The following is a 72,089-nucleotide window of genomic DNA, read 5'->3' as shown; positions in this document are numbered from 1 at the left end:
ATGTTGCTCATTATGGTATGACACTAGCACTTTAGGGTATCATTAGTGAAGGGGCATTTAGCTTTTACAAGAGCTTATTTACTTGATTCATTATGCATTAACATGTTAAACCCTTTACTATATGAACCATGTTTATCTATGATTTGGATTTTGGACCCTTGTGTATTTGAAACCATGATGTTTGTGGGTGTCATCTATGGAAACCCTCACGAGACAAAAACTCGTCCTCTAGGGGTAACCTAGAGGTTTAAAGGCTTGTTGCATACGCTAAATGCAACCGGGATGCCTCCGAAAGTGAGTTAGGCTTTTATTTTGTTTTATTTGCTCGAGGACTAGCAAAGTTTAAGTTTGGGGATCTTGATGTGACACGAAAATGTCACATTTGAGGCGCCTAACTTAGACTAATTAGTCCTTTTCGAGTGTTATGAATAATATTTTATGTGTTTTTCTTGTTTAGGTACCATATTTGGAGCTAAACATGGAATTCGGAATAAAGGGGGCGAATTATCACTATCATTTCATGTGCCCAAAATGAGAGAAAAAGACTTCAAGCAAACCATATGAGAAGAGGAGTCAAAGACGAGCCAAACGGTGAAAACGGAAGTCAATTCCGAGTTCGGACGGGGAAGTTGTGAAAGAAAGAAGTCGAGGTTCGGTCTTAAAGCAAGGATTCTATGAAAGCACCCTCCTTTGGTTATAATTCCAGAAGGCACCCTCTTGACTTCCAAGTGAAGATTAAAACCCAAGTCTAAAACCCAAGCCTAAAGAAGATGAAAGAAGGAAGAGATTTTGGAGGCACCCAATGGACTCAAGTTTGAGTCAAAGTCAAGGTTGACTAAGTGTAGGGTTTGAGTCAAATACACTATTCATCTTCTTCCTTCTTCATTGGATCATTCAACAACCAAGGAGAGAGAGAGAGAAAAGGAGGCAAGGGGCTAGGGTTCTTCATCACCAAAAGAAGAGCTTGAAGAAAGAGGGAAAAAGAGAGCAAGAGGAAGGAGGAGCCGGCCCAAGCATAGGCCGGCCAGCACACTAGGCCGGCCTAGCTTTGGCCGGCCGAGCAGCAGCTCGGGCTGCTGCTCGAGCAGCTACCGGTGCTCGGGAGAGCTGCACGGGACCGCGCAACAGCTGCTGCTGCACCGGATGGAGGACGCGACCAGTGCCTGCTTGAGAAGCTTCTCCAGCGAAATAGCAAGCTGCTGTGCACGGGCAGCCATGAAAACCGAACAGCAGCCCGGACGGGACTTGCTGGAACGCGCGGGACGGTCATAAGACGTGCACGGGACGTGTCCACAGCTCGGGCTGGAGTTGCAAGGCTCGGACAGCACTCATTTGGCCGGATCTTGATTTTTGGCCGGATTTCTTCACTCCTTGATCGGATTTTTATGAGTTTTCCGGCAACCTTCTTGATCCGAAATCATGGGGCTTTTACTTCTCATGTCCTTGGCTTGCTTCTCATGTGGTTTGATTTGGTTTTGGACTTGAATCTTCTAGAGAGAGAAAGCTAGGGTTAGCTTTAATGGAGGTTGTGTTCTAAATGGAGAAGATGATGGTGGTCGCTATGGGGAACCCAGAATTTGCTAAGGGGAGATCGGCTGAACCTTAAAGACTCATATTTTCCGACGATCTTAGCCTCGAACCACATCGAAAAAGGGGGATTCTCTCATCATTTTCTTTCCATTTCTTATTCAATCACCATCTTTAGCTAACTTTAGTGTATCGATTATATGAGATGAAATGTGATGAATTCGTGATTATGTTTAGTATGATTTGATGTTTTGATTATGAATTGATGTTCACTTAATTCGATTATCGTTTTGATCGTATTTTCATGTGTCTTGTCAAGCACTTCGCATAGTTAATAGACGAAACGAATTATTCGATATCGATCGTAGTCTAAGTCATAATTTCATGTGTCTTGTCATGCACTTCACATAGTTAGGCGACTAGACAACACTTTCGATGACTCGGGATTAACCGATTATGACGTTTGTTTGACTAAGTATGATCTCCGGATATACGTAGTACTTAGAGACATCTACTTTAGGAGTCGAACATCGATTATACTTTGAAACATTAGATCGGACTACATATAGTCGTAGGTTTATCATTATGGATTCCCGGGTTCGACACCTCTCCCATTTATTTGTTGCCTCCCGACTCTTGTTCCTCCGATACTTCTCTCGAATCTCTCTCGCCCGTTTACTTTTATCGTTTAATTAGTTTATTTGTTTTCTTTATTGCTTATTCAACCATAACCCCTCATTTATCCTTGTTTCTCTTCTTTTTAGTCTAAGTTAGCTTTTAATATCTAGGCCGAGGGATAAGATCCTTCGATATCCAAACTACCTTCCTATCCTTGGATCGATCCCGGCTTTGCCGGATTACTACTTGATACCTCCGCTTGGGTGTGCAACCTTTTCGGGTGCATCAACCGCCTCACCGACTCTCTCTCTACAACCGACATTATGCACGAATAAACACTAATCACCAACATAAGCCTAGCTTAGCATTCCTACTCTGTCTCGGAATCCAGCTTTGCCTTAGAGCACTGCTTCGCATACCAGCTTTGTCTTAGTAATCAGCTCCGCTAATGGGTTCAAGCTTCGGTAGGTTGTACCAGGTTCGATATCAATCCATATTCGAGTCACTTCTAACAATTCTCCACCTTGACTTGAATAGGCTCCTTTTGACTTAGATCTGCCATCATCATAGCTCAGCGCCTCTGAGCCATCGTCGCCCCAGCCCTGTTAAGGCTAACATCTGGAAAACCCAATCAAGTCTAAGCAATTCCTTTTGAAGTGCCCCTTTTTCTTACAATTAAAGCATCTGTACTTCTTAGGTTTCGATTTAGACCGAGAACAATCCTTCCCATCGACCACATGCTACGACCTTCCCCTTACCACCAAACCATCACCTGAACTGCTTTCTTCAATTGACCTCCATCTCAACTCCTTTGAGTTCAATGCTGCTTTAACATCCTCAAAGGTTGTAGTTGTTTTTCGAGACATAAAAGAATCAACAAAGCTTTTATATGATGGTGGCAGGGATGCAAGCAATAGTACTACCTTATCTTCTTCTTCGAATTTGACATCTATGTTTGCCAAATCTAAGAATACTCGGTTGAGTTCATCCATATGGTCTTTCAACGATTAACCTTCTAACATCTGTAAACTAAATAATTTCTTCTTCAAATACAAACGATTAGTAAAAGATTTCGTCATATACCTTGTCTCCAGCTTACTCCATAGCCTATCGGCTGTAGTTTCCGTCGCTACTTCCTGCAAGACCTCATTGCTCAGACATAGTAGAATCTGACCATGAGCTCTCTCCATGAGATCTTCCTTCTCTCTTTCTGAAAGTGATTCAGTGAGTGCAACCTTCCCATTCAACGTCTTCAGCAGACCCTGTTGAACTAATACTGATTGCATCTTAATCTTCCAACCATTAAAATCGTTAATTCCATCGAACTTCTCTATCTCGTATTTCGCCATCACAGAAGCCTCAAAACCTCAGCTCTAATACCAGTTTGTTAACCTAATGTGAACAATACGAGTAATCCAAGACAAGCAATAGGAATAGTAAAGAACAATCAAGAACAGAACACAGAGATTTACGTGGTTCGGTTGGTGAGACCTACTCTACGGCGACAACGGCGCGATGATTTCCACTATGATAAGCAAACAAGTTTACACAAAAGATTCATGAGATTGTGTCTTACTGATATCTCCTTAGGGTTTAGTTTATATAGCCACTAAACCCTAATCCCACCGCCTCACTAACTCTCTCTCTAAAACTGACATTATACACGAATAAACACTAGTCACCGACATAAGCCTAGCTTCGCATTCTAGCTCTGTCTCGGAGTCCAGCTTTGACTCAGAGCACTGCTTCGCATACCAGCTCTGTCTCAGTAATCAGCTCCGCTAATGGGTCCAAGCTTCGGCAGGTTGTACCGGGTTCGATATTAATCCATATTCGAGTCACTTCTAACAGATTCATCCTTGCAACATAGTTGTTGATGAATACTCCAGGGTCTTCCACGTCGTGATAATGTTCCGGTAGAGAGGTGGCTGTCGAATTACCGTCCTTCCCTAGAGTTTGTCCTTCTCTTTTTCTCTTGTTAGTTCCGCTACTTGATGTATGAGCAACTCGCAGAGGGTGGGGTCGTCCACGCACCCCTCGCCTATCCCAGCGTTCTTGGGGGTATAAAGTTCGTCTGGGTTTTGCACTCCTTGTTCCCTCAAGATGCTCTCCAGACGCATCTGGTCGCTTGGTTGTAGAGTTAGGGTCTCAGGTGTGTAGGTGTCGCTAGGCAAGAAGAGCCTTCTCGTGAACGTCTTGAGCACTTATTTTCTTTCATTGGGTGCTGCAGCCCTCCTGGCTATTTCAGCTTTGCGGAGGCTTTCCTCCAAGCGTTTTGCATCCTCGTCCCTTCGGAGGTAATCAGTCTTGAGTTGTTCAAGTTCCACCGCGAGCTCATCTGCGCTCCGAGATCTGCGGGGTGTCCCACGTGGAGTGTGCTCGTCTGAGGACATGTTTGCCAAAAGAGCTCAGGGAGTAGTTAGTTTTGAAAAAGTATTAAGTAGGATTCGAGTTACCGAATGTGAGGATTTGCTGGAGAGATCCCCTCCTTCTAGTGACAAATGCTGATGTCAAAAATTGGCTCCCGGTTAAATCACCATGAAAAAGGGAGTTGATGCATGACAACCTCTGTTATGATGGTATATTCTGTTATGAGAGGAGAGATTCCTCTGTTCAGCTCTCTTCTCTACTCTGCTCCGCTCCTCTGCTCTGCTTCTCTGCTTCTTGTTTCAGCTCCTGACTCCTTACTCCTTACTTCTTACTTCAGTCTCTGATTCCTTGCTCCACCTCTTGATTCCTTGCTTCAGCTCCTGATTCCTTACTCCTGTTCGTCTGTTCATAAAGGGGGGGAAACCTGCAAAGGGTTCGAAAACCGCTCCGACGCTCAAGACAGTCAGGGTGCTCTTTGCAGTAAAAGAATGAATATTGATTGATCCTTTTGGAGGGCGAGTTATGAGAACTCTGTTTTTTGGGGGTGATCCTTCTCGTATGAAGAGATCTTATTTTTAGGAGAGATGGAGTGTTTGTTCTCTAGAGATCATGTCCTTTGAAGGACGATGTGGGGGGCCTTTTATAGGCGAAGGTAGGCCGACAGTCCTTAGTGGCGGTGGTGAGGCGGTGGCCGTCAAACCGTAATAGAAGTTACCTCTTTTGCGTATCTTGGGTTTCTCTTCGAGTCTATCCCGGATCTTTGATAAGGGAAAGTTCCTAAGTTCAAGGATACTTCGTTGATATCTTGCCGGAGTAATAAACTCTAAAGGAGAAGTTTCCTCCTTTAGATAAGTGGAGTCCAATCGGGCTTAAACACTTCAAGATGTGTAACCGACTGAGATCTTTCTGGAAAGTCTGAGATTAAGTCATTAGGTCACGTAGCGCTGATGTCTTCCCAGTTCTGGGCGTAAGACATGGGCCGAACCTGTTGAGACCCCCCTTATTCCTTTAGAGATCCCAGGGCTGATCTGCCCATGCCGAGGGCGTTTTGTGCAGAGCTGGTTTCTTCTGGCCGACCTCTTAATTAGGGGAATGTGTGGTGGACCATCAGGGGTTTTAGCTGTCCTGCTGCCTTAAGCCGAGTTGTTCCAAGAGACTTCTGGTCTGGCCTTTGACTCTTTAGACGTTAGTCAACGTCTGGACATTTTATGCATCATCAAAAAAAGCAAAGGGATAAGCCCACAATGCAATCAGGAGGAAAATCCCCTCATTCAGAGCGTCGCCCCACGAACGGTCGAAGAAGCTTTCAATCAAGAGCCAGATCAAGAATGACGCCCGACCAAAGCACCATTTCTGGGGCCGGACCCAAATTGGTATCCCGGGTAACTATCTCCATTATCAGAAAAGTTACCCTTAACTATCTCCATCATCGGAAAAACATCACCAAAGAGAAAACCAAGCATGAATTCGTACAAGGGCCTCATCTCGGAGCTACAATGAAACCAGAAGGTAAAGAACAAGAGGTTAAAATATATATCTGCAAAAGAAGGATCTTCTCTTCTCTAACTTCAGATGATGAGGAGTTAAAAGACACAAAGTAGGCTATTTATACTGGAAAGGAATAGCCAAAAGACTTCTTGAAAAGAGATGAAGGGTCATTAAAGACAAATACCAAACACACCTCGGGAACGCTCAAGGGAATAGTGACCGAGGGATACACAGCGCGAGACTGATCAAATTCGACGGGATATCGACAGATTTCGAAGAGGCGCGTCAACTTTACCACTAGCAAGGCACCACGTGCCCACGTATGCTGAAATGACTGTCGTGTACAACAACCCTAAAGATCAACGCCAAAAACGCGTGATCAGAAGATCAATTATGTGACGTCAAAGAATCACGCATGAAAAGGAAATTAATTACCCAAGCAGAAGTTGAAACGTGTCTCGGGAGAACAAACCACGCGTCCATCAGTCCAAGGCAAACACAACTCGAATCAGTTCTGGGGAATATAGCCTTAGAGAAAAGAGGTTTTACCATCAGCTGTCTCTGCCAGCTCGGTACAAACTAGCTCAGGAATATGCGGCTCTAGAAAACCAAAAGAAAGACCGAGCTTCGCGAAACAGCTCTGGTCCAGGTAAAATCCTTGACTTCCAGGTCTTTATTGTTTAAAACACACGAGTTACTTCTACTCCTCAGTCTCATTACTTTCGACTAAGGAGTGGCGGGACTTATGATGATGCATAAAATGCCCAGACGTTGACTAACGTCTAAAGAGTCAAGATCAGACCTAAAGTCAACAAGGTTAAGCCGGCTTAAGGCAGCAGGACCGCTGAGCTCCTGATGGTCCACCGAATGTTCCCCTAACTGGGAGGTCGGCAAGAAGAAATCAGCCCTGCAAGATGCCCTTGGCATGGACAGATCAGCCTTAGGGTCTTCAAAGGAGTGAGGGGGGGTCCACACAGGTTCGGCCAGTGTCTTACGCCAAGAACTGGGGAGGCAGCATCGCCAAGCGATTTTGCGACTTAATCGCAAAACTTCTAGAAAGATCTCAGTCGGCCATACATCTCGAAGTGTTTAAGCTAGGTTGGACTCCACATATCTAAAGGAGGAAACTTCTCCTTTAGAGTCTATCACACCGGCAAGATATCTACGGAAAATCTTTGAACTTAGGAACTTCTACTTATCAAAGATCTAGGATAGACTCCAAAAGAAACCCTAGATACTCAAGGGAGGAAACTTTCCCTTCGGTTTGACGGCAATCGCTTCACCACCGCCACTAATCACAGTCGGTGTAACATCGTCTATAAAAGGCCCCCCACATCGTCCTTCACAGGACACAATCTCTTTACCCCAAAAAAGTTACCAGAAACTCAGAGTTCTCATAACTCGCCCCAAAAAGATCAATCAATATTAATTCTTTTACTGCAAAGAGCACCCTGACTCGCTTGAGCGTCAGGGCGGTTTTCGAACTCTTTGCAGGTTTTCCACCCTTTGGGAACAGACGAACATGAGCAAAGACCTGGAGCAAGGAACAAGGAACAAGGAGCAGAAACAATGAGCGAGGAGCAGGAGTTAGGAGCTGGAACGAAGAGAAGCAGAGCTGAAATCAGGAACACGAAGCTGATCAATCCCCAACTTAACGGAGGATTCAAACATAACGAAGGCTATCATGCATCAACTCCCTATTTCATGCTGATCTAAGGGAAAACCATTTTTAATATCAGTAATACCGGCATCGTCAAGTATTTTCTTTAAGTACATCTAGTCGCCAGACATAGATAGTCCAACAGTTTTCCCCGGTGAGAAAGCACTGATTGGTGTAGAGAAGAGCTTAGGAGCTCGAATTTTGATAGCCTCCATCCTTTCCTCTGTTGTTGGCTCCTTTCTGGTCGCTTCTGCCTTGCAAAGGCGTTCTTGTGTAGTCGCTTCATCTCTTCATCTTTTTTCAATTGGTCAACCTTTAGTTGCTTGATTTCGGCTAGGAGTTCGTCCACAGTGGGTAGTCTAGCCTGAGATCCTCGAGGGGTGTGGTCGTCCGAAGACATGGTTGCTTGGAGGGCTAAACAACAGTTAGTTTGAGATTGAGAGAGAATTCAGGTTACCGAATTGATGATATTACTGGAGAGACCTCCTCCTTCTAGCGCCAAATGCTGATGTTAAAAAATGGTTTTTCGTTACATCAATAAGAAACCAAGACTTAATGCATGATAACGTCCGTTATGATTAAATATTCTGTTAGGTTGATCGAGATCCTTTCGCCTGCTCCTGCTCCTTGCTCTTGACTCCTTATGAACCTGGGGGGAAAACCTGTAAAGGGTTCGAAAACCGCTCCAACGATCAAGACAGTCAGGTTGCTCCTTGCAGTAAAAGATTGAATATTGATTGAACCTTTTGGGGTTGAGTTATGGGAACTCTGTGTAAGCGATTTTGTTCGAACATGTCTTGTGGAAGACGATGGGGGGCCCTTTTATAGGCTGAATTAGACCGTCTATGATTAGACGGTGTAGATGAGGCGGTTGTGATCCACCGTTTAGGGAAGTTTCTCAATGTTCGTGGTTAGATTTTCTCTTGTAGTTTATCTCGTATCTAGGATAAATAAGAGTTCCTAAGTTTCAGTCTACTTCGTAGATATCCTGCCGAGGTGGTAGATCTTCTAGGAGATGTTTCCTCCTTTGAGACTCTTGAAGTCCAAGCTCGCTTAAACACTTAAGATCTTTAACCGACTGGGATCTTTTAGGGAGATTCCGAGATTAGGTCAATAAGCCTGCGACGCGCTTTTGCCTCCCCAGCTTATGGCGTGAGGCATCGACCTAGCTTACGTGGACCCCCTTCATTCCTTTATAGACTTCAGGGCTGATCTGATCATGAACAAGGTTGATACCTCTTATGCATCATTATGAGTCCCACCACTCCTTAGTCGAAAGTAGAGAAACTAAGGAGTAGAAGTGAGTCTCGAGTTTAGACATTAAATATTGTAAATAACCTTGGAGACAACGGGTATGCTTGGCCCAGAGCTGTTTCGTGAAGCTCAGTCGTTATTTTAAACTTCCTGAACTCCGTGTTTCGGGCCAAATTTTGACTGAATCGTTGGCAAAGCCTCTTTTATAATTCCACTGATGAAGTTCTGCTTGTCGGGGTTGTTCTAGCCAGAGAAGATTAAGTGGTGGTTCCTTGAGAATGTGTACAAGCATCATCTCTCGCGTGACACGTTTCAATTTCACGCCTTAGGAGATTTATTTCTGCTTCCATGCGTGATTCTGTGACGTCATGGATTTGATCCTCTGGTCACGCACTTTCGGCGTTGATCTTTTGGGTAACTGCCCAAGGTACCTCTATTGCCATGTGTGGGGTACATGGCTTCTTGTGACTAGAGGGACAAATGGGCTTTGTCGAAAACATAATCTTTTAGATCTTCATATAGAGTAATTCAGGGTATCCTACTTTTCTAACTTACCTAGGAAAGTAGACAATTTCTTTCTAATAACAATAATAGATAAATACAAGAAATGTTCTAAATATCATAAACATAATCTTCTAGATCTTCATATATTTTGGGATATGTTTTAATATCTTGAAATATCTTCAATCATTGTTCATCGTCGGATCTTCGGTTTCTCGATCCGTCCCTTATCTCATTACTTTTACATTATATATATGTATGTGTGTATCTAAGTTTTCTAAAACACATCACAATTCAAAGCTAGATTTTTCTCATTTTCTCCTTTTTAATAAAAGATAATCTCCTATATTATTTCTCTTTCACCAAAATCTGAAAATGGATATAAAGTATTTATTTCTGCTTCTTTTGGTACTGTCTAACACAGTTTCTTCTGGTAATTCTATCTTTCTCATATGAATATATATTTGATGCTATGTTTCTAAAAATGCAAATGATTATGTTTTAAACACAATTAGTTATACAATAGTGTCAATCAGATTGGACTAGTCTTTGAATAGTTTCTAAATTCGAAAACGTTGTTATTGCAAATGTAGTCATGTCAACACTCGGTTTTAGTCACAAAGTTTTGTCTTTCCTCCATATTTTTTGTTTCATAATGTTTTTTACCAGGTGCAAAAGGAAAAGAAGTTGATAAGCGGAGGCAAAGAATTTGCGAGTATAAGCTTGTATACTTAAGATCACTTTGCTATGGTAATATATGCCCACTTGCTTGCTTGAAAGAGTATGGACACAAATTTGACGCCGCCGTGTGCCATATATTTCCCGTAAACACATGTCTTTGTGTTTCTTTTTGTAAAACATAAGTTTTATATGTATAAAAGTGTAACAATCAAACTACGCAATGGTGGAATGATGTGGTTATATCTAGCTGCTTAAAATTGCCTTTTTTGTTGAAAATAATTGTCCTTTCTTTGTTCTCATACACAAACGTGTTTGCTCTTTTTTTCCTACTTTCAGACACACAACTTTTCACACCCTTTTAATCAACAGATCAAAAATCGTGGCTAACGTTTTTAGTTGATATAATTGATGGTCGTTTCAGATACACGAGTTTGATTTACATATCTAATGGACCAAAAGGTCCCTAGGCACTTCGATTATCACATTGGGTAATGCTGATGTCAAAAAATGGCTTTCCGTTATATGAGCATGAAATAGGGAGTTGATGCATGACAACCTCCGTTATGATCGAATATTCTGTTAAGTCAGATTCCGCAGAGTGTTCCCGTTTCCAGCTCTGGTTCTCTGCTTCTTTACTCTTGTTCTTCGTTCCTTGCTCATGTTCCTTGCTCCTTGCTCCTGTTCTAGCTCATGTTCGCCTGTTCCCAAAGTGGGGAAAAACCTGCAAAGGGTTCGAAAACCCTCCGACGCTCAAGTCAATCAGGGTGCTATTTGCAGTATAAGAATGAATATTGATCGATCGTTTTGGGGGTGAGTTGTGAGAACTCAGAGTTTCTTGTATCCTTTTAGGGTTTAGAGATCGTGTATTTTGAAAGACGATTTAGGGGCCTTTTATATGCTTAAGAGGCGGCGATGATTGCCGTGGAGGGAAGTTTTTCCTTTGTGTTTATCTTGTATCCAAGTTAGATGAAAGTTCCTAAGTTCAAGGATCTTTCATAGATATCCTGCCGATGTGATAGATCTTTTGGGAGAATTTTCCTCCCTTAGACGCGTGAAGTCCAAACTTGCTTAAACACTTAGAGATCTGTAACCGACTGAGATCTCTATAGATATTTTGGGACTAAGTTGGTAGGTTGCTAGTGCACTTTTGCATTCCCAGTTCTGGGCGTAAGACATCGACCGAACCTACGTGGACCCCCCTCATTCCTTTAGAACCCCCAACGCTGATCTATTCATGCCAAGGGCGTTACAGGGCTGGTTTCCTCTAGCCGACCTCCCAGTTAGGGGAATAATGTGACGGATAGTAAAGGGTTCAGCTGACCTGTTGTCTTAAGCTAGGTTGACCTAATGGACTTAAGGTCTGATCTTGACTCATCAAACGTTAGTCAACGTAGGTTCGGTCGATATCTTACGCCGAGAATTGGAAAGGCAAAAGCGCACTAGCAACCTACCGACTTAATCCCAAAATATCTACAGAGATCTCAGTCGGTTACAGATCTCTAAGTGTTTAAGCAAGTTTGGACTTCACGCGTCTAAGAGAGGAAACTTTTCCCAAAAGATCTATCACATCGGCAGGATATCTATGAAAGATCCTTGAACTTTGGAACCTTCATCTATCTTGGATACAAGATAAACACAAAGGGAAAACTTCCCTCCACGGCAATCACCGCCGCCTCTTAAGCCTATAAAAGGCCTCCAAATCGTCCTTCAAAGGACACGATCTCTAAACCCTAAAAGGACAGAAGAAACTCTGAGTTCTCAAGACTTGCCCCCAAAAGGATCGATCAATATTCATTCTTTTACTACAAGGAGCATCTTGACTGGCTTGAGCGTCGGAGCGGTTTTTAAACCCGTTGCAGGTTTTCCCTCTTTGGGGAACAAAAGAACATGAGCTGGAATAGGAGCAAGGAGTAGGAGCCAGGAGCAAGAGGTAGGAGCAAGGAGCAGAAGTAAAGAAGCATAGAATCAGAGCTGCGAACACTCTGCTGAATCTCACTTAACTTACCAGAATATTCGACTATAACGGAGGTTGTCATGCATCAGCTCCCTGTTTCATGCTGATATAATGTAAAGCCATTTTTGACATCAGCATTTTGCGCTAGAAGGAGGGGATCTTTCCAGGAAAATCATCAGTTCGGTAACCTGAACTCTTTACTTTTTCAGCACTAACTGTTTCTTGAAGACCTTCAGGTAAACATGTCCCTAGAGGAACACACCCCTCGTGGATCCCAGAACCTGATACCCAACTGAAGGAGATGTCCTTCGACCAAAGATGCAATTCGAGCAATTTGTAAGATACGAAAATTGATGAATAAGATCATCAAGTCCGATTCATTTAAGGGTCGTACTGTTTAGCTAGAAACCAACTACGATCGTCGAATTACGAAGTAATTCGCGGCTAACTTCGATCGGATCCTACAACGGGTTACACATATGAATGGATATTTAATCGGATGATATGACCAGTGGGAATGAGATATATACTCATAGAAGAGTCTCATAAATATTTCTCATAGGCCCAAAAGAAGTTTGGGCAAAGATAACACAAAAGGCCCGAAATAGGGGTTTTGGGCCTAGAGCCAAAAAGGGACTTCTTGGGCTCGGATTGGGCTGAAAATTTTAGTGTCGGTTACCCTAATACGGAGGATTAGATCTGCCAATTTTTGCCTGGTTTTGACGTCCCCTCATCAAGGAATTGAAAAAATAGCAACTAGTTTCTATTTTCGATTATTTCCTTAATCTTATTCAAAAGAGTCTTTTAGGAAACCAAATTTGAGTGGGACTCTTATTAGGGTTTTATATAATGACCCTTAGGGCAGTGAATAAGGTGTGGAATTTCTCTAAGAGCTTTTTTACTCTACAACATCAAGTAGAGAGGAAAAAGTGAGCTAATTCCCAAGAGCTATCACCTAGTCAAATAAAGAAGAAGTAGTTCTTCTTATTATCAAAATACCATTGGAGTTCTAGGTAGCTTACAAGGTGGGAGATTAAGTAGACCATTCGGTGTCCCAAGTAGAGGAGCTACAATTGGAGCTCTTGGTCTTCTCAAACCGATTGGAAAGGTTTGAGGGAAAACTAACGATTAAGGTAATCTTTAACTCTTAGTTTATTATTAGTTTATGCATGTGATATTGGGAAACTAATGTTAGACATGTGATGTCCAAGATTCCGCTAACGACATTAGTAGACACCACCAATTCCCTACAGTGGCGTCAAAGCCTCATTCAAATAACAAATTTTTGCTAAGTTTCGGACTAATCCATGATTGATTAGCTTGATAGTTTCGTCTAAAAGGTGTTTTAGACATTCAATATGATTGTTTTGAATGGAATTCCTAGTTTTCAAATTGACAATCAAAATTGGTGATTGAAAGTGATGATGCATAAAATGTCCAGACATTAACTAACGTCTGAAGAGTCAAAGATCAGACCAGAAGTCTCTCGGAACAACTCGGCTTAAGGCAGCAGGACATCTAAAACCCCTGATGGTCCACCACACATTCCCATAACCGGGAGGTCGGCCAGAAGAAACCAGCTCTCACAAAATGCCCTTGCCATGAACAGATCAGCCCTGTGATCTCTTAGGGAATAAGGGGGGTCTCCACAGGTTCGGCCCATATCTTACGCCCAAAACTGGGAAGATATCAACGCTGCGCAACCTAATGCCTTAATCTCAGACTTACCAGAAAAATCTCAGTCGGTTACACATCTTGAAGTGTTTAAGCCCGGTCGGACTCCACGTATCTAAAGGAGGAAACTTCTCCTTTAGAGTCTATCACTTCGGCAAGATATCAACGAAGTATCCTTATACTTAGGAACTTTCACTTATCAGAAATCCGGGATAGACTCAAGAGAAACCCTAGATACGCAAAAGAGGTAACTTCTATTACGGTTTGACGGGCACCGCCTCACTACCGCCACTAAGGACAGTCGTCCTACCTTCGCCTATAAAAGGCCCCCCACATCGTCCTTCAAAGGACACGACCTCTAGAGGGAAAAATAGACTCTTTCTCTAAAACACGATCACTGGAGAAGAAACACATCATCTTTCCTAAACATAAGTTCCCTTCATACCAGAAGGATCACTCCCAAAAACAGAGTTCTCCTACCAGAACGATCACTGTCTTGAGCGTCAGAGCGGTTTTCAAACCCTTTGCAGGTTTTCCCCCCTCGGGAACAGGCGAATAGGAGCTGGAGTAAGAAATCAGGAGCAAGGAGTTAGGAGCTGGAGCAGGAAGCAATGAGCACATAAGCAGAGCAGAGAAGCAGAGCAAAGGAGCGAAGCAGAGATGAACAGAGGAATCTCACCTCTCGTATTGTTCACATTAACCCTGATTGGGCACAACAAACTGGTATCAGAACTCAGGTTTTGAGGTTTCTGTGATGGCGAAATACGAGATAGAAAAGTTGGATGGAAGTAACGATTTTAATCTTTTGAAGATTAAGATGCGAGCAGTATTAGTTCAACAGGGTCTGTTGAAGACGTTGAATGGGAAGGCTGCACTCACTGAATCACTTTCAGAAGCAGAGAAGGAAGATCTTATGGAGAGAGCTCATGGCCAGATTCTGCTCTGTTTGAGCAATGAGGTCTTGCGGGAAGTACCGACGAAAACTACGGCCGATGGGCTATGGAGTAAGCTGGAGACAAGGTATATGACGAAATCTCTAACTAATCGTTTGTATCTAAAGAAGAAATTATTTAGCTTACAGATGTTAGAAGGGGAATCGTTGAAAGACCATATGGATGAACTCAACCGAGTATTCTTAGATTTGGCAAATATAGATGTCAAATTCGAAGAAGAAGATAAGGCAGTACTATTGCTTGCATCCCTGCCACCATCATATGAGAGCTTTGTTGATTCTTTTATGTCTGGAAAAGCAACTACAAACTTTGAGGATGTTAAAGCAGCATTAAACTCGAAGGAGTTGAGACGGAGGTCAATGGAAGAAAGCAGCCCAGGTGATGGTTTGGTGGTAAGGGGAAGCACGCAGCATGCGGTCGATGGGAAGGGCCGTTCTCGGTCTAAATCGAAACCAAAGAAGTACAGATGCTTTAATTGTTAGAAGGAGGGGCACTTCAAAAGGAATTGTCCTGAGCTTAGGAAGAAGCCAGTAGAGGCAGCAGTCATCGAAGAAGATGATGGTAGTGTCTTGGCAATCATTGAAGAATGTGATGAAGCTATGGTTCTGGCGATCAATGTCTGCTTCGCAGAAGATAGGTGGATTTTGGATACTGGTTGTACATTCCATGTATGTCCTCCTAAGGAATGGTTTTCCACTTACACAATCATTAATGGTGGTAAGGTGTTAATTGGAAACGACACTCCTTGTAAGGTGGTTGCAATTGGTACTATTCAGATCAAGATTCACTACAAAACAGACCAACTTTAGCTATGGACATAATCTTACAATACACATTCACTAAGTTAAACGGTACAACTAATTCACACGCTAGTTCCAAATGCCCAAAAAACTAATATTAGTAATAGATACGGTGTTGTTTTTCAGCGTAGGCAAGAACTAAGCAAAAAAGTATTCAACCAAAATTTATTTTCACATGTCGAATCTCAGTATATCTTATCTATACCAATTGTGAAAAAATTATGTTAAATGAGCTAAAACCTCTAAAGAATTAACGACTTTAAAAAAGGTAACTAGTGTAATTAACTTTCCACTTATTACGTTTTGGGGGCAATCCCCTTATTAGGGGGTTCCGTTTACACCTCAAGGACTGACAAGTCAACACCTAACCGGATGAACAAAACTCAAGAAAAGATAAATCAACAAAATTGAGGTGAGTGTACCTTTTGTCTCAACGTATTATTGTAATAAACCAAATAGAAATGGACATTTCCAGCTCTCAACCTGATGCAAGCAACAAAAACAATTTAGACACCCATAGCAACAAAATAAGATAAACATGCTCTCGAGAAAAAGAAATGGTCACAAGTAATAAAAACAGAAAAATGGATCAAGTATGGTGGTTTTCATTTTCTAAGTCAACAAAAATGGATGTTGAAAAATGGAAAATCCAACCCTAACATGGTGTTTGGCCCTATATCTTTTAGTTAATAAATAAACACTACTTTTCGACGGAAACTGCGATTAAATTGGTTTGCGGAGTTGATGTGTGGCAGATGGGTGTCACATTTAAGTGGCATTGCTAATAATGAGCATCTAGATTTTCATTAACCTAAAATAAACTACGACCTTTCACATTTTATTTGGAAATTTGAATTAATATTGGAAAGGAAGAAAAAACTGTAGAAGGTCTTATAGTCAAGGCTTTGAGCACCAAAGCAGATAAAATGTTCAGGTAATGATGAAGCAGGAAGGTGTTCGTAGTTGTAAGAGTCATAAGAGATAAAATAATCATAACCTGATAAACACAAAATTGATATCACCTCAAACTGAGATACAATGTGATCTTCATCAAAATCAGAAGCAGCAGTAACAAGGCCTAACCGGTATTATCTCTTATAATATCAGGAAGATGAACATAAGACCAAATCTCAGGTCAATTTCATGGGTCATCCATATGATTATCATTACTCTCGTCTGCAATTCCTATTGTATCTGCCTATGGCCGAAACGAGGCCTAACCGATGTTATCTCCTAAAATATTATAGCTACCTACCTATGGCTTTTTCAAACGGAAAATGCATATCAAACCTTATCTAAATTACCTTATAAATATCTATTAGAAAAACTAAAAAAATGATAAATATCAATTCTTATCTAAATAAAAAGTACAAAGATACATGTTAGGAGGTCCACATTAAGAAAGGGTAATGGCACTTCATAAAGAGTCTGAAATCCCATGCAAATATACCCATGTGAGTTGTCATTTGCTGATGTTGAAGATAAAACTGTCATGATAAAATGCATATAGGTATACCTTTAGTTTCTGGTAATAAGATGTAAACAAATATTGTCGCGATGAAAACCCATCCACCAAAGAAGAAAAAAATCCCAAACTTAAAATGGCAAGGCATTGATAAAAAAACTTGAGCAACAACGAATGTGAAGATAAAACTAGCAACAACGGTTATACTTTGACCAACTGATCTAATCTCAATGGAACATTCTCATTTGGTACTAACCAACCTGAATTAGTAGTGCCTCACGTCAAGTGTCATGGAAATCTTATTGTGTGTTTTATGCATTCTATGTAGCCTTTAGCGGCAAGATCATTCCAGCCACCCTCGTCTGGGTTCTCCTAGGATAATAAGAAAAGGACAAGAATTGATTACAAAGGATAAAGATGCTCAAGAGGAAAATACAACTTCATGAAACTCTGAAACATGCAGAAAATACTTCTCCTAAAACCATAGAATCCAAGACATTGAGACCATAAATACCAACTCTTGATGCATGTCTTGACAATCGAGTGAGTGATAATGAGATCTTTTACAACTACTTCATATATACTTAAGAGAGTGAAAATCGATCTTCACAATGAGTGCTTGGCAAATAAGAATAGAGATTAACCTCAAAGTTCACCCCACTTCATAAGTTTCATACTAGATTTTTCAATAAAGGATCAGAGTTGATATAATTTCTTTTGAAACAGCGGAGTCCTCGGAAGGAACCAGCTGGATCAGCAAAGTCACTGTCCCCCTTCATATGCCATTTAGAGTAAGATTTCCAGCAAATGAACTATAAATAATTTAGAACTGCTAGAATAGATCATCAAAATATATGATTCAAATGAACGCAATATGATTCGAATATTCGAAAATAACTTTTTGGAGTAAAACATCAAACAACTTGAGTTCATCAATTACACAGAATCTGGTCCAAACATTTCAGTTAACATTTAATATGCTATCGATGAAACTAAAGAGTATGAATGAAAAAGAAGAAGAAAAGAAAGTAAACCTGTTTCAGGATCATAAAAAGACAAAGCTCTAATCTGAAACTCCCAATTAGCTATTATGATTCTAACCACCAAATCCAGATTTCAAGACCAAACAATTAACCAATAATAGGATGAATCAGTTATATAGAGAGAGGGGGGGGGGGGGGGATTCAAATTGTTAAGCATTGAGAGAAGGTGTTACCTGGATGACAAATCAAGCCAATGATTTGTTCCAGTCAAGCTAAATCAAAATTAATCTGTATCAAAAAATAAAAAATTCTTTCACACGTAGATCCTCTCTGATAACCGTCTACAAATACTAACCACGAAGATTGTTAAGAAAGAAAAAGCGGGAGAAGCCGAATCAGAGATAGAGGGATATTTAGGACAAAGAAAGGGTTACCATATCAGTCGACAATTCTTCACCTTCGGTAAGGAACCCTCTTTCTCCCCAAGCCTGCTGTAACTCGTTTTGTGCCCCAGTCGTTTTCCTTCTTCTCAACTAATTTGGACTCTAAAGTTTGACCCCTTATACTGCAGGTACCATAAATTTTGCCTCATTTGCCTTAAATTTTTGGCGCAAATTTTTCAAGAACACAAAATTTTGGCTCCTTTACCTTGAATTTTTGGCGCAACTTTTTCATCCCAAATTTGATCAACATTTGCTACCAATTTGACCTCCTACCTACGGATTGCTCATAACAAATGCCTACTTATTGCTATGCCTAACATACCGTAGCAAAAAGACTTTTCTTAATTTTTGAGAAATTTGTGCGTGCAACGCAGTTGACACAGATACATGTGTAGCAAGTGCACGCGGAGTTTGTAACTATGGTCTGTATTTGCTACGACTAAAGAAATAGCCATAGCAAATGTTGACCCATAGCTACGGTATGTGTTGCCTGTAACAAAAAGGGTGTAGCTAAAGCCCGTCTATTTTGTAGTGATGCACGATGGTGTTGTGAAGACTATAACATACATCAGACATGTTCCAGATTTGAAGGGGAATTTAATCTCTTTGGGAACTCTAGATGATAATGGTTGCAAATATGTTGGTGAAGGTGGTGTTCTTCGGGTTTCTAAGGGGAGTCTTACAGTAATGAAGGGGTTGAAAAAGAATGGTCTATATGTGCTACAAGGTAACACAGTCACCGGATCTGTAGCGGTGTCATCATCAGACAAGGAAGTTGAGACTACCAAGCTATGGCATATGCGATTAGGGCATATGAGTGAAAGGGGGATGGCTATGCTGAGCAAGCAGGATTTACTCCGTGGGAAGAAGGTTGGAAACCCGGAATTCAGTAAACATTACGTCTTCGGGAAGCAATGTCGAGTAAAGTTCAGTACAGCGGTTCACAATACCAAAGGAACTCTGGATTACATCCATTCAGTTCTTTGGGGTCCCTCTCGGGTCAGCTCACATAGTGGGGGTAGATACATGTTAACCTTGATAGATGATTGGTCCAGGAAAGTATGGGTCTACATACTGAAATGCAAAGATGAGGCATTCGTCAAGTTCAAGTAATGGAAGACCTTGATCGAGAAGCAGACTAGAAAATCGATCAAACGCTTGAGTACTGACAATGGCATGGAATTTTGCAGAAACGAGTTTAATAGGTTCTGTGTAACGAAGGGATAGTGAGACACCATAAGGTCAGAAAGACCCCACAGCAGAATAGGGTGGCGGAACGTATGAACAGAACTCTATTGGAACGAGCTCGTTGTATGCTTTCAAATGCAAGGCTTCCGGAGGTGTTCTGGGCTGAAGCAGTGAACAAAGCAGCGTATCTGGTGAAGATTTCACCCTATACATCTATTGAGTGTAAAACTCCTAATGAGGTGTGATCTAGTTATCCTGGTAATTATGAGAACTTGAGGATCCTTGGTTGTTCGGCTTATGCACATGTTAAGAAGGTAAACTTGATCCGAGGGCTAAGAAATGTGTATTTCTTGGGTATGAGCCTGGAGTTAAGGGTTATCGGTTGTGGAATCCGGATGGAAAATCGAAGAAGTTTTTTATAAGTAGAGATGTTACTTTTGATGAGTTAGCCTTGGTAACTCAGAAGGTAACGCTTGTAGATACTCGGAGGGTGTTGGTAAACAGGTGGAGCAGGAAGATCATAGAGAGCAGGTGGAGTTTAAGATAGACATTCCGGAAGAGGTTCGGCCTCCGGTAGATGAGCAAGCTGAGGAAGCTGAACCAGAGCTGGTTCAGTACAGTGTTGCAAGGAACAAGGGAAGGAGAGACGTCCGGGCACCGGAAAGGTATGGGATGGCAGATATGGTTGTATTTGCATTTAGTGTGGGAGAAAGCATAGATGGAGGTGAACCACACACCTACGAAGAAGCTATGAGGAGCGATGATTCACGGCAGTGGTCTCTTGCCATATCAAGAAGAAGGAAGGAATCCCAGGGGTGGAAAATGCACGTTACAAAGCACGGTTAGTAGCTAAGGGGTTTACACAACGATAAGGGATATACTTCAATGAGGTATTTTCTCCTGTTGTTAAACATAGCTCTATTAGAGTGATACTTGCTATGCTTGCTTTGTATGATATGGAATTGGAGCAGCTTGATGTTAAGACTGCGTTCTTACATGGAGAGTTGGAGGAACAAATCTATATGCGTCAGCTAGAGGGGTTTGAGATTCTCGGGAAAGAAGACCAGGTCTGTTTGCTGAAGAAGTCTTTGTATTGACTGAAACAGTCTCCTAGGCAGTGGTATAAGCGTTTTGACATGTTTATGGTTAAAAACGGCTATGACAGAAGTAGGTATGATAATTTTGTGTACCGCAGGAAACTATCGGATGGTTCTTATGTGTATCTACTCCTGTATGTGGATGACATGTTGATAGCTTTCAAGGATATGTCTGAAATCCACATGTTAAAGGATCATATCAGTTAAAGGGTGAGTTTGAGATGAAAGACTTAGGTGCCTTAAGGAAGATATTGGGTATGGAGATACAAAGAGACAGATCTGCTAGGAAACTGTTCTTGTCTCAGAAAACGTACATCGAGAAGGTGTTGGAACGTTTTGGTATGACTGAGGCAAAACCTGTCAGTACTCCATTGACAGCACACTTCAAGCTTTCGGGAGAACTGTCACCAACAACTGATGACGAGAAGGAGTACATGTCTCGGGTGCCTTATGCAAATGCAGTAGGTAGCATTATGTATGCTATGGTGTGCACAAGGCCTGATATTTCACATGATGTTAGTGTAGTAAGCAGATACATGGGCAGACCTGGGAAAGGTCATTGGCAGGTTGTGAAATGGATACTGCGGTATCTGGGAGGAACTGCAGAGCTTGGTCTGGTTTACGACAGAAGGGCTGACACTTCTGGTTCGGTAGTTGGATTTGTAGATTCAGATTTTTCGGGGGATCTTAATAGGAAGATATCGCTGACGGGCTATACGTTCACATTCTCCGAGAGTGCCATTAGCTGGAGAGCAGTGCTGCAATCGGTGGTAGCGCTGTCTACAACGGAAGTGAGTACATGGCAGCAACAGAGGCAGTGAAGGAGGCAATATGGATGAGTGGTTTAGTTCAGGATTTGGGCCTGAAGCAGGAGGTGACAGAGGTCTACTGCGACAACCAGAGTGCTATTCATTTGACCAAAAATCAAATGTATCACGAGAGAACTAAACACATTGACGTCAGGTATCACTTTATCAAGGACGTGATTGAACAAGGGAAGATCACGATGAAGAAGGTTTCTACGGCAGAGAATCCCGCGGATATGCTGACCAAGGCAGTTACAACTTTCAAGCTTAAGCATTGCTTAGACTTGTTTGCTTATCATAGTGGAAATCATCGCGACGTTGTCGCCATGGAGTAGGTCTCACCAACCGAACCACGTAAATCTCTGTGTTCCGTTCTTGATCGTTCTTTACTATTCTATTGCTTGTCTTGGATTACTCGTATTGTTCACATTAACCCTGATTGGGCACAACAATATGTTTAACACTAATTACCAGGATTATATGCATGAACTAATAATGAACTAGAAACTAAAAGAAGAATACCTGGATTCGCTTTCCCACGAACTAGATTCTATTAACTTTATCCCGTAGAAGATGAGAGCTTCATATGTAGCTCCTCTACTTGAGATACCCGAGTTAATAACTTGATCTCCCTTCTTTGTTGTCTGCTAGAACTCCATTGAAGGTTGAGAAGAAGAACTATTCTTCTTTTGACTCCATAGATAGATTGGGAGCTTTTTCTCTAAAACCCTCTCTCTCCATATGTTGTATATTATGAGAGAGATGAAGTTTTCTCCTGAAAAAAATCCACTCCTTTTTCTGAACTAAGAACTGGTCCTTATATAGGCATTACTTTAGTAGAGTCCGACTCAAATAAGGAATCCTAAAAAGTCCCTCAGAAAAGATTAGCACAAAAAGAGTTTATGGTGTGTTTGGATGGTGGAATCATGAATCCGCGGATTCATGAGTCCTTGGGATTCATGATTCCACGAATTCATGAATCCTAGCAATATTTTTTGGCTTGTTTGGCAACTAAAAATCCAATGATTTATTATTATTTGAGTATTTTTAAACGTTTTTAAAAAAAATATGATTTTTGAAAAAAATAATGATATTGAAAAAAAATAATGATTTTGTAGAAGGAAATACCTTTTTGTTGATTTTAAGTTTGAAATTGAGGTTCATTAATCCAAAATCCTAGCAAATCCTAGGGGGTAGGGTGGGATTTTGGTCCAATACAAATTTTGGAATTAGGAATCCTTAGGATTCAAGAGTCCTAGAATTCTTGGTAGCCAAACAGACCAAGGATTCATGATTCCAACCAAATTCCACTTTTGATAGGAATCCTACTTAGGAATCCTGCAACCAAACACACCATTAATTCCTTTAGGATTCCCTAATTAGGGAAAAACCTTAATTAGGGTTTCCCCTTAGAGTGGCCAGCCATAACTGCCCCTTATGGGCTTGTTTTGCCCGACCCACTTATCTTATATGGCCGGCCAGGGGAATCCCTTAAAGGGATTCCCTTCCCGGCCTATAAAGTGTGCTTTTCTGCCTTTCCGGACTTCTCTTTCGAGCCTGATTCTTTTCTATCTTTTAAGCACTATCAGACTGGATCATATCCATCTATAGGCAAGCTCCCACGAGTCAACTCTCTCCGATCAAGCTACCACTCTTTTTTGTAACCCGTTGTAGGATCCGGTCTATGTTACCGCGGATTACCGAAGTGGTGCGACGATTGTAAGCGGCTTCTAGCTAAGCATTACGATCCCTAATTGGATCGGACTAGATGATCTTCCGGATAAAGCTATCATCGTCCTAACTGATACGTCATATCTTTTCGGACTTTCTTGATCTGGAGAACAACTGCAAAGGTAATGATTAACTATTAATCCATTAGAGTACAACCGTACATTTTCAGTTGCTTCTCCTCAAGTGGCCAGGAGATACTAATCCTAACCTTGTTAGGAGGACATAATCTAGTCTTGTACTCCCACTTAACTTCATGTCGATCATGTCATTCCCGATAATCTGCTTTTATAACCTCCTTTTACGACGTGGCATTTGGTGGTACCAAAGTTTGATACTCCTTACATAAGATGAGTGGAGCACTCGTGCTTAAGGAATCTCTCCAATTTTGCCTATCAGAGTTCATGACGTATTTCATTACTCATGAAGAACTCTCATGTTGGGTGATGCGGTGTATATTCCTAATCATACACCCATGTAATTGACTCAAATTCTCAATTCGCATAGCCATGAAACTACGCTATCAGTCAATCTCACATGCTAGTATTTTTTAGTCATTGTTGTCCATGCAATGACCTGGACTAGGGACTTAATAATGAATCTATTCCAAATTCAATTAGTAGGATTTCATATACCAGATCACGTATCTGATAATCCTACTTGGAATGCTTCACTATTTTTGGACTGTCGGTTAAATACTAAATCACGATTTAACGACGAAATAACTAAATTATTTCAGATAATAAGAGTTTGTAAATCTTGAGCCTTCCTGTGTAACTCCTTACACCCTCAAGTTTACCAGTCTAAGCTTTTCAAGAAAGCTTAATGCCTATAACCCTGGTATCACTTACATATATAGTCTTAGATGACAATCTAATTAGTAGATTTAATCTATGTGGATTTTGCTGGTTATCATCCCGATGATAATATTTAGTATTTTAATACTAAATTAAAGCTTTTTTAAGCTTTAACTATTTTCTTTTGTTTGTAAAATTTTCAACAGTCTTTGCCTGGAACACTTCCAGCTTACTGTTCTTCCAAGTCAAGATTGTCATTTTATTCTGGAGGTTTTTAACATATGACTTCTCAACCGTTTTTAATTTCCTATCGAGTAAAATTCTTCTCAAGAACTTTATGCCATCCAGATCATCTAATCTGAATTTGATTGGTGAAGACCATAGATACTCCAAGTATTATGAGACGTCAGGGTGAATGCTAATCATGTCTAACATGACCGATCTTATGCTATTACCATAAGATCTTTTCTCATGCATGCTCGCTCATCAGAATATCTCGAATTCTGAATCTTGCCAAGCTATGTTTCCTAAGACTTGGGTAGAATTACTCTTCTTGAGTCTTTCACATTTGACTTTTCAAGACTTTTCTTGAATGAGTCTTATCATCTTCTCGATCTATTCCTATAGATCTTTGATGCCCAAAAGTCTTTCACCTTTATCTGTGGTCCTTTTAATCGAGTCAGTTCTAAACTGTTTTCAAAATCCGTATGTTGATCTCAACTTATAGTATGTCATCTACATACCGGACCAAAGAAAACTGGGTCACTCCCACTAACCTTCTTGAACTATTTCAATTCAAGATTTCTCTTCATTCTCAAAGAAACCAATCCTTGATTACTTTGCAGAATGTAAGATTCCTACTCCTACTTGCCCGCTTCCATTCTTCGATGGATTTCTAAAGCTTGCAATTGTCACTTAGCTTTCAGGAGGGTTAATTCTCCTTCGACATATGTCATGTGCACATTCTTTTGCTTAGTGATTGATCATTATGGTTTTAAGCATCGTGACTTGAGAGATGGTCTTTTTATGGTCTAAACCAAGAACTCTTTGACCTTCTTTTCTAGTCTAGCTCTGGGAAACACTCATGTTTCCATCCTTGTCCATTTTTCAAACTCTTTGAAAAACCTATTTGTACTTAACAGGAACTATTCCTTTAAGAAAAATAGATCAAGTTCCAAACTTGATTTCAGACATGGATTCCATTCTGATCTTATGACTCCAAGCAATATTTCGAGTGATTCTAGGTAGCTCATCTCTTCTTCAGTAGGATTTAGTCCTCTGAGATAGATCTATGAGCCTTCAAGACCTACGAGTGGTTTAAACAACTTTGAGACACTCTCAACTCTTTGACGACTCTCCTGTGAATCAAATTCGACTTATGCGGTAGGATCTCCGAGATCTACTATCTCTACCTTTCTTTCCATATCTATCGGCTAGAATAGATAGGAACCGCAATTTCTAACATTTGTATACCCCGTTGGTTTGTAATACCATTGTCAGTTTGTTGCTCTTATCGAATTTCTTGGACATCTTAAATTTCTCCCACTTGTCTTGTTGGAATAACTCTTATTCCAAGCGAGACACCATCATGAGCAACAACTACCTTGTTCTCTGATTATTCCTACTCAATAGGTAGGAGATTGACCTGTACCCATCATTAACCGACTTATGTCTAACATGTTCGATTACTCCTACTAGACTCATCAGCCATATGATGTGTTTGTAGGAGCAAGATGAAAAACTATTTCTCAACTTCTTTGATGGTCATCAAATTTCTGTCTCAAATATTCATCATCTCGATCCAATCGAATGACTTATATTTTTGTCAAGTGGATTCTGGTTAACTCTAATTAGTGTATTAATAGTTTTACATAGATCCGTATGTATGAAGACTTATTAATTCGTTAGTCATAGCTTCCTTTCGAAAAGGTGACTTTGTCAAATAGCCCTTCCGCACAAAATTCACATGTGTCGTATGATTCAAAATCATTAGACTTAGAAGTCCATACCATTGGATCTTCCTCATGTGTCTTATGTCAATTTGACGCAATGACAAAACCAGAGTTGACCAGTTTGAATCCTTTGATTATAGCCTATAGTATCATTGTTAACGTTTCAGTTCTCCTAGAACTGTCTTTTATTAATTTAGCACTGATTTAAAACATTAGATGTTTCTAGAAGAACATAATAACACTTATTAAATTCTAAGCTAGATCAATGTCTAAAAGAAGACTTTGATCCAATTCAACATCCTTAGCAATCACTTGTTTCTGCTCCCTCTTGGACCTTTTCTCCTTTTAGTGAAGTATGTAATTTCCATGAAGGAAATCTACTAAACTTGCTAGATTAATTTTGTTAACAAAGATGCAAGAACTGGAATTCTCAATTCCGTTTCTTTGTCTTCCGGGTACTTAGGGTAGTTTCTTCTAATGGCCCAGCCATTGCTTACAAAAGCTTTGACCCTTTTGTCCATTTGAATCATAAGAACTCTTCTTATATTCTTTGGATACTTAATCTGAAGAACTTGTTTCTTAGATTCAAACCTTCCTGAAAGTTCTTTTCAGTGTGTGTTCACAAGCTGAGGTAACATCGAACATTAGGAATGGGATATTCTCAGACGTTTTCTTTGTTTCGAATTCGACAGCGTTTCTCAAATTCTAATTCAATCAAGGAAATAACTTTCGTTTTATTCCTTCTCAAGGAATGAACGAAGGTTGGAAAACTATTTTCTAATATTCATATATACTCTACATTAAAAAAAAAGGAAAATCCTAAAACTTATTATCATAGCAAAAACACAGTTTTTGCCACATTATTCAATGAACCGTCCCCGATTGAATAATGCGATTCCAAGATCCTATTTCTTTGAGGTTAAGCGTACTAGGGCACTGCCCTTAACCCCATCGTCTTGGGTGAGTAACTCTTTACTGATCATACTCCTATGACTCTTGGTTGATGAATATTACATTTATGTGTTCGATTCATCCTTTGCCTCGAAATCCAAAACCCTTTTGCTGACTCGTTGAGAATAACCAGTTAGACATGTAGACCTCTTCATAGATCTACCCGTACCGTCCCGAGGTAAAAGATGGCATTTTACGGAGGCAGACCCACCATCGATGACAAAGGGCTCAGCAGGTGTCTTATTCTGGGTAGGCTCTTCTCAAAATTATTTTTGGGGACTTTTACGTAATTTATCAAGTTTGCGTTACTGTGAACTCTATCATAACCATTCATGACTTATTACGTAAAGTTTATGTGAGTTTGCGTAAGGAATTACTTAGTTCCTAGCATATCCCCTAAAAGATCTAATCTTTTAGGTTACTTCTTGTTCGCCTATGGTAGGTTTTGATTTATGTCCTTGAGCCTCCATTGATTACTCCCACTTGAACCATGATCTTATCGTTCGGTTCATCAATGGATTTTACTACCCTATACTCTAAGTATTATTCGGTAACATACTCACTTGTGCTTAGAAACAAGAGTCGTCAACTTAACTATAGGCAATACTACACTACGCATTCACATATACATACAAAATATATGACAATCATAAATAAAGTATGTGACCTATATTCGTTTTTAGGTTTTGCTATTTGTGGGAAATTGTAACATATCCATGTCTAACATGCTAATAAGTTAATTCTCGTAAAATATGAACTAATGGCACGTTATGTTTCTTCCTTAATGATTTCTAAAATCGATTCAAGGAAAAACTTCGTTTGGGCCCTCAGATGGCCAGGGTCGATTTCAGAAAAATTGGTTGAAATCGAAAGAAGAAAAGTCAACACCTCCCACTCGGATTAAGGTCCGAGTCATACTCGAAAGACCTAAGTCAAACTTGGTCAATAGTCCCTTTGACTAGCTCGGGTTGCTCCATGACAAGTCTAGGACCGTACCGGCACGTTCGAAACGTGTCGGACCCATTGGTCCGGACACGTCTTAGCCCTAGGCAAGATGCGTCCTTTGGCCTAGGACGCGCCCTCGACGCGTCTCAGTGCTCCAGACGCATCCTGGATGCGTCTGACCGAGTTGTAGCCTTCTTGGACAGGAAGTCCGAGAAGCTAGGACGCACCAGACGCGTCCTAGACCGACACTTTCATATCCTGGTGCGTCCTAGACCGACACTTTCATATCCTAGATCATCTCGGACTCCAAGTCCGAGATGACTTAGGTATGCCCAGACCCGTCTGGTTGGGCATAGTTGGTCGAGGTCTCGGTCCTAGACCGACACTTTTATATCCTAGATCATCTCGGACTCCAAGTCCGAGATGCCGAGATGACTTAGGTATGCCCAGACCCATCTGGTCGGGCATAGTTGGTCGCGTCTTAGACGCGACCAGATATGCTCGGACGCGGATCCATCGGGATCCTTGTCCGAGAGGACACGACAATGTTGCGTCCTAGACGCATCTGGAACGCTTCTAGTGTGCGTCCAGGTCGCGTCCTAGACGCGACTGACCTGCTTGGCCCGGGACAAGAGTTTAGAAACTTCTAAACTCTTGTCTTCTTCTTCCTTTTTCCTGCTATTGCTACTGTTTAGCTGCTGTTTTTTTTTTATAAACTCATCAAAAAACAGTGGCTTTTCAATCCCAAATCAAAAACCCCAAGATTTCGAAAACTCTTTTCAACAAACTCAAAATCCAAGATTTCTATGCTTTGAAACCCTTTGAAAACCATGTTTTGATTACATATAAATCTAATTAAAATTAATCAAAACGTGTTCCAATCTCTATTCAAACTAACCAAGAACATGTCTGAATCTTACTCAAACTATTCAAGAACTTGTCCGAATCTATATTCAAACTAATCTATCTAATAAATCCAGTATGAATCTAATTCGTTCTAGTCCAAACTAGTTACATGCAAATGGCTCGTGATGCCACTGTAGGGTTTTGTACGTATCTAATACATACTAATCATTTAACTAATGTTGTAAGTGGAGTCTCAAACATCATATGTTTAACACTAATTAACCAGGATCATATGCATGAACTAATAATGAACCAGAAACTAAAAGAAGAATACCTGGATTCGCTTTCCCACGAACTAGATTCCATTAACTTTATCCCGAAGAATATGATAGCTTCATATGTAGCTCCTCTACTTGAGACACCCGACTTAATAACTTGATCTCCCTTCTTTGTTGTCTGCTAGAACTCCATTGAAGGTTGAGAAGAAAAAGTATTCTTCTTTTGACTCCATAGATAGATTGGGAGCTTTTTCTCTAAAACCCTCTCTCTCCATAAGCTGTATATTGTGAGAGAGATGAAGTTTTCTCCAGAGAAAAATCCACACCTTTTCTGAACTTAGAACTGGTCCTTATATAAGCATTACCTTTGTAGAGTCCTACTCAAATAAGGAATCCTAAAAAGTCCCTCAGAAAAGATAAGCACAAAAGGAGTTTAATTCCTCTAGGATTCCCTAATTAGGGAAAACCCTAATTAGGGTTTCCCCTTAGTGTGGTCGGCCATAAAAACCCCTTATGGGCTTGTTTTGGCCGGCCCACTTATCTTATATGGCCGGCCAGGGGAATCCCGTAAAGGGATTCCCTTCCCGACCCATAAAGTGTGTTTTTTCGCCTTTTCGGACTTCTCTTTCAAGACTGATTCTTTTCTATCTTTTAAGAACGATCAGACTAGATCATATCCATCTATAGGCAAGCTCCCACGAGTCAACTCTTTCTGATCAAGCTACCACTCTTTGGTGTAACCCGTTGTAGGATCCGGTCTATGTTAGCCGCGGATTACCGAAGTAATTCGACGATCGTAAGCAGCTTCTAGCTAAGCATTACGATCCTTAATTGGACCGGACTAGATAATCTTTCGAATAAAGTCATCGTCATCCTAACTGAAAAATTGTACGCATTGCCACCTTGATCGAAGGACACTCCTTCAGAAGGACATCTCCTTCAGACCGAAGGACTATATCCTTCAGGGACGTGCGTCCAGACGCATCCGGATGCGTCTAGAAGCTTTCAGACGCACCTAGAGTGCGCAACTGGAACGTCCAGACGCGTCTAGGACGTCCAAGCACGTCTCAGACTAGGAGTCCGAGACGACCTACCGTCCAACATGTTCCAACCGAGATAGTCTTGACATCCGTCCCTATAAGTCCCGGACCATTGACTAGCTAAGATCGAGACTAGTCAAAGGACTTTGACTAAGTTTGACTTGAGTATTTTTGAGTTTGACTTGGGCTTATTGGGCCTTGAGTCGAGTGGGAGATTTTCTTGCTTTTTCTTTCGATTCCAAAACATAATTTTTTCGACATTGAACTGGGCCATCCGAGAGCCCAAAATGGAATTTTTCCAAAATTGATTTTAGAAATCATTATGGAAGAAACTAAATGGGTCATTAGTCCGAATTTTACGAAAATAGACTTAGAAAGCTCATTAGATATAGGAATGTCACAATATCCCACAATTAGCTATACGAAACATAGCAAAACCTAGAAACGAATCTAGGACACATAATTTATTTTATGAATGTCATATATTTGCATGTATATACATGTGAATGTGTAGTGTAGTATTGCCTTCAGTTAAGTTCACAATGTTTCTAAGCACAAACGAGTATGTGCCCGAATAAAACACAGAGTATAGGGTCTAGAAAAGCCATTGATGAATCGAATGATGAGATCATGATTCGAGCTAGAGTAATCAATGGTTGTTGAAGGATGAAAATCCAAACGAACCATTAGGCGAACGAGAACTAAACTAAAAGATAAGATCTTTTAGGAGGCTATTTTAAGGTTTTAAGATAAAACCTTACAAAAATTCACATAAAAACTTACGTATACGTCACTAATGGTTACGATAGAGTTCACAGTAATGCAAACTTGGTAAAATACGTAATAATCCCTTAAATAAATTTTGAGTATAAGCCTACCCGGAAATAAGACACCTGTTGAGCCCTTGTTCATCGATGGTGGGTCTGCCTCCGCAGGGTGCCATCTTTTACCTCGGGACAACACGGGTAGATCTATGAAGAGTTTACGCGTCTAAACTGGTTTTACTCAATGTGTCAGCAAAAGGGTTTTGGATTTCGAGGCAAAGGATTAGTTTGACACTTAACTGTGAAACTAATTAACCAAGAATCATAGGAGTATGATAAGTAAAGATGTTACTCACCCAGGAAGACGGAGTTAGGGCAGTGCCCTAGTACTCTTAACTTCGAAGAATTGTGAAAAGATTCTTGAATAATATGGCAAAATTAGGATTTTTATAGGATAACAAGTTTAAAGTCACTTTGTGTTCTTTACATGTAGTTTAATTATGACAAGCAAAGAAACTGTCAACATCCTTTGACTTATTGAGAAAGAAAAGATGAACGGGGATAACTTCAAAGTATGGGAACGGCACTTGGGGCTCGTCCTCAGATCTGAAAACAATGCATCTGTCTTGGACACTCCTAGTCCGATAGTCATGAAAGAATCCACTAATGAGGAAAAGGAGCAAGAAAAGAGACTTTCGAGGAAACCGGAGCCCGTAACTGAAGGATATATCTGTTTGGTCTAAAGGAGATGTCCTTTTGAAGGAGTGTCCTTCGACCAAGGTAACAATGCGATCCATTTTTCAGCTAGGATAACGATGAACTAATCATGAAGATCATCCAATCCTGTCTAATTAGGGGTCGTAATGCTTTACTAGAAGCCGCTTACGATCGTCGAATCACTTCGGTAATTCGTAGCTTAAATAGACTGGATCCTACAACGGGTTACAAATAAGAAAGGTAACTTGATCGGAGAAATTTGACTAGTGGGAGCTGAGTTATAGATGGATATGATCCAGGCTAAAAATGCTCAAAAGATAGAAACAACCGGGCTTGAACGGGAAGTCTGAAAAGGTAAAAACTCACTTTAAAGGGGCAACCAGGGATTCCGTTAAGGGGAGATCCCTGGCCGGCCTAGTTAAAGGGGTGGGCCAGACAGAGCAGGCCCATTAAGAGCTGCTCTGGCCGGCCATACCATGGGGAAACCCTAATTAGGGGTTTCCCCATATTAAGAGTCCAAGTTAGTATAAACACCCACTTGTGCTTATCTTTTCTGAAGGAACTTTTTAGGATTCCTTATTTGAGTGGGACTCTACTAAAGTAATGCCTATATAAAGCCCTATTATGAGTTCAGAAAGGGTGTGGAGTTTTCTCTGAGATATTCAATTCTCTCACACATACAAGAGAGAAAAGATAAAAGAGAAAAAGCTCCCGTTCTATCTTTCTAGTCAAGAAGGAAGGTTCTTCTCAACCTACCATTAAAGTTCTAGTAGACATTAAGGAAGGGAGATCAAGTTATACTACCCGGTGTCTCAAGTAGATGAGCGACAATTGGAGCTCTGGATCTTCTCACGCGATTGGAAAGGTTCGAGGAAGAAATTGCGATAAAGGTTAGTTTTTCCGATTCTAGTTCTTATTAGTTCATGTATAGATCCTGGACAACTTAGTGTTAAACATTAGATGTTTGAGATTCCGCTACCAAAACTAGTTAGTGTATTAGATACACATAAAACCCTACAGTAACGTACTTAATGTTAGCAACCATGGAACCTAATCTTCAGGATAAGTTCATACAAATGAATGCTTACACCATGATAGGACAACTTAGGGAATTGTTCCAAAAGAAGTCCAGAATGGAGAAGTACGAGACGTCAAAGGAAATACTAGATTGCCGCCTTGAAAAAGGTAAGCCTGTAGGGCCACATGTTTTCAAAATAATCAGTCTTTTTGAGAAACTAACACGGCTTGGAGTCGATCATGGTGGGGACTTCGCCACTGATATCATCCTACATTCACTTCATGATGGGTTCAATCAATTCAGAATGCACTACAATATGAATGGATGGGATACATCTTTGGAGGAACTACACGCAATGCTCCAGACAGCCGAGGAGAATATCGTAGTAGCTGAACCAAAGAAAGAACTTCTAATGGTTTAGAAGGACAAAAGATATAAAAAAGGAAGGGAAACAGAAGAATAAAAGGAAATTTGGTAATGCAAAGGGTAAACAAGTTGCCAAAAACCAAAAAAAACTCCTCTTCTGACTCTAAGTGTTTCTACTGTGATGGCATAGGCCATTGGAAGATAAACCGTCCCAAATTCCTGGAAGACAAGAAAAACGGAATGGTAGTTTCCGCAAAAGGTAAAAATGTTAAAAGTTGACTCAATTAAATACATTTTCCCTAAATGTATTAGATACCTAATGCTCATCCCATTATGAATGATAGGAGCAAATGGGAGCCGAGTATGTAACTGATAGGAGACGAACCTGTCAAAGAGCAGAAGAAACAATAGTTGCTGAGAAGGCTCCAGAAGGATTTTAGTCTCCGATAGGCATTACTTTTATTAGATTTTAGTATTTTCTTTTTCTTTGAACACCTTCTCTAGAATTGGATTTATGAGAAATAAAGTATTCAGTTTTAATATTTTATGATGTTCTCAGAAAGGTGCCTATTTCAACTTACAAACATTAAGACCTATCGATTCAATTAGTTATTCTAATCTAGTCAGACAACTAGGATGAAAATGCTATTCGAAAGAATAAACATGGATCAAAATATCTGGTCTGACAAGATCTCTTATGACAAAACAGAGGTCAATTAATCACTAATACTTATGTTAGACAAAACATAGGTCAATTAATCACTAATACTTATCTCAGACCCTTCAAAAAAGAATCAATCTCAAACACGAAGAAACACGAAAAAAAACCTCATAAGCAAGAACAAAACAGCCCAGAAATATTCAGTCTAAAACGACCCTAAATTCACTAGGACTCTGGCGACCAATCAACAATCCCTCTGTAAAAATACTAGATGAACAGGTTAAGAACACCTCTGCAAAATTTCAGCTTAATCAGAGAGAACTCACCGTCGGATTTTCCGAACAACGAAGACTGCGCACGCTGAAACAGATCAGCCCTGCTCTTCTCGGCAACCTCCTTCTCTCCCTTCTTCTCTTGTGTGTTTCTAATTGTGCAACTTACATCTAATTAAGATTAAGAAAGTATTTATAGACTTCCCTTAACCTAATCACCGACCTAAGTAGCCGACCTAAGTCACCGACCCAAAGAAGCTCGACTCGGGTCCGGGTTGGTTTCCTAATCCAAACCCAACTAGGTTTCCCCACCAGGAGGAAAACCTAACAAACTCCCCCTCCGACTCGGTGGGAGAAATAGCCAGTCCTGTTGTCCTCTTGACAGACCTGGAAACAGCCAGCTCCGCTTTTCCTCGACAGCCATGAACAACCAACCCTGCTTCTTCTTGACAGCCCTGGAAACATCCAGCCTTGCTATCCTTGACAGCCCTGTAATCAACCAACCCTGTTGTCCCTTGGCGAACCTGAACAACCAGCCCCGCTATCCCTCGGCAAACCTCCAATTTCCCCTTCGGCAGAGCCTTCGTCATCATATCAGCTCCGTTATCGTCTGTATATACTTTAACCAACTCTAACTCCTTGGAAGTAACCACATCACGTATCCAATGATACCTCACATCGATGTGCTTCGAACGTGAATGAAACGTCGAATTCTTGCCGAGATGTATTGCACTTTGGCTGTCACAAAGCAATACATACTTATCTTGATTGAATCCGATCTCCTCAAGATAATTCTTCATCCACAACAACTCCTTACAGGCTTCAGTTGCAGCTATAAACTCAGCTTCAGTGGTAGAAAGTGCAACGCACTTTTGCAGCCTTGACTGTCATGCTACAGCTCCCCCTGCAAATGTTACCAAGTAACCTGAAGTAGACTTCCTGGAATCAATATCCCCAACCATATCAGTGTCAGTATAACTGACCAGTAGTGGCCCATCACCTCCTAAAGTAAGCTTCAAACCAGAAGTCCCTCGAAGATATCTCAAAATCCACTTCACTGCAGCCCAATGTTGCTTTCCCGGATTAGAAAGAAATCTACTAACAGTACCAACCGAATGAGCTATGTCAGGTCTGGTACACACCATAGCATACATCAACCTACCAACTGCAGAAGCATATGGAACCCTCTCTATAGCTTCCAGCTCTTAATCTGTACTCGGACTATGTTGACTGCTCAATCTAAAGTGTCCAGCAAGAGGAGTGCTGACAGCTTTAGATTTGTCCATGCAAAACCTTTAAAGTATCTTCTCAATGTACTTCTCCTGAGATAGGTGAATGAACCTGTTCTCTCTATCTCGAACAATTCTTATATAAAGAATCTGCTTCGCTGGACCCAAATCTTTCATGGCGAAAAACTTGCTGAGCTGCTTCTTCAACTCCAGAATTCTCCTCGAATTCCTCCCCACAATCAACATATCGTCTACGTACAACAGTAAGATGATAAAATCACCTTCACCAAACCTCTAAACACACACACAATGATATGAAGTAGTCTTGCTATAACCATGCTCCCTTATAACTGACTCAAACTTCTTATACCACTGTCTCGGTGCCTGTTTCAATCCATAAAGGCTTTTTTTCAAGCGGCAAACACAGTCCTCTTTGCCCTTCTTCACAAGGCCTTCCGGTTGCATCATGTAAATCTCTTCCTCCAAATCCCCATGGAGAAAAGCAGTTTTACATCCATTTGCTCCACCTCTAGATCAAGGCTCGCTGCGAATCCAATTGCAACCCGAATGGATGACATCTTCACAACAGGAGAGAATATTTCATCGAAATCAATTCCCTTCCTTTGGTTAAATCCTTTCACAACCAACCTAGCCTTGTATCGAGGGAGCAACATGGTCTTCTCATGCTTAACTCTATACACCCACCCGTTAAGCAATGCTTTCTTACCCTTAGGTAATTCCACCAGCTCAAAAGTATGGTTCTCCTCCAGAGAATCCATCTCTTCTCTCATGGCCTTCCACCATTCATGTTTATGTTCATCTTCCAAAGCTTCGCTAAAGCTTTCAGGTTCTCCTCCATCAGTAAGTAACACATACTCACTAGGAGCATACCTTGTCGAACGTCTCAGACCTCTCTCAGATCTCGTAACAGTAGGGAGGTTCTCGGTAGTTGGTCTTCCATTATGATCGCCACCATGACCACCAGTACCATCTTCTTGTGCGGGAGCATCAGCACCGGGTGTATCAACTTGAACCTCAACTTCGACATGGCCATCGACAGATGTAGAAGCAGCAACCTTCAAATCAATCAAACCTTCATAACCCTGAGCTGGATTTCCGGACTTGCCAATGTCCTTGATCGTTTGATCTTCCATGAACACAACATCTCTGCTCCTAATGAGCTTCTTCTCCACTGGGTCATAGAACCTATACTTAAAATCATCCTGACCATAACCGATGAACACACACTGTCGCGATTTCATCTCCAGCTTCGACCTTTGATCTTTGGGAATGTGGACAAACGCCTTACACCCAAAGACCTTCAGATGACCATAAGAAATATCCTCACCGGTCCATACCCTCTCTGGACTATCACCCTCCAACGGAGCACTGGGTGACAGGTTCAACACATGAACAACCGAGCTCAAAGCTTCTCCCCAGAAAGTCTGCGCCAAGCCTGACTGTGAAATCAAACACGTAACTCTCTCGACAATCGTCATGTTCATCCTCTCAGCCAACCCATTCAGCTGTGGAGTCTTGGGTGGCGTCTTCTGATGTTGGATACTGTGTTCCCTATAATAAGCATCAAATAATCTAGAATACTCTCCACCATTATCACTGTGAATGCACTTCAGCTTCTTACCTGTCTGTCTCTCAACCGATGCTACAAACTGCTTGAAATAACCCAAAACCTGATCTTTGGACTTTATAAGATAGCCCCACAACTTTCTAGAGTGATCGTCAATGAACGTGACAAAATATGATGAACCACCAAGAGATTTTGTCTTCATTGGACCACATACATCTGAATGCACAAGATCAAGTATCTCGGGTTTTCTAGAAGATCCAGAAGACTTGAACGAGACCTTGTGTTGCTTCCCTGCAAAACAATGTTCACAATTTTGTAATTGCAAACCAGAAATACCTGTAATGGCATCCCTCTTGGATAACACAGACAATCCCTTCTCACTAATGTGACCGAGTCTCTTATGCCATAACTCCATGGCATCATCATTCTCCACTGCATTAACAGCATCCATGGAGACCTTAGCTTCCATCCAGTAGAACGATGAAAACTTATCAACTCGAGCCACCACCATAGAAACTCGTGAAAGTTTCCACTTACCCCCCTCCGAATAAGCTATAGAAACCCTCATCATCAAGTCTCCTTATAGAAATCAAATTCAATCGAATGTCTTGGACATGTCTAACTCCTTTAGGCAACAACCTAGTACCAATACTAGTCTCCGAGCAAATATCACCAATGCCAACAACCCGAGCCAAACAATCGTTACCCATCTTCACGGAACCATAACTACCCGAAGTATAGGAATAAAACAAATCTCGTTGTGTTGTAGGATGAGTAGTCGCTCCACTATCAATAACCCAACTTGATTCATGACATGCAACGTTAATAGCATCACTCTCACAGAGAATAAGAAACTCATCTTCAGTAACGGTTACTCTCTCTTCACTATCTTCTTGCTTCTTTCCTTGCTTACTCTCTTTCTACAACAACCAACAATTCTTCTTTAAGTTCCCTCTCTTATGACAATAATGGCACTCCACACATTAGCAAATTTATTAGATTTTCTTCTGCTTCTGTTCTTCTTCGATTCTCTATGTGAACTTCTCCCCCGCGACTCAGTAACCAGCACATCTGAACTCGAAGAAATAGGATTTGATTGCCTCTTAGTTTCTTCATTCAGGACATTGTTCTTCACTAAGTCCATTGAGATAACTCCTTCGAAAGTAGAGTTACAAAGAGACATCCTGAACACCTCCCAAGAATCTGGTAACGTACCAAGAAGCCATAAACCATGAATCTCCTCATCAAAGTTTATACCCATATCAGATAGTTTATTGAGTAACCCCTGGAACACATTCAAGTGATCAGTCATGGGAGTTCCCGCTCGATACCTTAACTCGAGCAAATTTTTCATCATATACATCTTATTATTTCCTTTCTTCCGAGCAAACAACTGCTCCAGCTTCCACCACAACGAACGAGCATTAGTCTCATTCTCAATATGATGTAACACATCATCATATACCCATTGCCTCATCAAACCGCACACTTGATGATTTAGCAATATCCACCGATCATCAGCCTTCTCATCGGGTTCCTTCTCACAAAACACCGGAGCGTGAAATTCCTTCACAAAGAGTAAGTCTTCCATCTTACCCTTTCATAGATGATTATTAGCACCATTCAAACTTATCTGTCTACCCATATTTTTCATCACTAACACAAACAAACCAATAACCAAAGTTATCACAATCCAAAGAACTCTTTAACCTGGAGCTCTGATACCACTTGTCGGGAAAAACGGGCATTTAGGCACAGCGGAAGCGAGAGTTTTTTCCTTTGTGTTAGTTACGAGGATAATACAGAAGAATATGTGGGAGCAATAAACAAAGAACTGAAAGTAAATAAGATAATGACTTTTAACGTGGAACCTCAATGTGAGAAGTAAAAACCACAGGACTCGTAGTCCAACTAAATCAACTATAATAAGCAAAGTAGTTACAGACTACATCCACCCGAGACTCAGACCCTTCCAAAAAGAATCAATCTCAAACACGAAGAAAACCTCACAAGCATGAACAAAACAGCCCAGAAATATTCAGTCTAAAATGACCCTAAATTCACTAGGATTCCGGCGACTAATCAATGATCCATCCGTACAAATACTAGATGAACAGGTTAAGAACACCTCTGCAAAATTTCATCTTAATCGGAGAAGAACTCACCGTCGGCTTTTCCGAACAACGAAGACAGCGCATGGTGAAACAGATTAAGGAAGTATTTATAGGCTTCTGTTAACCCTAATCACCGACCTAAGTAGCCAACCTAAGTCACCGACCCATAGAAGCTCGACTCGGGTCCGAGTTTGGTTTCCTAATCCAAACCCAACTAGGTTTCCCCACTAGGAGGAAAACCCAACACATCTACCATATAGGTAATATGTTAATTTTGATTTCCTTGTTTCTACATATTCTTTTATTTTCCTTTCCATCACGCATAGTAAGTGTTGAATTTGAGTTGATTAATCTCACGTGTTAATTGAACATATATGTAACAACATTCTCCCCAGAAATACACTTTATATTCCATTTATTATTCTACGAAGTTTTGAGCCATACAACCATGATATATAGAGTAAAAGGAAACAAAGAAAGTCATGAATTAATGAAGAAGACCAACCAAGTCTGTTGAGACAACACAAAGATGTTCCAATTTTTCTTCATTGTCAGCAACTTCTGCCGGATAATCATTAGCTGAAAGCGTCTTGTTGAAGAAGTTGTGACAGTTGTTGGGGTATCCAGCTGCAACCTTCACCTGAGCCGAAGCAGATCCGTAGTTACCCGAGTCGAACTGTTGTATCGAATTGCCTAGCGTATTGAAAGATAATTTGTAATAGCCTACGCAGTTTTCGAGCGATTTCTTGAATTCACGATCAGACCTGGCAGCTTTGGTTTTAAGGAGTTGATCAGTGATGAGTGAAACTGTGTCTCGAGCAGTGTCCTGAGCAACATTAATGGCTATCTTTGCTAAACCTTTTTCATCTACATTTTCACTAGATGGGTAAGATTGGAGGGCAGATATACAAAGATCAGTATATTTTGTGCTTTGACAAGTCTTTTGAATCAAAGCTAAATCTCCCCTTACCATGAAAAACTGAGAGAGTGATATAAGAGAAAAACAAGAAGAAGAAGGTTAATAGAAACTGATTCACCCATTTCGTTTCTAAACATTCTTAGAGAGATAAATGTCAAATGGAAATTTCTTACTTCGCAACTTTTATATTTGAATTGGATGGTTAAAATATCTCATCATTGAGGGGATTTTATTTGAATAAAAACTTTATGATTATTTGGAGGTTATTTTTGGACAAATTGCAGATTTTGAGATCTCAACTATATTATGTTTGATGAAGAGAATCTCAAAAAAGAAAAGGGTGCTTTAAAGGCACCGGGCCAAAAGTTTGTTAGCATCCGGAAATTTTATTGACTCGGGGCAATGGCCATTGACCTGAGTTTTCTACACGCATCGGTTTTAATGTGGGTGATGTTCACCTTCATTTACTTCTTCCATCTTCTTCTTCCAAAGTAAAAGGAATCCCAATCGATTTTTCTTCATACTAGTTTATTTGTGTGTATTGGATAAGACTTCAATTCTATCAGTTTTTCATATCCTATCAGTTGCGAAGTGGTTAGTTGCTTTACACTTTTGTAGTATATATAGATACAAAGGATGTGTGTGGACCGGTTCTTCAATTCTTTGAGAAGTAAACCATTTCTTTGAGAAGTAAACCATTTTCTTGTAATGTCAACTAAGCATATTTTCTTGGTTTCTCTAAATATTTAGCAGGTTTTTTCGGGTGATATATTGGGTGGGTTGCTCCTACACTCTCCATCCATGGAAGATTTTGACCAAAGGGAGATTTTCTGCTTCTACCTTTTCCCTAACAACAACCAGAGTAAAAACGTATGAGTAATTAGTTTTGGTCATTGTGACCCGTAACCTGAAGTTCCTATCGGCAGAAGATGACTCTTAAGTGAATTATTAGAAATTATGTCGTGAGAGTTCTGAACTTCTTTTTGCTTAAAATCTAGCTAGTAAGAATTGTTCGAAGGTTATATAATATATTATGATTTTCACCCTTACGTCATTCTTGTAAACTGATAGCTATTCAGGAGGGGAGTGGTATTCCTTATTGATCTAAGTGGAAGCATGAGAGGAAGTCCACTCGGGAGTGTGAAGAAACCTGTCTCTGAAGCTCTATTGAAACTAAATCCTGAGGATACTTTTAGGTTTTAGCATTATAGCTTTCAATGGAGAAACTTTCATATCCTCGTCGTCACTGGAAATTGCAACAGAAGAGAGAATTCAAACAACTACTCAACGGATACAGATAAACTTTGTTGCAGTTGGTGGAACAAACATTTTACAGCCCCTAACTCACGTAAAATCTTCAACTACTTAGTTTGTTATGATGAAAAATCCCCATTTTTTTCTCTCTCAAATTAATATTTAGATGGATTGAAGTCCGTATTGGGAAACATATTACTGCTTAAGATGGCTGGTAAAATTTACAAATAACTCTTAGCCTAAAGCCACTGCCAACATATGTAGCTTTAAACTCCGAAGATAATGGAGATTTTATCCAAATCGTCTGATTCTATCCAATTCTACATAAGAAGAGAATAGTTATATATACTAGAGATTCTTACTAGCTTATTTGTGTGTCAATAGGCAAACTACATAGACTCAACAGTTCCGGCAGAAGCATTATTTTGCACAAGAAGTGAAGAAATTGCAGCAAGATCAGTTCAACCCATCGGAACAAGTCACACTTGAGCCCTTCGAGAGAGACCATGCTTGTGTTGTTGGGGGCTACTGGTTTTGAAAGCTTAGAGAGAGAAAGTTTGGAATTTCCAATTTGGTTCAGATTTTGTGGGAGATGGATGGAGGGATTAGGGTTAACTAAGAAGGGATCGGTGCCTACATAATTGGTTGGTGCTAATAGAGAAGGGAGTGGTTGGGCCTGGTGCTAACAGAGATGGATGCTAACAGCCTTTTAGCCGGTGCCTTTAGAAGCACCCAAGAGAAAACAACTTTTAGGTCAAACTTGTTTATTAATGTAAAAGAAAATCACCTACATCTCATGATAGGTTCGACGTGTCCTGGTTTGATGAGCTGAAGCCCATAGCTATTTGGATCTCTTTAGATATATTGAAGCTTAGTAATATACCACTAGACTAGTGTTGCTTATTGGTCCATCTCGGATAGGAACCAAGCCCGTTTACTAACGCCTGACTTGGCGAGGTATGGGGAAAGCAGCACAGGATATATCCCAATCCGGGGTTTCGATTTGAGCTTGGTGGAGTAATCTAACCCGGAAATGCTCAGGGCGTCCCAGTGGTCAAAATTTCTACGGACACTCCAATAGCAGTTGGGGGTTATTACTATTTTTGCCCCCCAACTAATCATTTTATAGTTATGGGAGGGGGTTGTAATAAATTTACATTGACCCCCTTTTGTTATCTAAATGCTTGGTTTTTTTATTTCATTTTCACTTAGAATCTTCATCTTCTACTTTTCTAATGTTCATCTTCTTCCTCTCATGTGTTTAATCTTCATCAATAAATTGAAATCAAATATTAGTTTTTAATAATTTTCTCAAGTATACAATTAGTTTAGTAATCAAGTATTAAACGTCAAGACAACAATTACAACTATTTCAATCAAGAGCACATCTTCATTTAGTTTCTTTCTTTTTTGTGGAAAGGCTTGTGGTTCTCAATTACATTGTGGGCGGATGAGTTTTAGATCCAAAATCACAGGGTCAATGGATTTAGAGCCCAAAGATAATATTAAATAGAAAATAAATCTACTAGGAGTAATTTACATGTCTAACCTCTCTTTTTTCTTCTACTACCTAACCAATCCCAGGTTAAATAAAATTACCAAGATTAGAAGATTCAAATGTATTTTCAGTTTTATGAAAATAATTCCTCAATAAGAAGTTTCTATTCCTACAAAAAGTTGTCTTTTTACTCCAAGAAAATCTATTATACCACTCTCTTCTTCAGTTCACCGAGAGAAAACCTAGAGAACTCGCAGAGAAAAATCATCCATGCTTTTTAGTCTTCACCTAGAGAAAACCTAGAAGACATGATGCTCAATGGGTTAAATATTTTCTTCTAACATATTCTCGTTTTTTTAACGATAGATTGTTGCACCGTGCATAATTTTGTTGTTCTTATTCTTAAATTTAGGATATCATTCTTTTTCTGAAAAAAATCCTTCAGATCTTGTCCCATTGTTTCTCTTTCTAAAATCTTGTTTTCTTCAAAAAATTTACATGAAAAGTAATTAGATATTTTGCGAACGTTTTGTATATTTTCATAGCATTTTCTTGAGTCTAACAACATATTTACGTTTTGTAATTTTCTGTTTTACCCAGAAAATCATTTATGTTTTGTAATTTTGAATAAGCGAGTTGTTTATGCAGTCGGCAACACCCTCAAATTTGTCGTAGAACTTCTTTGATTTTGCATAAATTGTGAAAATTTTACTAACATTTTCTAAACTCTGACAAAACATGATCGGATAACATGTGTATTTACATAATATATAAATATTGAATGATACAAAAGCATCAATGTAAAAGAATAAAAATGTAAAACTTTGCGAGAAATCTATATACTTCTCAGATAGATTCTTTAGAGATTAGAAGATGTTGGTAGAGTTGCCAAAATATATGCAAAAGTCCAAGAAATGTCAACAATATATATACAAAATATCAGTTTACATGCATACTTTAAATGAAAACAAGATTAAATTTTTATTCTAAGATATGATTGTGTTGTTAAAATCAGTAATATGCTTAAAAACAAGATTGAATTTTTATAAATTTGTAGTTTTTTTCGTACTGATAGTAAGGACCGAGAACATCTAGGAAGACTTGAACCCCACGTCCCCGCCATCAAACTCTTGACCCCGTGGGTGAAAATTGGACCCCATGCGCTTGCCTTAGTTATTTTCAATTTAAGGTAACAACTATAAGAATGTGCATCACTGAAATCCATTCAATGATTGAAGAAGTGTCCTAAAATGTAATAGCATTATGTGTAATAAGAATAAAAACAATTCTGGAAAATATTTAAAATTTTGTTCTCCTAATTTAAGTAATACAGTAGAATCAAGGGAATGCTAGAGAAATGTTAACAATTTGGTTAACATAATATAAGTAAGTTAGAAAACATATGATACATTATTATGTTGTTGTTACGTCGATTAATCACCTAAGTTGTTTTACGAACTTAGAAGTATTTTTTAGTGTAAGTATGTAATTATGATTTTAAAATCAATAAAATGTGAGAAAAAAAAAATTAAAACTCCGCAATATCTAAGAATGTTAGAATCAATAAGATGCTAGATAAATAATCAAACTTTTATTCACCTACTCTAACTAATCGTAACATATGCCACGCATATTATGCTAATAAAATCAATAAATTGTTAGAAAAATACTGAAAATGTAAGCAAAATAAATATCAGTTCACATTATGTATTTTATGAAAATAAGATTATTGTGATGAAAAATTCAACTTCTTTTCTTACGAAAAAAAAGTGATAAAAAATGTTACATTTAAGTATGTTGTTAAAATTAAATAAATTGCAAGAGAGTTGGGAGAGGGCCAGGGGAGGATTTGTTAAAAAATTACCCCAACTAGCAACCAAGTTAAAGAAATGGAGTAAAGAGAAGATTGGACATATATTTTCAATCAGATAAAGGAAACCGAGAAGGAGCTCTTAGATGTCCAGGCCCGAGCACCATCGGAGGTTAATCTTGAAAAAGAAAAAGTCATTACTGAGAAGCTAAACTCATTGAAAAGAATGGAGGAAATATTCTGGAAACATAGAGAAAAGAAGCATTGGATACATGATATCAACAGAAATACAAAAAATTTTCACTTATCCGTTTTAAACAGAAGAAGGAAAAATAGTATTCAGGCAATCAAATTGGAAAACCACACATGGACGGCAGACCCGATTAAAATAACAAATATTTTTCTTGATCATTTTTACAGGGCATCTCGGGCGGAACAAATAGATGATTTTCCTGAAACTATTGAACTATCAAGTAGACCATTATCAGCTACAGAGAACATTTTTTTGAGTGAGTCTCCTTCCAAAGATGAAATATGGAGAACCATAAAGAACATGAAGTCAGGAGCGCCTGGACCGGATGGGTTTTCGGTATTATTCTACAAAAAGTCTTGGGACATTATTGATGATGAGGTAACATCACAAGTTAATAATATATTCATTATAGGTATATTACCAAATTCTCTCAACCATACTTTTATAGCTCTTTTCCGAAGGTACAAAATCCGGAGAGACCAGTGGACTTCAGACCAATTTCGTTATGCAATGTGTTGTATAGGATCATCACCAAACTCTTAACAAATAGAATCCGTCCGATTATTGGGAGATTAATATCGCAGGTGCAAAGTGCTTTTGTACCCGGACGTCAGATTTCTGACAATATTATTATAGCCCCGGAGTTATTTCACTCTATAGCGAATACATCAGCGAAAGAGGGGGCTTTTGCTTTAAAAGTTTATACGGCAAAAGCCTATGATAGAGTGGATTGGAGATTCTTGAGTTCGGTTCTTAAACGTTATGGTATTGTGGCTAATACTCACTTTTTAATAATGAATTGTGTACCGTCGACATCTTTCTCCATCTTAATGAATGGAAGACCTAAGGGTCTATTTCAAAGTGAGAGAGGATTAAGACAAGGTTGTCCACTTAGTCCTTACCTACTTATTTTATGTGCGGAGTTTCTCACAAAAGTGATGGATCAAGCAGAATCCACCGGATTATATAATGGGCTGAAAATTAACAGGTATGCTGCTACCATCAGCCACCTTATGTTTAAAGATGATTTGTTCTTTTTTGGAAAAGCAGGGAATGCTAATGTGGAGAGACTGGAGGAATTTTAGACTTATATGCTCGGTTCTCCGGACAACTTATAAATTATAGCAAGTCTTCTATTCACCTTAGCAAGAACTGCAATCCTATCAAAAGAGAAGTGGTATTAAAAATGCTTGCGGTAAAAGAGATGAAAGCAGATGATATTTACTTGGGTAACTACTTACTGCAACCAAAGCATAAGATTGCCTCATATGATATTATTTCTCAAAAGATAGACAAGAAGTTATTAGGGTGGAAGAGAAGTACCTTATCCCATGCAGGAAGAACTACTCTCCTAAAAAGTGAATTATCTTCTATTCCGGTTTATTTCTTGTGAACAAATTTAGTACCCAAAGGGGTAATGGAATCAATTGAAAAGAAGCAAAGAAACTTCTGTTGGGGGCATGATACAGATAAATCCAAGATGCATTACATCAATTGGAAGAAACTACAAGAAAGTCAGAAAGAGGGAGGACTGGGCATTCGTAATATGGGTATAGTCAATGAAGCTTTGGTGGGAAAGTTACTATGGAGATTTCTTTCAGAAGAACCAGAATCTATATGAGCTAAATTATTAAAAGCAAAGTACCTAAAGAACGAAGACGTTTGGAAACATAAGCCTCGTAACAGTAGCACAGCTACATGGAAAAGAATAATGGAAATGCGGGGGTCTATCGAAAAAAAAAGATGTTTTTCAGTTGGGGATGGTACAACCATAAGGATTTGGGATGACCCTTGGATACCGAATATCTGAGGGTTCAAACCAGGAAAGGAGACTGAAGAGACTATGATGAAAGACTTATTCTATGTAAGTGACTTAAAATATACCGATGGTAGATGGAAAACGAACCTGATTGAGGCGACCTTTGATTCCATCTCTGCAGCAGCAATAATAAAACTACCAGCAGCAAAGTTAGGTGTGAAAGATAAAATGATTTGGGTATTCACAAAGAAAGGAGAATTTACATCAAAATCGTTGTATAAGCCAAGGAGAGACCTTCATCGTCAAATAGAATGGAGCTGCCTTATGATCTCCAATGGAGAAAAGTGTGGACACGGGTTGAACTAGCTCCAAGGGTTCAGATGTTTATCTGGAGGATATTACAAAATGCATTACCCACTATGAAGAGAGCATTACGATACAATACCCAAGCGTCTCAGACTTGTCGATTATGTAAGTCAGATGATGAAGATATCGATCATATCTTCCGTACATGTCAAATTTCTCGTGAAACATAGATGGCGAGTCCATTAAATCTCCGGTTGGACAGGGACAAGGAATTCACAGAAATATTGTGTAAATGGTTAGTAGGGGAAGAAGAAGAGGAAGCTATTGCATTGACATTATATGTCTTAGGCATTTGTGGAAAGCCAGGAACAAATTGGTTTTCGAAGGGATTACAACATGTAGTTATTCCATCATAAATTCAGCGAAAATCATGTTAGATGACTTCTGGATGATCACAAAATTATCGGAGGTCACAAGAAGGAATGAAATACCTGCTACATTACCAAATTGGACCCCCCAAGTGAAGAAAAATTGAAAGTTAATTTCGATGCATCTTACAAGGAAGGGAAAGCACGACTAGCTGTTGTGTGTAGGAATGGTAATGGAGATTTTGTTCTAGGAAAAACAGTAAACACAATAGCCTCCTCACCATTAGAACCCGAGGCAAAGGCTGCTAAACTCGGAATTGAAATTGTAACGGATCTGCACCAATATGAGTTCATCATTGAAGGTGATTCGATGATGGTGATACAAGCTTGTAAGGCAAGTGAAGATGACGCCCCTTGGGAACTACGAACATTGATGATAGAAATAAAAGAAGCGAGCTCCATTATCCAAGATTGTTTATTCACTCACTTATTGTAATCGTAATGCTAATCATGTAGCGCATAAACTAGCGCACCTTGCTTTTAATTCTGCTTTGAACACAACTCAGGAGCTCTTAGAACCTCCGAGTTGCATTGGAAGCCAATTGGCTAGTGATAGAGCCATGTTTGCTCAAATAAATTATTAATAAAGCTAGGCTTGGGCCTATTTCATCAAAAAAAAAAAAGATTCGAAATTTAATCAACATAGATATACTTTTCATAATGATTTTCAAGACAAAATAGTTTGTAGAGATATAAATGTTGTAAGAACATAAAGAGGGAAGGAAATCTCGTTTTTAGGACAAGAGTGGGGCTTGACAAACTATAAGTTCAGAAATAAATATATATCGAGAATAAATTTTGACCATAAATTTTCTCTATTAAAATTTATGGAAAGAATATATTATTAACTCAACCACAAGAAACCTTTTGTTTACTATAGGTTAAAATCTATTATATAAAAAAGAATGAAGAGTGATGACTAGGACAACCCAAAGATAAAACTAAAGACAAACCAAAGATAAATCTAGCCGTCCGTTATCCCATGATAAATTTTGACCGTTTATTTATTTAAGATTAACAATGCACATAATACGTGCATAACTCTAATTTTTTATATAATAGGTGGGTTCACATCTAAATTCAGCTCTAATATTGACCTTTGGATCTTTCTCCCCTTCACTAAAACGTTAATCCAACATTTATGATTAAAAGAAAACCCCCAAATTAATTTCACACCATTTAAAGAATTAATACCCTCTCTTTATAACCCACTCTCACATAACATTTATGTTCATTGTTTTTTACGTCTGCAACTTTTTATTTCTTCCAATAAAATCTATTGCCGTTTCTAATCCTTTCTCTCTTTCTAAAACTTTATTCATGTTTTTTTTTATTGCTTTTTGATTATAAAGAATAAAAAACTTTTCGGGTATCTCTTCTTATTCACTTAATCTAGGGTTTGTGATTGGTTCTCATCAACAAAAGATTGCGGTTTTGATAAGAAAGTTTGGGTTTCTGTAATTTTTTAATTGAATGTGTTATAATTTTTTATTTTCGCTTGACTTTCAGGTTGGTCCAATTATTTCATGGTGATTCTAGCAAAACCTAATTCAATTACTTTTGATGGTACTGTATGGAAAATTTCTTTGTTATTATTGTTTCATCCATCACAAAGGTCATCCCTATGTTCAAGTTAATTCTCCTTGGTTCCAACCAGTTTCATTTCGTGGATGCATATTTTTCATTGTTGCTAATTTCTGTTATTCTCTTGCCGTTTCTACTCCTTTCTCTCTTTCTAAAAATTTTCATGACTTATTTCACTAATTGTTGTATTCATCTTTTTCGGTTATCTATTCTTTTTCACTTAATCTAAGGTTTGTGGTTGGTTCTCATCAACAAAAGATTGAGATTTGATAAGAAAGTCTCGGTTTTCTTGACTTTTTTTAATTGCTTAATTGAATGTGTTATAATTTTTCATTTTTGCTTGATTTTCAGGTTGACCCAATTATTTCAATTTTCTGAGATTCCATGGTGATTCTAGCAAAACCAAATTCAATTACTTTTGCTGGTATTGTATGGAAATTCTCTTTGTTATTACAGTTTCATCCATCACAAAGGTCATCCGTATGTTCAAGTTAATTCTCTTTGGTTCCAACCTTTTAATTTCGTGGATACAAATTGTTCATTGTTGGTAATTTCTGATATTCTCTTGATGTTTCTACTCCTTTGTCTCTTTCTAAAAAATTTCATGACTGAGTTCTCTAATTGTTTTATTCATATTTTTCTTTTTGTATTGCTTTTTTGGTTATAAAGAATCAAAGACTGTTTGAGTATCTCTTCTTTTTCCTTCAATCTAGGGTTTGTGATTGGTTCTCAACAACAAAAGATTGGGGCTTTAGTAAGCAAGTCTGGGTTTTCTTAACTTTTGTTTAATTTCTTAATTAAATCCGTTCTAATTGTTTTTATTTTTGCTTGATTTTCAAGTTGATCCAGTCATTTCAATTTTCGGAGATCCATGGTGATTCTAGCAAAACTCAATTCAATTACTTTTGCTGACACGGTATGGAAATTCTCTTTGTTATTACTGTTTCATCCATCACAAAGGTCATGTGTATGTTCAAGTTAATTCTCTTTAGTTCCAATTTTACTTGATCCCTTGATAATTCTGTCGAAGTTAGTTTAACCTAAATTGATTATAGTGTCATTGATTTTGTTATGCATTTCAGAAAATTTTGTTGTGTGAGCTCTAATTCTTCGAAAAAATTCCACAATTAATCCATACGTACTTACCAAAGTACTCAAATTTGTTATTTGCTTTATGTTCGAAAAGATGCAAACCGTGTCATTGTCAAAAATGTTTTAGACAACAGGAGATCAAATTGAAAAAAAGTGAAGTCGTATCATCTACGTCTTATTAAAAATGTTAACATCATTGTCAATGTCAAAAAAATGTTAAAGAAGGAAATCCGAAGAAGTTAAAATAGTTGGTTTGGTAAGGACTTGATTACAAATTATTTTTTGCAAAATGTATAACGGTTGCAACCAATTATAAGTTTTCAATAAATTTTAAATTTTTTTTCTATAATTTGCTTTTAGAGATTTACATTCTCAAACATATGGTTTCATTTGTTCCTGTTAAGTGGAGATGAAATATTTGTGATAATGAAAGGTCTATTTTTGCAGATAAAAGGTCATTCATTTTGATAATTGGTGATCGACGACTTTATAATCCATAAAATACTTAGCGGAAGCTCCCGTGCCGGAGGCACGGGTTATACCTAGTATATTTATAAAAGAGCAATAATGGGAGAAAATAAATGGCTTGAAGCATGGGGCCCGCCAAAAAGTACACCCTTTTAGACTTATTTTCTCTTTCATGTTTTATTTTGGTCTTATAGTGTATTGATTTAGAACTGGATATATGACTAATTACCCCTCATATTTTTGGACCTTAGACTAAAAAATTCTTACGTTAATTACTTTTGCTTTTGATATCATTCTACTTTTGAATTTATTTTTCGAGGGTCTCCATTAATGGTGCTCCTCCTAGAGAAATATATAGAAAGAAAAATGAGTCGAATATTTTTATTTTATTTTAATTTCATTCTTTTTAAAACCTCCGTCAATAGAAATATTTTTAGAGAGAGAAAAAAAATGATGAATCATAATAGTGGAAAGTGGTTCCTCGAAATCCATACTGAAAATCATCTTGTACCTTTGAGTTATTGTTTCTCCGCGTTGATGGTGAGGAGATGTTAGGGTATCTGCAAAAAACACTCTGACGCTTAAGTTATGTAAGTGTTGCAGGTTCAAAATCAATGAGAATTCAAAAGTTAAGGATCAAATCCATATTCATGGTAAATCTATGACATTTATATAGGTTTGGTAGGCGGTGATTAATCACGGGCTTAATGGAGGCCACGTGGAAGGGTCATTAATAGAAACTTTCTAACCATAGTCGATATGATCGTTCTTAATTTCTTGACATGGCAAGCGGATATTCGACTTTATCTAGTCTTCTACGTAAACGACATTTCTCTCAGGCAGAGTGAGCTCAAGGTGTCGAGCATTCTTTTGCAGACCTCCCGTTCTAGGACTCAGGATGCAGAGCTAACTCAGATCTACACTTTTACTGGCTATTAAGTCATGACAGGGTTCAAGGTTCCTAGAGACTCGTGGCGACTTCCCGTGTCAGGGCTCAAGTGGAAGAGTTTTCTCAGGACCAGCTTTCTGTTGGTTTCGTCAAGGTCCCGCTCGTGCGTATTCCGTGATCCGACATATATTACCTAAGTAGATTAGTTGACTCTTTGACTGCTTAAGGTTGACCAATATTTGGCTTCAGAATGATGAAGATCAATTGTGATAAGAAAGAAAATACAAGACTAAAACATACACGAGGGAGGAAAAAGACCAAAGGACAATATTGGAAAGTTTAAGTTTTACTTTTTAGACCATGCTTCGGACATACAAAAAGGAAGCTATCTCGATTTTTCTTATGAAGTAGGAGCTAAGAGAAAAATTGGTCAGAAACTAGGGGTCAAATAGAAATAACCCAAAAGTTTGTTACGACATATTATTAGTTACGAACTTTTTGCTAGAACTTCAAAGTCATGGAACTTTGAAGCTCTCTGAACGTCTAAAAGATTTTATAAATTCTAGGATTAATAAATTCTAGATTTTTAAAGTTCTAAAACTTTGAAGTGACAGAACTTTGAAGTCGTACAGCTTTGAAATTTTAGAACTTCGGTTAGAACTTTAATGGGTTGATGCATCTGGAAGGTTGCAAACCCAAGTCGGTGGGTGTCAAGTATATCCTACGATATCGGGTCCATAAGGATAGGAAGCTAACTAGATTATCAAAGTAAGAGGGCGACAGAGATTCGAGACAAGAGTCGAAGCAAAAAGAGTTGGGAGACAAACAAGTGAGAGAGGTTTCGAAGTTCGGGAATCTGTGATGATAAACCTATGGCTATGTGTAGTTCGATCTAATGTGTCGAGGTAATGTCAAAGTTCGACTCTTAAAATTGATGGTTCTTGCTGATGTCAAAAAGTGGTCTTCCGTTATATCAACATGAAAAAGGGAGTTGATGCATGACAGCCTCCGCTATGATCGAATATTATATCAGTTAACTAAGATTCCTTCCTGTTCCTTGCTCCAACTCTAGTTTCTGCTCCTGCTCCTGCTCCTTGCTCCTAATTTCTAGGGGAAACCTGCAAAGGGTTCGAAAATCGCTCCGACGCTCAAGACAAACAGTGTGTTCTTTGCAGTAAAATATTGAATGTTGATTAAACCTTTTGGGGGCGAGTATGTGTTACTCAGTGGAAGTGTAGTTCTCGATGAAGATCGAGAGTGTCAGGACGTCTTGTGCAAGACGATGGGGGGCCCTTTTATAGGCGATGTTAGGCCGACTGTGATTAGTGGCGTAGGTGAGGCGGTGGCCGTCAAACCGTTAAAAGAAGTTACCCTTTATTTGTATCTAGGGTTTTCCTTAGAGTCTATCTCGTTTCTTATAAGATAACAGGAAGTTCTTATGTTTAAGGATACTTCGTAGATATCCTGCAAAGGAGATAGATCTTTAATTCTCTTTGGAGACTCTTGAGGCCCAAACTTGCTTAAGCACTTAAGATCTTTAACCGACTGAGATCTTTTAGGAGATTCCGGGATTGAGTCGGTAAGTTGTTGGCGCTTTCCTGCCTCCCCAGTTTAGGGTGTGAGACAGAGGCGTAGCTTACGCGGACCAGCCTTATTCCTTTAGAGATTCCTAGGTTGATTTATTCGTGTTTGGGGCAAAACAGAGTTGATGCCTCTTAGCTTGTCCTCGCCGACCTCCAAGTTAGGGGTGTAGGTGGCGGAGCATAAAGGCTGAGGTGTTACCTTAAGACGGGTTGACCTGTTAGACTTCAGGTCAGTTCTTGACTTTCAGATGTCAGTCAATGTTTGGACAATTTATGCATCATCATGAGTCCCGCCACTCCTTAGTCGAAAGTATTGAGACTGAGGAGTAGAAGTGACTCTCAAGTTAAGATAAATTAAATGACCCTGAAGGCAAGAGGTATACCTAGACCAGAGATATCTCGTGAAGCTCGGTCAGTTCCTTGAAATTTCCTGAGCTCCGTGTTCCGGTGCTATTTCAGCTGAATTGTTTGGAGAGCTTCTTCTCTAACTGCGCTGACGAAGTCTCGTTTTCCGAGGTTGTTTCCACCGGGCCGAGCTAGCTCAATGCTCCCTAGAGGCGTTCAGGCGCACGTCTTCTTGTTTGACACGTTTCGTCTTCTACCGTAGAGGATTGATTTCCTCTAACATGCATAATTCTGTGACGTCACAGATTTTGTTCTCTGATCACGCACGTTTGGCATTGATCTTTTGGGTAACCCCCATGTTACCTCTGCTGCCATGCGTAGGCACGTGGCGTTTTAATAGGGGAATGGGCGAGTTTTGTCGGTACATCAATTCTTCCTCTGACCTAGTCGGCCTTGAGCCGCACCCGATCTCCTGATCATTATTACCGCGCACGTTACCGAGGCACTTTTATTCTTCTCCTTTAATGCCTCTTTGGCTCGTCTGCTTTGATAACCCTGATATGAGACCTTTGTTCGACTTCATACTTGGTATCTTGACGGTGGATGATTTTTTGATGATGCGATAGTTAAGGGTAACTTTTCCGACAATGAAGGCGATGGCCCGGGGATGCCAGTTAGGCTCTGACTCGCCGACCTTACCTTTGGAGGTCCAGATGCTGATCTAAGGTCTGTTGGATTTTCTATGTATCTAATGCTCTAACTAATATTGTAAGCAGCATCTCAAACATCTAATGTTTAATACTAGTTAACCAGGATCATATGCAAGAACTAATAAGAACTGGAATCGGGAAAAACTAACCTTCAACGCAATTTTTCCCTCGAACCTTTCTAATCGCGTGTGAAGATCAAGAGCTCCAATTGTCGCTCCTCTACTTGAGACACCGAGTAGGTTAATTAACTTGATCTCCCTTCCTTAATGTCTGTTAGAACTTAATTGTCGCTCCTCTACTTGAGACACCTTAGGTCGTCTCATACGCATCCTAGATGCGTCTCTGACCCTTGGCCGAAGCTCCTAGGCCATCTCGGTCCTTGACCGAGATGCCTAGGGCACTCCAGACGCGTCTGGGAAGCTTCTATGCATCTTGGACTAACCGAGATGCACTCGAGTTCCCGGGATGCGTCCTGAACCCGAGACGCTCTCGAGTGCTCAGGGCGCGTCCTAGACGCGCCCTTAACTCGAGAGACGCTACCGTCTCGGTTTCCTTGACCGAGACGCGTCTGGCCAGGATGTATCCGGCTGGAACTTTTAGAAACTTCTAAGATTTTTTTTTTGCTTCCAAAGTTGTTGTCCCCTCTTATTTAGAAACTTCTAAAACCCAAAATTTGATCATCAATCAATTTCTAAAATCAATAAATTATCAAAACTTTTGAAAACACTTTTCAATACCGAAGTCAATCAAATCGAATCTTTTGAAACTCTTTTCAATCATCAACTTTGAAAATCAATTTGAAAACTTTTAAATGACATTCAAAATCATTCAAATTGAAGCCTAAAACACTTTTAGATATAACTATCTATTTAATCAATCATGGATTAGTCCGAAACTTAGCAAAAATTAGCTATTTACAAAAGGCTCTGACGCCACTGTCTGGTTATGGTGACTTCTAGTGTTCTAAGAGGAATCTCAGATAACTTATGTCTAACACTAGTATTCCCAGGATCACATTCATAAGCTAATAATTAACTAAGAGTTGGAGATTACCTAAATCGCTAAATTTTCCCTCGAACCTTTCCAATCGAATGTGAAGACCAAGAGCTCCAAGTGTTGCTCCTCTACTCAAGACACCCGAATGATCAATTTGATATCCCACCTTGTTTCTATCTAGAACACCAATGGTGGTTTGATTAGAAGAACACTTCTTCTTTAAGACTAGATAGCTAGCTGGGAATAATCTTTCTTTCTTTCTCTACTTAATATTGTAGAGTAGAAAGCTCCTTGAGAATTCTTCCCCACCTTATTCAAGCCCATCTTTGGCAGATCTGACCGGCCCCTATAGGGCCACATGGCTAAGTTTGGCCGTGCCCTTTTGGCCCCCAAATCACCTCCTTTGGTGCCCGACCCAAATACTCTTCTCTTGGGCCTTTTTACTATCTTCGCCTAAACTTCTTTTAGGCCTATGAAACATGTTATCAGTCTTAACCAACATCATATGTCTCATCCCTCTAGTCATATCATCCGATCAAATTGACATTCTTATGTGTAACCCAATGTAGGACCTGGTCGAAGTTAGTCGCGAATTAACTTAGTAATTTGACGATCGTAGTTAACACTACGAACCCTAAACCTTCCGGACTTGATGATCTTGTTCATCAATTGTCCCGTCCGACAAATTGCTCGTATTGCATCTTTGACCGAAGGACATCTCTTTCAAAAACTCCCATCTGCGAATCCTACTGAGATTAAGACTGAGTCTTATCTTTTTTGTGGTCCTTATTGAATCCTATTTCGAATTAGATTCTGACTCCAGGGTCTTTATATGAAGGTCATATTAGAACTGAAAAAATGTGAAATTTTCTCTATAGAAAATCTATCTCTACAATAATCAAGTGGAGGGAGAGATTTTTAGAGAAGAAGCTCTCTACGAATCTATTTAGTCAAAGAAGAAGAAAACTTCATCTCAAACTCTTAATAAGGTCCTAGCTTGCTAAAAAGGCTGTAGATCAAGTCGCTTGCTCAGGTGTCTCAAGTAAAGCAACTGCAATTTGAAGCTCTAATTTTCGGGATAAAGCATCATATTTAGTTCGTGGGAAAGCGATTCAGGTATAACCTCTATCCTTCTCCAGTACATCTTTAGTTCTTGCATGTGTTCCTTGTAGCTAGTATTAGACGTCTGAGATTCCGCTTAAAACACTAGGTGACTTCAAAATCCTACAGATCCAACATCACATTATCTTTATTCTGACTAATAGTCAGATTGACAAACTTTGACATCAGCACTACCGGATTCCATTTTCAGTAGGAACCCTACTTAAAAGTCCTGCATCCACCCGCAGGATGAATCATTAACACTGAATTTCAAAAGTCTAAAAATAAGTTCTGGACCACTAACGTCGAAATTAAATTTTTTTTTGGATTACATTCCTAGAGTCATCATTTGAATGACATTGATACATTATGATTATAATATGACATTGATACATTATGATTATAATATGCAATACACCATGAATTTGGATGAGCACTATAACCGATAATTAAGACATCTTGGGTCCTAAAGGTCATATAAAGACCCTTGGGGGTCAGATCAGCTTAGGGGGCGTAGAAGTTCATCTATTCATATGTCTACTTTATTTGTTGCCTAAATTACATGAGATAAATTTCGGTGATAAATTACTTTTACTGAAACTCGATTCCATGACCTCATGAAGTTTAAGACAGAGTGTCCAACCACTAAACTAAAGGGTGGTCGATAAAATTAAAAGTTCTTAAAGAATTTTAATGTTCTAATGAAAATATGAAAGAATTACCCTTGATTTATTATCGAAAGAATGCATGAAAAGTCCAAAATCTAGGTCCAAATAGGAAAAAAATACCTAGAAAAATTGATGTTAAGAACATCCATTTTACTTTTTAGACTGTTGACAACATATATAATTATGTTGTTAACAAGACAATCATATTTTTTCATAATCTCTTTTTTACCTTTCTATACTGACAACATATATAAATATGTTGTTATAAACTATTGACCATATATATAATTGTGTTGTTACAAATTGTTGCCAACAGATGCAATAATGTCATGACTTGTAATAAAATGTTGACGTCATATATAATTGCACTAACTTGTTATAAAATGTTTACGACATATATAATTATTTTCTTAACAAGTTATGGTTTTGTCAAATACAATACAAAGGATAATATGCATAACATTTTAAATTTTGCAAAAGACAAATAAAAAAATGCATTAGTCTAAAATTCTAAATGTTTATGTCGAAAGCATAACAAAAATGCAAAAATCATTTTTTTCTTCACAAGACAAATCGAAAAATATTTTAGTCAAAATGTTAGTGTCAGTCAATGTGTTTGTCAAATGAAAAGATAAAATACAAAACATTTTTGGTAAAAAAATTTTAAACAAAAAAAAAAGAAATTGTCCAACCTAATTTTATTTTTATCCCCAAATTTTGATTTTACCATTATTATATAGAACTTTTTTTTTTTTGAAGATGACAGAATTATTATATAGAACTTATTATATTTTTTTTTTTTGACATAGAAATTATTATTCTTCTAACCTTCTTTCTAGATACTCTTTTTTTAAGTTGTCATCTTACTCTTTCACATGCCACCGACATTGCCTACCATTTTGTCACTGTCCTATTAGTCCATTATCTCTCACCACCCCACATTCAACCATTTACCTTCTCTTCTTCCACCCATACCATACCATACCAGAGAATCTTCCAAAATCCTTTCTGTTCTTCCTTCTGCCATTGTTTCTTTTCAAGTTACATATCTAATTACAGATTCATTCTAGAAGAGAGAGATACAGAGAGAGAGAGAGAAAGAAAGAGAATGGAGGTGGGTAACAGAAGAAAAAGTGCAGGAAGAAGTGTAGTTGCTGGTTCAGTATGGGAAAGTAGAATGATAATGGATGAAGTTAAAGGTGGAATAAAGGTATTCTTTAAAGGAGAAGGAAATTCAGAAGAAGTTAAAGATTTGGGTAATGAGAGTTTGAAACAAAACCAGAGTGATTGTGTAGTGAGAGAAAAAAGGAAGACATGGAACTGTGAACCCCTAATTGACCCAAGTTTAATAAGGAAAACAATATCTGATGAGTCTTCTTCATCTTTTGATGAGTTTCATGATTCTGTTGATGGATTTGAAAAGAAACAAATTCATATAAGTAAGTTTAGACCTGATATGCAATTTAATCAATCTGTTGATGTTGTTGATAAAACCCTAATTCAGAAAAAGAAAACCAGTAGAAATAGTAATGGTCGATCATTTCATTCTCATAAAATTAGTGATGAAACTTCCAAAGAATTCAATGGTGGTTATGAGAAAGATGAAGTCTTGGAAACTAAGAAGGAGATTGAAGTAATTAAACAGAATTCTGATGTTACTAAGGAAGTAAAATTACCAGAACTAAAACCCAAAACCAAAAAGGTTTTGATTTTGAAGGAGAAAGTTAATCAGATCCCTAAATCACAAAGACCCATTTCTCCAATTGGATTAAAACAAAAACCCATTCCTGCAAATCAGTCATTAATTCATTCAACTCCAATAAGACAATACCCAGGTTAGAGTTTTGAGTAATTTTCATCTGGTTTCTCTTCAATATTTCATCTCCATTGCTCCTAATTTGATGAATTTGTTTAGTTAAAGTTCCAGTGAAAACTGAAAAATTGAAAGAAGAAACCCAAAACAAATTTCAAACCCTTGGTAAGTTTCAAATTTAATCTTCAATTACATTAGGTTTTCATAGTTTAATTATCTAATGCATTCAACATGTTTGACAATATCTCAGTGGATCTTGTGATGTGGAAAGACATATTAATATCATCATTAGTATTTGGAATTGGGGCCCTTATTCTTCTTTTGCCATTTCTAACTGAAGATCTCAACTTCAGGTACTCATTCTAATCAAAAAAGGGAAACCCTCAAGAATTCATTGTTAGAACACCTAATCATTAGACTTTTTTGACTTTTGCAGTATGATTTCTGCATTTTCTTATGTGGGTCTTCTTTGTATAGCTGTAATCTTCCTTTACAAAGGAATTCTCTGCAGGTAATCTTTTAAAAGCTTGTAAAATAGTAATCTCTTTAAGGAAAAACACCATGAATGTTAATTATTCTTACCCAATTTTGGTGGTGTAAAATCTGATTAGGGAACCTAAAAATTTAGATGATTCAGATCATCAGATGGAAAGTATAGGAGAAGAAGAAGCAGTCTGTTTATTGAAATTGGTGCTTCCTTGGTTGAATAAATTTATTTTGGAGATTAGGCATCTCTTATCTGGAGACCCTGCAACTACAATGAAGGTACCTTTATTCTTTTCTTTTTCAAAAGTAATGTCACTTAGAAGTATTTTATGCACTTGGGATGCCGTTTCGGCTTTTTTTGCTTTGTTGTGTTATTAGGGTGTAATCTTAAACACGTTTGCAGGTAAGTACTTATGGGAGTCGAGCACATTAAATGGATTGCCTACACTAGTCACCATATGCATTCATAAATTTTGTGTATCTTAAAAGTTCTAATAGTCATTTAGAGGTTCCTAGGATTTAAAATGTTTTACATTTTCGTTTTTATCTCTGTAAAATTTATCTACGTAGTTTCGAGACTATAGTGGATTTCCTTTTAATATTGTGTTTATTCAAAGAGATAGATTATGTTAATGGTACATGCCAATAGAACAGATTTTTCCTTTTTATTGCCGTCTCTTGCTTTTTCGGTTGTTGATTTATTAATGACATTATATGACGTGGCAGTTTGCGGTATCGTTGTTTATTTTGGCACGGTGCGGGAGCTGCATAACTCTATGGAGTGTGGCCACATTCAGTATGTTCCTTCTTTCGCTTCACTTAAAAAAATCAAACTCCACTTTAATTATTTACATACCCAATTAAGCAGTGGATTGTGTTCTCATTATTATGTTGAAGGAGAAAAAGAAAAGGGGAAAAGAGTTAACTATTATGGAAATCAATTTCAGTTTTTCCTTGAAGTTCTTTACTTGCAACCGAATAAATAACCACAGAATGACTCACATTTTGGCCTTAATATGCACTTTCAGGTTTCTTTGGAGTATTTACTTTACCAAGAGTTTATTCTCTTTATTCAGAGCAGTTATCAGAAGAAGGTAAGAATGACAGAAAATTAAAACCCTCATGTTCTTTTTATTAATTGTTCTCTAACCCTGAATTGGATGGTCCTCAAATTCATTCAAAATAACAATTACATAACAAAGCAACACACGAGCGAACACTTAACCTGTTACGTAATAACGTAATCGAAGTGAAGAAGCTTTTGGGAGGTTTGTGATTCGTAAAATGTAAGTTCTCAACTAGAACTTAAGGAAATGATATGACTAATTCAACGAGAAATAACTTGCATAACTATGAAATAGTGTTGACGCTTCAGATAGATTCAACTAAAACTCTTGAATAAACACAGAACATATATTACTCGCTGAAAACAACTAAAGAAACATAGATAAACTCAAACATAGATAAGGGATTTTTCTCTGTCTTTCCTAATAACTTTCCTTATCTCAAAAATCCTAAAAGATTGAAAACTAAATCTAGTCTTCAAATAAAAAGCCATTTATATAGGTAAGTAGGTAACTATTCCTAAATTATCCTAAAAGACGAATTTACATATATTAAGGACTCTCTTTGTTCCGGTGGCGAGGGCATAACTTTTTTGTCTGTTGGGGTAAATTTTAGAAAATACTAAGTTAGTTTTATAACATAATTATAATTATTATAGCCATTTATTCACAATATTTTAATTTAAAGCAAATACATATATACACTCGTACTTGGCGATTTTTCATTGGTTGAAACTACTGACATTATTATTATAGTTAGGGCGCAATGATTCATTGAGCTCGAGCTCATACTGTGAGGTATGAGCTCGAGCTACTGGCCGTTGATTTAATGGCATGGGAAACTCAATCTTTCTAATATAAGGAAGAGAATCCATGAACCTTGTTGACAACTAGCATGCTAAGCTCGTGAAAGGGGAAATTTAAATACATGAAAATAAGCCACTTAAATTTATTTATTTACAAAAACTGCCATCAACTTTAACTCAATTTTCTCTTTTTCACACATCCTCTTAATCCGGCATTCAATCTCACCCTCTAAGACCTTTTGGTTTACATAATTGCCACCCTGCAATTTTCTATCTTCGGTTGTGGTTGAGTTTCTTTTTTGTGAAGAGATACATAATTAAAACAAAAGAGTACGTTAACAATACATATTCAAAATACATGTTATATCACTATTATATGTTGCTTGTGATTTATTTGAACCCATTTCGCGAGTTTATGGACTAATTTGTTGTGAGTTTTGGTCGGTCATAGTGGAAGTGAGATAGCTTTTTCAGGGAAGATATTCAAACTTCTATTAAACACTTTTTAATTTATAAAGTTTTTTTTTTTTTTTCTTTTTCATTATTTAAAGATTTCTTTTAACCAAGAATGATATTTTATTAGCATTGGTCCGTTCAAAAAGTTGTCCGTTAGGGCAGAAGTCTACAGGCGGATAATGACATTTCTTTCTTATATTTTAGTTGACTCATGGGAAATGACACGTGAAAAAACAATTATGTATTATTTTGTTTATTTTTTGAAACAAAAACTATAATTCCATTAACAATATGAAGTTACAGAACATATAATTCATGACGGAATATTAGTGGAGTTCCATTCTCCATGCAAATGTTCATTCAAGACCAAAGTGATCAATTCATGGGCGACCTATTAGCTGTGGCGAATCCAGGATATATGTTGAGGGGAAGCTAAAACTCAAGACTAATCTAGCAAGTTTTATTTAATTTAGTTTTGTCTGAGTAATTTTGGCCGACTATTTATGCAAAAATGACATCTCATGACATCTCCTCTACTAAAACCTCATAATACATCTAGAAATCATACTCTTGAAGATAACTCATTGAAGATCACATGCATCCCACAAATAAAAATATTACATTGTTTTCACATTTATGCAGTCATGTTTATAACGTACTAAGGAAGTTGCATCTATTTCAACAACAAAAAAAGGAAGTTGTATCTACTCCAAATCACAATTAGTGGTGCATCTAATCGAAAACTCCGAAAATCCCACATTTAATTCACAACAGAGGTAGGTTATATAAGTTATTGAACTTCGATAGTAAAAAGATGAATAATAGTCTTTAGAGCCGTTCGTACGACTTTAGGGACTACTATGAAAATGGTTAATGTTATGAGCATATTCCACCATTTAATGTATCAAGCCATGAGTATAATCATCTAATTAAAGAAAACTAAATTAAGAATATAATGTTGCTAATCAAGTTTGAACATGTGTGGCAAAGACTAAAGAGAGAATTGAGTTAAAGTTGGTGGCAGTTTTTGTAAATAAGTAGGTTTAAATGGCTGTATTTTAGTTTCCCCTTCCAAGAGCTTAGCATGCTAGTTGTCAACAAGGTGTCATGGATTCTCTTTCTCATATTAGAAAGATTGAGTTTCCCATCCCATTAAATCAACGGCCAGCAGCTCGAGCTCATGCCTCACGGCATGAGCTCGAGCTCAATGAATCATTGCCCTTATAGTTATCAAATTATTATAGGTTTCTCGACATATATGAGAAAAACAAAAAGCATCTACAGGTCTACTATCCAATATGGAAATCCGCGTTTTAACGATGATCATGTACCTGAAAACACTCTTTTGTAAGGTAGCAAAAATTCCAAAACATAAGTCATAACCATAGTTATCAGATTCGGTCATTTGGAGAGCGAACTCCGATCTGGTTCGGTCGTACCCTTTTAGGGTGGGTACGTGAATCAGATCGCTAAATCTGGCGTACTCATTTGCAAGAAGAAAAAAAAAGATGAAAACATGATATTTAGGGTTTACAAAGTGTGAATATTGCTTTAACTTTAGGTTCTGCAGTTATTACTAAATTTGGGGATAGTGGATCTAGAAGATATTATTTAATTGAAGAAAATCAACTGTCGATGGTATTTTTATGGAAGCGTGCTAGCTTACATTCTAATAAAATTAAACTCAATATACTTTCAGACTTTAGAAACTCCTATTTCCTAAACAAACTTAGGAAACTATTAGACTATCGTTGTTCAGGAAAAGATGATTTAGTTATTTGATTTGAGTTATTAGAGATTGAGATCTATATTTCATCGGTTTTAAGTTTTACGTCATATATATATATATATATATATATATATATATATATATATATATTGCATAAATTTTCGAATAATTATACCTCCTGGCGAATCAGAAACGTCTAACTAGCGTACCCCGTATTCGTACCGGAGCGTATCCCGTTTCTGGTAACTATGGTCATAACCAATATCGTAAAGAAATTAAATACATTTAGAAAAGGAAAATTTTGTCAAAACTCCATAAAGTTTCTTTTTTGTTTCGTGCAAAAGGATCACTTGCTTTTTCAGTCTTCAGCTCCCTAGATGTTTTCATAATTTGCAACTGGTTGTTGTAAGAGGTTTATAACAACTTGCGAAAGGTTGCAACTGCTTCTCAAGGGACTGCAATTAATTGCAAAAGAACTGCAACTGCTTACAGAAAGTTTGCAACCAAAGATTGTAAAAGGGTTGCAAGTGCATGCAAAAAATATTTGGTTTTTAACTAAACAAATTAAAATATAAATTTTTAGGTTTTTAACCAAATGGAATACAAATATTGTGTTTTTAACCTAAGAAAATATAACTTATCAATTGGACCTTCGGCCCAATTTCCTGTTTTAAAAAATGAAACATTTGGGAGGACAAACACATCTTATTCTAAACAAATTAAAATGTGAAATTTTGTAGGATGTAGATTAAGGTGGAGGGTGAAACAGGTTACGAAGAATAAAGTTATTATTATTTCTTGTCTTCACGACCAACCAAAAAAGAAATTAACTATACAAAATTGGTCAATGAGTCATAAAGGGGGGATGGGTGAAAGGGCTGATTATAGTGAGTAACTGAGGAGCTTTGTTATAGTGCAAAAATGCCTTTCGAGGGAAGCTGAGTGAAGCATTTTGTAATATTCCCACACTGAAAAACGTAAATCAAATTTGTGCTGTACTACCTTGTCCCTGGCTAAGATAGTCATACCTGGATAGCCGGTCTTGACTACTCATAGTATCATGGTGATCAGCCGGCTTGATCCCAATTAAGATATACAACCCCTTAAGAAGAAATTGAAGTCATAGTAATGGCAATGATCTTACGGTTCCTCAATATGTGTACCAGGGTCGTGGCTGATAGTTTAGGGGTCCGGTGTCGAACTTCAGATAGGGTTTCTTTGTATGAAAAATAAGATAGTTGAAAGAAACTTTTACGTGATTTTTTTTTAAATGATTTAACTACAGTCTGCAAAAGAAAGATTAAGTCATTGTTGAATCTAAACTCAACGTATGATAATATATGATTGGCCTAACATTTTTCATGTAAAATTTCTCTGGTTTGACAAGTCTAGTCTTTTATTTTCATAACCGATTCTGACACTAATACCCTTCTTTCTTTAGTCTATTTACATAAAAAAGGATTTTATATCATTAAAAAAATGATTTTATATCATCCGTCAGATGTGATCTCTATAAAAAAATGGACGGTCAGACTTATCCAAAATAACCGACTGATCTGTTTTTATATATTAGATAAGACGCTATTTGGAATTTAAGAAATGAAAATTAAACTACGAGAATCAGGAATTAGCATTTGGGCTAAAATGATTGAAATCTTCTCAATGCGTGACTATCCATTATGATTTTGACTTAGAACGGATATAAAAAGAGAAGTGAGGTCCATGACCAAGAGTGAAAGACAGTTATTTATTTAGTGTAAGTCTCAAACATGAGACCTCTCTTGTGGGAGTTAAGCATCAATCCGGTAGAGCTAGTGGCATTTTAATCTTTGCCTCGGGACTTTTCTTTTACTTAACACACAGAAACATACACCCAAAAGAGTAAAAATGGGGGCCACGTATGGCGGGGGACCTGTCCGCGGGTGCACGGCCCGCACCCCACCACACGGCCCTGATGCTTACTTCTTACTGCCTTCGAAGCTGAAACTAGAAATGATAAATCAACAGTTCAACACTACAATAAGTGAATAACATATTTGTAGGCCCAAACATGGAGCAGGCAAGCCGATTTGATGTTTTCTGAAGAACTAGACCGATGGGCATCAGATACTGGGGGAGTGCAAAAAACTGAAACATAAATGAGAAAATTAGTCAAAAAGCTATAGTACAGGAGAGATTCCTAGGAGGACCTCCACTCGAGTGAGTGAAACCTTCATACCTCTTTTACATTTGCACATGCACTTCAAGAGATCCGATACAGCTCAAATCACGAGGGAATGGGACGGGGATCAAGGGAAGCAAACTTTACATGCAAGGGACTGAGCTTAAGCAAACCTCGTCTCTCAATGGTAGTAGAGAACCTAGTAGATGTGATACACTACCTCTACATTAGTCATTCTAGTTTGTGAAGGAAATGCAGACATTCTTCGTGATGTATCTAGGAAGTAGGAACAGAACGTATATGGCTTGGTTCTAGAACTGAAAACAGATAAAAATTGATATTGTAGAACTTATAAAAATACTAACCCGCTATTCTGACCCATGAACTTATAAAAGTAGGTCCTTTTACCTCAGGCTTTTGTTAGGACGATATACAACTAAAGTAGGGAGCTTAGCTTGAGGGCGAGGATGATGGTAGAAGAGTGGAAGGGTAAGCGGTGCAACATGGTTTATAGGATCATAAGTGAAATTTAGTATTTTGAGTAAATTCTCTTGCGTAGTTATGCTGGTTGTCAGCACATAGTGAATTAGTTATCAAGTTTATACAGAGACTCTTCTTCGCACATATAGAGATGATTCAAGTTGTCGTTTGTGGTGCAGATGATTTCCTCATCATGTAGATCATCTTGACATATGATTATATCGTTCAAGTATTTATAAGCCCTCAAAAGTTCGTTACATTCTATGGTGAATCCTTATTAGGACACCTACTCAAGGTATTCTAGTGAATAGTGATTTAATTTATCTATTTGGCTATTTATTTTATATGGGGTACACCTACAAATTTTTAGTACGACACTAAATGGTAGATCATCGTAAAAATTAATCTCATGCTCATCTTTACAAGAGACCTCGAGGTGACTTGATTACCGTCAAGGTTAAGAAATCCTTGGCCTAGTTTCTAACTTTAACATTACATGTTATTATGTTATCATCAAATCTAACATCGATTAAATTTTTTAATGAAGGTACATGGTGGTTTAGTCATTGCAAGGAAGCTTGGAACTCCTACCCTTACTTGAAAGGCGTAGCTGTTGCTGTCTTTACGCTCGTATGGAGCTTGTCGTCAGTTTTAGCACGTGTTTTGGAAGGTAGGAAGATAAAATCCATTCTAATAAATAACTTTAAATGATGGGCATTGGGTCCTCAATAGATCCACGTCTAAATTTCGTCACAATTCTGTTCCCAAACATTTTAGCTTGTAAGTTTCAGGTGGTGTTTTTTTTCGGACTTGAGATCGAAATTGACTCGAATCGGATTGCAGATTTTTGTTTTTCTTCCGGCTCATACGTCTGTCTCGTTTGTATGACTGACTTGAACTTATTTTAGGTCAATCTAAGGTGGGCATAAAGATTAGTCCGAATTAAGAGGCCATTATCTAAATTAACGACTATTATTTCTTTGACTAAAAGAAGTCAGACTACAACAACTGAGATTCAGGAAAGATACTCGGGCTAGTCGGATTGAGATCATCAAAAAAAAAAAACACCACATTAGAGTTGTAAGGAATATTATGATATATTTTAGTATTGAAATGTAAAGATGATAACTTTGTTTTTTACTCTTTTTGGTTCAGTGTTTTTGTTGATAGTGGCCACCAAATATTTTCAAGAGAAGTTAACAAGGAAAAATGAGTTGGGATCAGATAAAGAAGGGGAAGGATTCAGTGTGGAAGAAAGGAATGCTGAGGGACAGTGACTGCTAGGGCTTCTTTAGTTATTAAAACAAAACAAAAAATGAAGGGGCAAGCTTAGATTATCCCAAGTTCATTGTAAATTATTCTCTTGCTATATGCACAACCTTTGTAATAACTTTGAAAATGTTATCATCTTCAACATTGAATATGATATGCACAACCTTTGTAATAACTTTGAAAATGTTATCATCTTCAACATTGAACATGAAAAAATAAAGGTATGGTTTCGTGCTTTTAGCTTTAGTCCGTTATGAAATAATATTTTAGTTTTCTTTCTATCCAAATTATAACTTTTCTTTTATTTTTGGGTTTTTTGAGCTTACCTTCTCACAATTAATTGGTAATTGAGTTTACCCCCTTCAGTAATTGGTAATTGAGCTCACCCCCTTCAAATTAGATTTTTGTCAAAACTACTAAGGATGTGTTTGGTATGTGATAATAAAATCAGAAAGTAAATAATATATAAACAAAATCAATTTTTACTAATCATATTCCTAACCAAATGAAACAATAAAATGAGGTAGAATTCCTAATATGAATCATATTGAAGAATAGTTGTTCTTGGTAGTGCCAATTATTTCACGTACGCCAAAAATAGTATTTGTGTTTTTGTCACTAATAGTAAGTCTAAGGGGGTAAGCTCAATTACCGATTACTGAGGGGGTAAACTCAATTACCAATTAGTGACGAGGGGGTAAGCCCAAAAACCCCTTTATTTTTTGTATTGCTTTTGGTAACAAGAGATCTTTATCCAAAGAAAGTAAGAAAAAATAGCTATGCATATAATGGACGAGCAGAGTAATAAAGCAAATAAAAGAATGAGAAGTTTTAAAGGCGCCTTCTGCACGTGTAAGTTCGGCTCATAATTTTTTTTCTCAAATTTGTCTTGAGGGAGGTGCGTTTAACACTTACAAGGGTGTGTCTAAAATTCCCTTAAACATCAACGGGGAAAATTATGATGGGATATTGAGTAATTTATTCAATAGGTGGTTATGTGTTCACAGTTTTCGACGTGTGTCTATCGTATAGGATTGCATCAGTCGACCTTCGATTGCTAGAAAAGAGAAAAGTGTGTATGGAAAAGATGAAAATGGAGAACAAAGGTCCCTTGAATACACATTTATATGCATGAGGATCTAATTTATCACCACCAGGACTCATGCTATGAACAAAACAAACACAACAAAAAACTTTAATTAGGAGGAATGAAAAACATCTCATCGTTGAAAATAAAAGTTGAAATGGATATTTACGTGGCAACACACGAGAAGGTATACGATTTAAAAGATAACCTGTAGTTATAACAACATCTCCCCAATAAAATTTTATCTGCAGTAAAAGAACACGAGCAATAGCAATAATTGGAACGTTCTTTCATTCTGCTCGACCATTTTTTTTGGGTGTAGCTACATAAGAAGTTTGGTGAAGTATTCCTTTTGATTTCAAGAATTGGGACAATTCGCCATATTTGTATTCTTGTGCATTGTCAGAACGAAAGCCTAGCAACTTTGCATCAATTGATTTTTATTTCACCATAAAAGGATTGGAAAGCAATAACCAACTAACAACGATCATCTAAAATATATAGCCAAGTCATTCGAGAATAATCATCTATAAAGGTAACAAAATGTCTATCCCCACAAAGACCAGTTGTCCTATTGGGACCCCAAATATCAGAATGTATGAGTTCAAAAGGCCGAAGTCTATGACTATTAAGTCGAGGAGAGTAGTTAGACGTATGATGTTTATTGAGTTCACATGATTTACAATTAAAAAGAGAAAGGTGGTAAATTAGGAATTCAAATTGCCAGCGAAGGATGCCCTAATCTACAATGTCATTGAAAAACAACAAAAGAGTTGTGCACAAAACTCAATCGGTTGGAAATAATGGAGACCATTCTTCTCAAATCCTCCACCAATTGTCTCCTTAGTCTTTCGAAAGGTATAGAACAATGAAGAAGTTTGATTTTTTAACTAACAGATAAGAGACTAACAGGATAATTAGATATATATATATATATATATAACAGTAAAGAGGTTCATCTCAGAGGAGAAAAAGACACCAATACCACTAACTTGTGATTTAGTGATGTCTGCCAACATAACAAAGGAAGGAGGTATGTTAGTTTTGAGGTTTCGTAAAAGGGTAGGATTACTTGTCATGTGATCAGATGCTCCCGAATGATTACCTATGGAGAAGGAGTGAAAAATCTAAATATTTCAGTCGAAATATTTCGATTTTTCAAGTTACCGCAACGAAACTTTGAAGGATATAATGCCTCAGTCAGAAGGAATGGTATCCTTCCGAAGGAGTGTCCTTCGACCAAGGTTGCAATGCGTACAATTTGGCGAATAGGATCTTAATGACCTTACTCGGAAGATCATTAGTCCGGTCCAATTAGGGGTCGTAATGCTTAGCTAGAAGCCAACTACGATCGTCGGATAACTTCGGTAATCCGCGGCTAACATATACCGGATCCTACAAGGGTTACACATAAGAGTAATGATTTAAACGGAGAGAATTGACTAGAAAGAGAATGGCAAATAAGTGGATTGGATCCATTATTGGTAAGTCCAATTAGTTCGGAGAAGTCCGAAGAGATATAAACATGTTCGGGCCCGAAAGGGAGGCCTGGAAAGGCTTTAGGTGGGCCAGCCATGTGATGGCCGACCAAGGCAAGGGGCCGGCCATTACATGGTCGGTTAGGCCCATTGTGGGCCAGCCAAGGAAGCCCATAAAGGGCTATGTTGGCCGGCCACTCATGGGAACCCTAAAAGGGCAACTTTGGAAGTTAGTCTATAATTAGGTTTTAGGAATCCTAGTTTGGGTCTAATACCTTTTCTAGGGATTTCTATATATACCTAATTAGACAACCTAAAGAAAAAAAGAAGGTAACTCTCAAAGAGAGAATTCAAGAGGGAATTCTAGAGACAATTCTCAAGAGGAGAAACTGTCAACTGAAAGAGTTTCAGAATATACATCTCAGAGAGAGAGAGAGAGAAAAGGAGTTTTCTCAAGTATCTAGTCAAGAAGAAGGAGTTCTTCGTCTCAACCTTCAAGAAGGTCCTAGATGACTGAAAGGAGGGAGTTCAAGTTATATACTCGGTGTCTCAAGTAAAGGAGCTACACTTGGAGCTCTTATCTTCCGAATACTGGTCGGGATTTAGTTCGTGGGAAAGCGATTAAGAGATAATCTACTTTCCATTTTAGTTCATTGATATGTTCATGTATAGATCCTGGAAACTAGTGTTAAACATAGAGATGTTTGAGATTCCGCTAACAACACTAGACAATTAGGTGTATGAGATACCCCTATAACCCTTCAAAATTCAGTTACAAAAATTTTGTATCAGATTTCCACAGAAATCTGACACGAAATTTCGAAATCAATGTTAATGTTCGAAAGATCATTTCAATAAATCATACCTATTAGAATCAAAACTTAAAATCAGACCTATTAAAATCAGACCAAAAGATCATACCTTATCTCTCCCTTCTTCGTTTTTGGTTTATTACTCTGTATATCTTCACCATCTCTTCTCACTTTTTTTTTTGTTGAACTTTCCTATCATTCATTAGAATAAACGTTATTACAATATTTATCAACTAAAATACAAAGAACATTATTTCATTTCTTGCTTCTATTCTTCTTTCTTGCCTATTTTGCTAACTTGTCTACAAGCGAGTTGAGATCTCTTTTTGTGTATTTGAATTTGACTATCTCGAATTCTCTTCTGGTTTCTCGGATTCTTCGAATGTGGATCAGCGATTGCCAGTGCATCGTATGCCTTTTATTATGGATATGCTTGATGAGATTCATGTTGTCGCTTTTTATAATTATATATTGATTTGTAATTCTGTTCTTTCGCCCATACCATGCCATATAAGATAGTCATAGCTTAACTTTCTTCACTATTTCTAGCCCTCGAGGTTTGCACTTGAGCTTCTATAAATTTGGATTCTGCATTATGTGCGATTAAACTAATTCCAGTATTGGATGTTACATTAATAAAGGATGCATCAACATTAATTTTAATGAAGGAGTTTGTTGGTGGTTGCCATTTTCCATGAGGTTTTTGTTTATTCCCCTCTGATTTTTTGTTGGATTTTGGAAATGTTTTTATCATTCTAATGACTTTATTAAGATCATTAATCTCATGCTGAAAAAGTTGTCACATCTTACTTTCCATAGAATCCAAAGAATGCTCACAAAGTGAGTATTATCACTAGTGTAACATTGATGGGTATTTTCTTGCCACGAAAAGATCCAATCTGGAATAGATGTGATGTTCTCAGAAATAATATTATCTCTTCTCACTTGTTCATAAAATCTCTTCACTTCTTCGCATATTTCTTTTATCTTGAGAAGATTATCAAAGTTCTAGGATTTTAATTAGAAAGAAAACCTAGAAAGAGATGAGGAAGGAGGAGTAGTTTGATCTTCGACGACACTGAGTTGAGAATTCGGAATTAGGGTTTGTTTTAGGATTTATTTGTGAGTAATTCTAAAGACGCCTCTGCAAAGTGTTATTAGCGCCCGTCAAGAATATTTTTAGAAGGAGAACAAGAATAAATGGGGCGCCAATAACACCTTGAGGAGGTGCCTTTACGATTTCTTGTTATTTTAAGGGGAACCACTTTCAGGTAAGCCCTCAAATTAACATATGTTATTTTGTGGGTATTATTTTCCATAAGTAATTCAATTTAGCCCCCAAATATAACTATTTTAGTGCAGATTAGTTCTCCAATAACATATTTTGTCACAAATCTATCATTTTTAGCCCCTTAGATTATATCTTTATTATAGAGTTGTTTTTTTGGTCTAATTTTCAATAAATAATTTCAATTTCACTCCTTAGAGATCATGTCTTCATAACAATCTTACCGCTCAAATTAACAAATGTCGTTACAAATCCATCTTCAATAGTGTTATCCTAATATTTATTTTAATTTCTCTCTTAAAGATGTCAGGTGAATGGAAAATCAGTGACATTGGCTGGCAGTGTCGCAAGATTGTATCTATTTTATGCTTAATGATGTTTCATGAGTTTTATTATATACAATTACATTATATATTTATCATTTTCATGGATTTGTAAAGTTTCACACTGACCGAAATGTTTACACTTTTGTACCGACCAAAATTTCTACCAAAACCAAAATTTCATTCCTTGCCATGGAGTAGACGAAATAGACTAAAGACAAGTGTTAGCTAAAGCCATAAGAATTACAATGAAAGGGGACGGAGAGGGACTGAACACGCACATCTTTTCAATCATAAACTCGTATTCCTCCTTAGAGAGAGTTAGTTGACCAGCCTCAATAACTTTAAAATTACCATCTTCAGTAGTAGCTTGATCAGCCTATACTAGTTTTCCATGTAATGCCCAATAATAATCAACAATATAGTTCTTACGATCACAATTG

The 72,089-nt window shown here is 38.1% G+C and overlaps 3 protein-coding genes and 1 long non-coding RNA gene across 8 annotated transcripts; 3 read left to right on the top strand and 1 right to left on the bottom strand.

Annotated features, from left to right (window-relative positions):
• Positions 1 to 32,523: 32,523 nt before the first annotated feature.
• LOC147531007 (uncharacterized) lies at positions 32,524 to 32,919 on the top strand. Its single transcript, XM_086649715.1, has one exon. It carries the CDS (start codon positions 32,524 to 32,526, stop codon positions 32,917 to 32,919), a length of 396 nt encoding a protein of 131 aa, XP_086505841.1.
• A 6,296-nt stretch (positions 32,920 to 39,215) lies between these two features.
• On the bottom strand, positions 39,216 to 39,701 carry LOC147531006 (cell wall / vacuolar inhibitor of fructosidase 2-like). The gene has a single exon (XM_086649714.1). The coding sequence runs from the start codon at positions 39,699 to 39,701 to the stop codon at positions 39,216 to 39,218; it is 486 nt and encodes a 161-aa protein (XP_086505840.1).
• Positions 39,702 to 48,203: 8,502 nt separating this feature from the next.
• LOC147531005 (uncharacterized) lies at positions 48,204 to 51,237 on the top strand. 3 transcript variants are annotated; one of them, XR_015228028.1, is made up of 5 exons: positions 48,204 to 48,352; positions 48,465 to 48,521; positions 48,891 to 49,293; positions 49,380 to 49,455; positions 50,079 to 51,237. It is a non-coding gene; the product is annotated as an uncharacterized LOC147531005 (long non-coding RNA). The 3 variants fall into 3 exon arrangements; XR_015228029.1 differs by having other exon boundaries at positions 48,221 to 48,521; positions 48,891 to 49,086; XR_015228027.1 differs by having other exon boundaries at positions 48,221 to 48,521.
• Positions 51,238 to 57,254: 6,017 nt separating this feature from the next.
• LOC147531004 (uncharacterized) lies at positions 57,255 to 66,898 on the top strand. 3 transcript variants are annotated; one of them, XR_015227857.1, is made up of 10 exons: positions 57,255 to 58,226; positions 58,307 to 58,369; positions 58,455 to 58,557; positions 58,641 to 58,715; positions 58,816 to 58,969; positions 59,417 to 59,486; positions 59,719 to 59,784; positions 65,566 to 65,681; positions 65,934 to 66,056; positions 66,542 to 66,898. XR_015227857.1 is itself a non-coding variant. In XM_086648936.1 (9 exons), the coding sequence occupies exons 1-9, from the start codon at positions 57,500 to 57,502 to the stop codon at positions 66,661 to 66,663; spliced, it is 1,503 nt and encodes a 500-aa protein (XP_086505062.1). In that variant the 5' UTR covers positions 57,255 to 57,499; the 3' UTR covers positions 66,664 to 66,812. The 3 variants fall into 3 exon arrangements, 1 of the variants encoding a protein (XP_086505062.1); XM_086648936.1 differs by lacking the exon at positions 65,566 to 65,681 and having other exon boundaries at positions 66,542 to 66,812; XR_015227856.1 differs by lacking the exons at positions 65,566 to 65,681; positions 65,934 to 66,056; positions 66,542 to 66,898 and adding an exon at positions 62,220 to 63,601 and having other exon boundaries at positions 59,719 to 60,517.
• The last annotated feature ends 5,191 nt before the right edge of the window (positions 66,899 to 72,089 follow it).

This window comes from Eschscholzia californica, unplaced genomic scaffold (genome assembly GCF_041429995.1).
Source record: "Eschscholzia californica isolate CP2 unplaced genomic scaffold, dmEscCali1.0.p SCAF_6, whole genome shotgun sequence".
Classification (NCBI taxonomy): Eukaryota; Viridiplantae; Streptophyta; class Magnoliopsida; order Ranunculales; family Papaveraceae; genus Eschscholzia; species Eschscholzia californica.
This window is presented reverse-complemented; position numbering and strand designations above follow the sequence as displayed.

What these genes read in the sequence shown, in the direction of transcription:
- LOC147531007 (XM_086649715.1), top strand. Translation starts at nt 32,524, where the DNA reads ATGGAACCTAATCTTCAGGATAAGTTCATACAAATGAATGCTTACACC.
- LOC147531006 (XM_086649714.1), bottom strand. Translation starts at nt 39,701, where the DNA reads ATGGTAAGGGGAGATTTAGCTTTGATTCAAAAGACTTGTCAAAGCACA.
- LOC147531004 (XM_086648936.1), top strand. Translation starts at nt 57,500, where the DNA reads ATGGAGGTGGGTAACAGAAGAAAAAGTGCAGGAAGAAGTGTAGTTGCT. An exon ending in ACTGAAGATCTCAACTTCAG is followed by an intron (nt 58,558 to 58,640) that starts GTACTCATTCTA and finishes TGACTTTTGCAG; the next exon opens with TATGATTTCTGCATTTTCTT. An exon ending in AGAGCAGTTATCAGAAGAAG is followed by an intron (nt 59,785 to 65,933) that starts GTAAGAATGACA and finishes TTTTTAATGAAG; the next exon opens with GTACATGGTGGTTTAGTCAT.